This window comes from Benincasa hispida, chromosome 1 (genome assembly GCF_009727055.1).
Source record: "Benincasa hispida cultivar B227 chromosome 1, ASM972705v1, whole genome shotgun sequence".
Taxonomy (NCBI): Eukaryota; Viridiplantae; Streptophyta; class Magnoliopsida; order Cucurbitales; family Cucurbitaceae; genus Benincasa; species Benincasa hispida.
In genome coordinates, this window is record NC_052349.1 from 40,291,919 (window position 1) to 40,364,007 (window position 72,089).

The 72,089-nt window shown below is 35.1% G+C and overlaps 1 protein-coding gene and 1 pseudogene across 1 annotated transcript in view; one reads left to right on the top strand and one right to left on the bottom strand.

The window, feature by feature from the left end:
• The first annotated feature begins 9,171 nt into the window (after positions 1–9,171).
• LOC120077343 lies at positions 9,172–46,680 on the top strand (annotated as a pseudogene).
• Positions 46,681–70,041: 23,361 nt separating this feature from the next.
• Positions 70,042–72,089, bottom strand: part of LOC120077167 (MLP-like protein 31) — a 2,246-nt gene continuing 198 nt past the window's right edge. Inside the window, exon 2 of the mRNA XM_039031099.1 lies at positions 70,042–70,333. Coding sequence (XP_038887027.1) covers positions 70,056–70,333 — 278 coding nt within the window. The 3' untranslated portion in view covers positions 70,042–70,055. The remainder of the gene's footprint in view (positions 70,334–72,089) is intronic.

The following is a 72,089-nucleotide window of genomic DNA, read 5'->3' on the forward strand; positions in this document are numbered from 1 at the left end:
ATATCATCAAACCTATCAAAGGTGCTACTGAAGAAGATAGTAAGTTTGTTGAAAGATTAGAGGATTGAGATAGCAAAAATCACCAAATAATCACTTGGTTGGGTAACACTTCCTTCCGTACTATAGATACCCAATTTGATGGCTTCAATCCTGCTAAAGAACTTTGGGATTTTCTATGTAAATGGTTCCAAACCATTGGTTTAGCTCACTACTAACAGTTACACTACTCTGTTCAGTACCAATGAGGAGGTCGGGAAATCTATGAATGAATACCTTGCTATTCTCCAACCCATTTGGACTCAGTTAGATCAAACAAAAATTAGTCCTGATCATCTGCAACTCATCAAGGTTCTTATGGGACTCTGTTCAGAATATGAGTCTGTTTGTGCTGCCTTATTACATCCCAATCCTTTGCCATCTCTCGATGTTGCGATCCAGGAAATTTTTTCTGAGGAGAAAAGGCTTGGCCTAGTCACCTCTCTGTCATCATATGTTTCTCTTGCAACTACTCATCCACATTTTCAAACTGAGTCACCTTTCTGCAAAAATTGTAAACTACACGTTGATAAGTTTACTAATTGCCCCATCATTTAGTGTAGCTATTATCAAAAGTGTGGTCATATTTTGGACAACTGTCCTACCCAACCACCTCGCCCCCTAGTTACACCCATAAGTCAAAAAGCTCTTTTAAATTTGGTTCCCCATCTGTTGTTGTTGCTGCCACCTTTTCTAATGTGACATCTTCAATTCCTCTGAGTCTCCATATCAATGACCTTAAGGATTTACTCAAATATGTGCTCTCTTCCAATTCCCCTACTCTTGTTGTCATACTAGGTACATCTTGACTCCTCGATTCAGCTTGTTACAATCATATGACCTTAAATATAACATTATTGTCTTCCTTCATGCCTGTCAAGTCTCTTCGCACAGCTAGAGATGTCCAAAAAGTTCATGAAGGTGGGGCTCTGCGGGGACCCACCTCAAACGGGGCAGGGAATCCCTGAATACATGGGGAATGGGGGAGGGAGTGAGAAATTTTTTCCCCATTCACAATTCGGGGTCGGGGACGGGAACTATATTCCTCGTCGTCGGCCCCGACCCTGGCCTACCCCATATTATCGCCCCGCCTGCGACTTTGTAATATAAATTATCAATTATAATTATAAATTATATATATATATATATTAATATTGTAGACTTTATTAAGATAATTAGGGATATTTTAATTGTTTAAGTTCAAGATTATTATTACTATAATTCTTTAGTTGTTGTAACATTTAAGATATGATGTTTTAAATGTTGAATTTTAATTTTTACAAATTATGAGAATTTAGCATTTTAATTATATTTTTTAAATTTCATGTGTATTATTGTTTTTAAATTTCATGTGTATTATTGTTTTAATTAGTAAAATTAATAATATTTCATCTAAATGAAAATTCCATTGAAATTGTTTAAAGAATTTTTTTGTGTCTACTTGTTTTATTATGATGGATGATATTAACTTCTATTATAAGCTTCTTAATAGGCAAGCGGTTGAATGAAAGAAAGAACAAGAGGTAAGAGAAATTAATGAGCTTCATGATCAAGTATCCCAATTAACCTCTTTTGTTAAATTTTTGGCTGAAAGGCAATTTTAGGATGTGGACTTAAAACTTCTTATACCCATTCAGGTATTTATTTAGAAGATTTAGTTAGGGAACTTTCTAATAACTCTTGTGAGTTTCTGTAGGAATCCCTCGATGGCCAACAAGAATTCTCAAGTTACCAGCATGGATGGCTTCTATTCCAAATCTAAAGCTAGAGCTGATTTTCAAAATTTCAAGGACCTTATTGCTCAGATTACTGAATCAATTGGGGGAGGTTTGAAGAGACCTTGTTGCAACCATCTTCTGAGACTACCAAGCTAATCGTGGAGTAGCTGACATCGATCTTTATGTTGAGCAGTTGATTCCTCAAACTGCTGATCAAGGTATGACATTGAATTCTATAATGTGTGATTACTAATGATTATTCTAAGTGTGAGTAGGAGTCAATTGAGTCTCACATGGAGACTCAAGCTCCCATGTTAGTTAAGATGGATCCTGTTTCTCAGCTTGCAAATTCCATGGCCCTATTGGAGAGTCGACCAAAGCTACACTACGTCTATAGTACTGAGGTCGAGTTCGTTGAGGAGTTCTATCCTTTCACGAGTGCTAATAAAGATTCATATCCACTATCATACCATGAACGAGTTAGTGAGGTAAGTACCAGCTTGAGGTTCATCTCAAGGAGCCTCGGGTGATAGAGTTAAAGGCTACCAAGTCTTGTTCACTTCTTCCCTCTAGCACCTCATTAATTTTTGTATATTGCTCATCTTTTTCGTACGAGTCAGAGTTTTTATTTGTTATAGAGTCAGTCCTTGAGTCTTTTGTTTTATTTCTTATTTGTTTTAAATATCTGAAAAACCAAAAAGACTTGTCTAGTTCTCTCAAAAGATGAGAAACCTTATAGCCTTGTCAGGCTATATTGATTCATCCAAAAAAGGACTGGAGAAATATGAGAATATTTTTGTACCTTAATAGGGAACGGGTCATGTTAATCAATCGACATTAAAAATTCACTCTTCCTAGAAAGAGCTAGGTGAACAAATTTACTGTTTTTTTTTATTGTTTTTTCTTAGCTTAGTTTTTGTTTTTGTTTTTCTTATGTAGGTGCCTCTTCTTACCCTTAAAAACAAGAAGAAAGAGAATCAAATTATGAAGTGTAGCCTTCTACCCACCACCCATTGCACGGAAATGTTATTAGAGGGGTCTTTCTATTCTCTTGTACTTTTCATTTCATAAAGCTTAGTTTATAGGTACACTGGGGACAATGTATAATTTTAAGTTGGGGGTGCAGTATATCTTCAATATATTATATTTGCTTGGGGTCTTCGAGCGTTGTGCTCGGACAATACTTGTGTGCTTAATTTATTTCTTGCTCTATTGTTTGGTTGTTGTAATGAATAGTTTATAACGCATTTTTCCTGTGATTAAATTTAGATGAAATAATATTAGGAGAGCATAATCATAATTTTTACCCAAAATTTAAAATTTTTCTTGTCACTCATGAATTTTTAAGTCATTATTCTTGCGTACTTAGAATTGTATTATCGGGTTTTGATTTTTGTTGTCACCCCGAAAAGCCCACTTTTGATTAAGAGTAATCCTACTTGTCTTAGAGCAAAACTAGACAATGTAGATTAAAAAAAGGGCCTAGTGTGCGTGAAGGAAAAAAAAAGTTAAGCTAAAGTAAAAAAAAAAAAAAAAAAGCAATGCTAGCTAGCAGAAAAAAGTGTGTATGTGTGCATGGATAGAGGTCAAAAGAGCTACCTCCATCATGTTGAGTTAGGGCCCCATGAGAAAATAGTGGATAGGTCCCTACGGTTAAGTGTGAAGGCTAGCCCTCTAGGTAAAAGAAATTTCGTTTACGTTTTGTGTGCTTGAGCATCCTTGTTTCAGTGTTACCCTCTGTTTTGTAAGTTTTGTATGTCTAAAGTTGATAACCGAACCAAAGTAGAGGAAAAAGTGTATTGAGAACCTTATAAAACCTTTCTGGGATGTGCAAGTTTAACTAGCAAGACTGTAGGCTCATTCATTCATGAAAAGATTTAGAAACAATTTTAAAAATGTACTTCATTGATTTATTGTAATTGAATCTCATTCTTGATTGTAATTTTGATCCTAATCGACTGTTAAGACTAGAGAAACAACCTTTGTAACTTGAGCAAGCATGTTTTTGAACGAATGATTATTTTTGGTTGAATGTTTGCTTCAACCTTGCTTGGGACGAGCAAGAATTAAGTTAGGGGTGTTCGATAACTCTAAAAAGAGCTCTATTTCCTAGCTTAATTTTGATTTGTACATGGATCTTTAATATTAATTATCCTATTTTTTAGGTAATTTTATCCCAAAGGTCAAGTAAATCATTTAGATGAAAAACGAGCCAAAAAAGAGCAAAATTGGAGTTTGGACGCATCAATTTGAAAAGATTCACAGAAAATACGGTTTTGCCCTTAACATACAACGCCATAACCCTCTCGCGATGCTACAGTATGATGTTAGAAGGCAATAAGCATAGATACAGGGCATCTTTGTTATCCTTAGCGTCGCAATGCAGCGAAGATTAACGGAAGCTCAAAATCAGTGCACGCCAAATGCAACGTCATAACAGCTTTGCAACGCCACCTCGACGCTCGAGACCTGGATTATTCAGGAGCATTGCAATTCTATCTTCAGTGTTGCAACACTGCACCTATTTCTATATATATCTTCTTCCTTTTAGGGTTAATTTTGAATGCAGATTTTGATGGAAGCCGAGAAGATGCTTAGTTTTCTTCATTTTCCTTTATCTTTTCAACATCAATAGATTAGAGTTTTATTTTCTTTTGTGTTGTAATCGATGGATCGGATCTTCTTCTTGAACATTTCTATGAATTTATGAGGTAATTCCTATCCAATTTCTTTGAGTAAGAGGTTCCATGTTCAATTTCTTGAGATTTCTATAATTAGATTTGATATTCCTCAATTCTATGCTTTCCTTGAATCTTGATTTAATTTAGATTTGCGTTTATATGTTGGATTGACGACCCTATCATAATTGAATATCTTTGCTAGTTAATTTTGAGCTTGTCCGTTTCCTTGTGTTCGTCTATGCTTGAATTTACCCCGGTAGCATAGGATTGAATGTGAATGCTTTGATTTATAGGTTGACTAGAATCTTAGTAATGCATGTTCAACCTAGGTTCAAAGAACAATTTGATTAATTGAATAAGGTTGTCCAATGAATTAGTCAACATAATTGAATTCTCAATATTCATGCATATGAATTTTATTTCTATATGGACGCTATGGAACCCAATAGAATTAAAAGCATATAGCTTAATTGATTTGGTTTTGATTAGTTGTCAGCCTTTTTAGGCACTAGTTAAATCGAATTGATTTAGTAGTTGTGCATGCATATAATGGAATGTTTGTTTAATGAATGAACTCCATGATAGAAATTGCATAGAATCTCCCTCTTATTCTAGAAATTAGATAGACTGCAGTCGTTGATCACATTTACCCTTTGCATGTTAATTTCATGAATGTTATTTTATTCTATCCAAACAATAAATGTCCCTTGTTTTTATTGCTTTCATAGTCAAATTAACTTAGGAGAGATTTAATTCTTGGTCGTTGTGTTGTTCTACTCTGTACTTGCCATTTGTGCTACCTAGTAGTATAAGTACTAGTTCGGTGAAGTATAAATTTTATTTGTTTAATTTTCTAGTAAGCTTTATAATTTAAGTTATGTTGGTATTTCGAATAATGTTTCGAAATTTAGTTAATTTGACTGTTTACTTTGCAAACTTACAAAGCTACATGCTTTATCTTTCCGCTTCAGCTTCATTATATGATAGACCATTTGGTCTGATTCATTATGATGCTTGGGGTCCTGCTCTTGCTCCTGCTCCTATAGTAAATTGTTATCTATATTTTTTTGTTATTTATTAATGGCTACTCTCGTTTTACTTGGATAGATGTTCATAGGAGTTGTTCTTCTTTACCCCGAATCTACATTGAGTTTTCTAAAATAGTTCATATTTAGTTTTCTCGAACCATCAAAATCCTTTGTATAGATAATGCAATGGAGCATAAGAACTCTCACCTCCTCTATGTTCTCGCACAACAGGGCACTCTTGTCCAATGCTCATATCTTTACGTCTTTCAACTAAATGGATGAGTCGAACGAAAACATGCCATATCCTCGATTCTGTTTGTGCTCAACTTCTCTCTACATCATGCCCCAAGAAGTTTTAGGGTGAGGCTACCCTATCGTCTTCCTTTCTCTGCTATTCACAACTTATCTCCCTTTGAACGACTGCAAGGTACTTCTTCCTCTTACTCTCATCTTAAATTTTTCGATGTGCATGTTTTGTTCTACAACATCCTCATGAACATACCAAACTTGAACTATGTGCTTGTCTATGTTCTTTTCTTGGTTATGGAATTGGACATAAAGGGTTTCTAATGGTTACATACTTTTCGTCATGTCACTTTTTGGGAACATCGTATGTTTTATAGTCTTTCTCCATTTCATGCTTCTTAGCTATCCCCTACTCCATTCTTTACTGATCCCTCCACCAATTTATTTCCTATTTGTGCTTCTTTGCCCGATCCCGAGCGTTCCATATCTGCCTATCTTAGAGTTTATTCAATCTTCTTCCACCATTGCACTCTCAAATTTACTGTGTACTCTCGATGCGAAACCTGAACCTATACCCCTTTACCAATCCATCTGGGTAAGAGAAGCTCCTCACCATCTCAAAGACTCACTTTTTTTCCATTTTCATGTCTTTAGTCGAACCTTCATCTTATCATAAGGCTTGTACTAACCCTCTCTGGTAGGAAGCAATAAATGAGGAACTTTAGGCTTTAGAAAAACCTTATACTTGGGATTATGTTGAGTTACCTCTTGACAAGAAACCATTCAAATATAAGTCGATCTATAAAATGAAAACACACACTAATGGTTCCATTGAACGTTATAAGGCCCGGTCTAGTGGCTAAAGGGTATTCTTAAGAGTATCGGGTTGATTTGAGGAATCTTTTGCTCCCGTTGCCCGAACGACATCTATTCGGAGTCTTTTGATCATAGTATCTGCTAAACAATGGTCTCCTTTTAAAATGGATGTTAAAAATGTTGTCCCAATCACACTCTACCTAAAGAGGTATGTGAAGCCCCCACTTGGTACCTCTCCTCCACCTCAAAAAGTATGTCTTCTTTACCGTGATATAGCACTGAAAATGTTCTGGATTCAATTAATTCAGGATTGTCCTAGGATTTTATGAGTTTATTTTGCTATTTTGTAGGTATTGAGCACTCAGGAGGTAGAATCAAGCATTTGGAGTTAAATGGGATTAATTTGAAGCAAATTGGAGGTAAGTTGAGCATTGGCTTCAAAGGAGAAAAAATGACTAAAATGCCCCTATGTCGCTGCGTCGAGACCATATTGCTACGCTAAAAGGCAGAACACACGGATGCAGGGCAGCGTCACGATGTTTGCCCTGTGCTTGCTTTATGCTTGAGGTTTTATTTGCGACTTGAGTGTTGCAACGCTGGCGCTAAAACTATAAAATGTTGTTTATGCCGCCTAGGTCAAGAGTCTCAATTTCTGACAATTCTAGCTATCTCCTACTTCAATTTCTATCCACTTTTCTTCTGTTTCAGTTTGAGAATGTATCAAAACATTACCTTGGCGTTTTCCATGACTATTATGGGTTAAGATACTCGATCTAGCTTGAGTCTTTTAGATTTTTCACCTATTTGATTGTTTATGATGTTTCGAACTAATGTTTCTTTGTAATTTTGAATTCGATTCTTTTTTTAATGTTTATGATTATAAGATATGATGCTTGGGAATTTTATGATTATTACTTTCGATTAATAATTGATGTGTGATATTTAATTTTTTGTTAATCAATTGGAAGCAATAGGTTAGGGTAGCTTGCAAATCATCTAGGTGAGCATTGTTCTAACCAACCTAGGATCAAATCAACAAGTGTTTAATTAAGGCGGTTCCTTTTTGAATGTTCAACATAGCTTTGCCCTAGACCTTAATAAAATTAGGTCAATTTGAATTTTTCATGTTGTTCATCGATTTAAATTTGTCTAATTAGTTCATTAGGTTGAATTACCTCGTTCTTCCAATTAACTCGATTAGGTAAAATTAATTGCATATCTCTAGTAATGAGAATCTTGTGATCGAATATATTAAATACGTGAATCTGTCAAAACCCAAGCTAGGTTTTCTCAAACTAAATTTTTGCATTTTATTTCATTTTATGCAATTTAACTTCTTTTACAACCAAACGACTTACACAAAACCCCCCATTTAGTTACCATTGGACTAAAAACACTTTATTTAAGAATTTGAGCGCTCTCTGTGTTTGACCAAGTCTTGCTACTATCACTAGAATTTTGTTGTGGTGGATAGGAATAAATTATTTGGTCCAGATTTGGGCGACGAAATCCGCTTCGACCATAGTGCATTATATGGACTAAAACAAGCCCCACGCGCTTGGTTTGAATCTTTCAGTTCCACTGTCACCAAACTTGAGTTTACCTCTAGTCTCATGACTCAACACTCTTTACTCGTAAGACTCTTTATGGCATTATTCTTCTTCTTTTATATGTGGATAATATTATTATTACTGGCAATGATCCTCAAACCATATCCGATCTACAATGCTACGTAAGAGAACACTTTGAGATGAAAGATTTGGGACAACTTAGTTATTTTGTTGGCCTTTAGGTCACATCTTTCCCTAATGGATATTACTTATCTCAAGCAAAATATGATTCTGATTTTTTAGCTCATTCTGTCACCACTGACTTTGTCACTTCACCAACACCATTGGATTCAAATGTTCGTCTTTCTTATTTTGATGGTGTTCCTCTTGTGAATTCAACCTTGTATCGAAAACTTGTTGGCTATCTTATCTACCTAACCATGACACGGACAGACATTACCTATGCGGTTCATGTTGTCAGTCAATTTAAGCCAGCTCATCGCATTATTCATTTACCTGTTGTGCTTCGTATTCTACATTATATTAAAGGCACACTAGGGCATGGTCTTTAGTTCTCCTTTCAGTCATCCTTGATTCTTCCTTGGATACCTTAATGTTGATTGGGTAGGAGACCATACTGATAGCCTCTAGAATAAGAAAAAAAGATTTACATCACCTTATAGGGACATGAAGATTTTTCATACGAGTATCAAGAGAGGTTTAAGCGCCTCTGCACTGGCTTCCTCAATCATCAGATCCTAGATCACCTTCTGATTCACTTCTTTTATGAGGGTTTACTGTAGCCGGAGAAAAGTAACATCGATGCAGCTGCAGGTGGAGGACTTGTGAACAAAACTCTCTCTCAAGTCATGGAATTTATTTCCCCAATGGTTGAGAATAACAAGCAGTTCGGGACCGGAGATCGTGTCTCTTAATCGACCACATCTCCACAAGAGGTAAATGACTTTAGAGCTAAAATTGTTGAACTTTCTACTGTTGTGAAACAGGTTTGCTTTGCAAGGTCGCAATCTTAGGAGCCTGTTGCTGAGGTAAATTATGCTAGAAATCAGTAAGGTGGTGGGATGTACAACAATCAATGGGGCAACCAAGGACATTAGGGATAGAGCAGTTCGAGTATGCCTTTGGAGGATATGGTGAAAAGCCTGACAGAGTCTACCATGCAAATTCAGAAAAACTAGAAGAGGTTCCAAAAGACTATTGTTTCTCATATGAGTAGTATAACTTCTCAGATCTCTCAACTGGTCGGCGCAGTCAGTAGGTTGGACACCCAGTATGGGAAGCTTCCTTCGAAACCAGTGCCCAATATGCATAATGTTATTGCCATTTCTGCTGTGAACTATGTCAAGAACCCAGAGACGCCTGTTGACGATCCAGTTGATGTCATAAGTGTAGGAAGTGTTGAGGATGTTGATAACCTGCTTGCTAGCTCACCTGCAAGACGAGGTATAAGATTTGATCCACTTTTAAATTTTGAAGCTTATATCCACTTTTAAATTTTAAATTTTAAGATTTGATTTAATTATTTTATTCTTGATTTCTTACTAATTAATGACAGATTTAGAATGCACTATGCACACTTTTTTTTCTTACAGATACTATAACACTGCTGTCATTTATTTTTAACATATACTCCTCACAATCTCAAGAAAAGAATAACAATTTTCTTACCGTCAAATAATGTACCAAGTTTAACACCATCATTTTAGACCAAATAATCATCCTAATCAATAAAGAAGAATCAAATTATGATGACATTAAACATATATATGGTGGATGACGATTGCATCACTACACAAATGGTGACAATGACAAACATGTTAAATAACCATCCAACGAATATGAGTACAAAAAAAAAAAAAAAAATTAGAACAAATATAATAAAAAAAACATTCAACAAAAGAAAATCATATTGTAGGAAAATATAATGTTTTTGGTACATAAATTTATAAAATCAATCATAAGTGATTTTGGAAAATAACTTTATTGAATAATATTTCAGAAAAGAATTTAATATTTTGAATACACACATGCATTGCTCGTGGTAAATTATAAATGGTGACCCATTGATGAAGGTGTTTATTGATGGAGATGGAGCTTTAGTTGTTTGGTTTAGTAGTTGGCTGTAAATAAAAGTAGGTGTTTGTGGTTGGTTATAAAATGAAAGGAAAAAAAGGACAATTGCAATAATATAAGATGAAAACTTTTTATGTTATGTTATCGTTATATAAGGTGAAACTTAGTGCATTTCCAAGGCTCCTTTTATTCATTTATCCATAAAAAGTGACGTTAAAGATTTATTTTTAAGTATTATGTTGTACAAGTCTTCAACTTAATGCGTTTTAAATTGTTTTACTAATTGATATAATTTCATGTTTATCATTTAAAGAAAATTCGTACACAAAAATAAAAGAACAAAAAACAGCCTATTTCATATTATTTTCTAATAATTTGAATATATAAAATAAGGATGTATTAAAATAAATTTTCATACATAAATAATGATTTGACGTTAAACTTCAAAATGTAAAATAAATATAATAATATATATACATATACATTAGATATAAGGGTATGTGTTGGGAATGCGACCAAAATCCCATATTAGTTAAATAATAGGATAATCATGGATTTATGAGAGAGGATAACTATCACTATTCAAATGAGTATTTTGGGTGAAACCAAAAGCAAAGACAATAACATATCATTATGTAGTTGGAGGGACCTGGTCTCTATCCGTATATGAGGAATTAAAGTTATGGAAAATGATAAGATACGAAGGAGAGAATAACGTGGGAAAATATGGTCTTGCCTTTAGGAAAAAGTAAACCCTAGTCCGAGGTGGAAACACATATGCAACCCACTCTCCATCATTTTAAATGTAACTTCATTATGGACTCTAAATGCTCCTCACCTTTTCCCTTTCCCTTCCCCAGTTGTTTTATCTTTTCTTTTTGCATCATTAATTAATAAAATAAAAATTCTTTCAATTTCAAATTGCCTCCGTCGTGGCTTAAATCTGTAAGGTTCAAAGATTCGATGGCCTTGCCACAGTGTTGGTGATCGGCACCGCCACGCCGCTGCACATCGTTGTACAGTCGGACTATCCTGACTACTACTTTCGTATTACTAATTCCGAACATATGACTTGCTCCAAGGAGAAATTCACCCGAATGTATCTTATTTGTTTTTTAAAATGTAATTTTAATCTCTAAACTTTTTTTTTTTTAAATATCACTAGAAGCTATGATCATGTTTCTTTTCCTTTTTTTGGCATTATAGAAGGAAGGGATTGTCTTCTGTCATTTTAGTTATGGTTATTTTGAATTAGAATGACGTGTTAGTTTTTAGTACATTCTTTACTCTTACTTTATGAAAAATAAAATAAGAGATTTAAAATAACTATTTTTTAAAGTTTAGAGGTTAAACATTATTTTAGAAGTTGAACATTAAATATAATAAAGGGAAATTAGTTCAATTGTTAAAACTGTTGACAATATTTAAAAAATATAGCAAAATTTTAGAACTATCAATGATAGACACTGATAGACTTCTATCAGTGATATTGAATGATACTAATAGAAGTCTATCAATGTCTATAAGCGTCTATCATTGATAGTTCTAAAATTTTTCTATATCTTGTAAATATTTTGATTTATTTTTCTATATTTAAAAACAACCCTATAATAAATTTAGAAGTTTATAGCTAAAATGGCTATTTTCATAGTTTTGAATAAATTCATTAGTTTAACTGAGATTTTGAACTTGGTAAAATTACTGTGTGTATGTACGTACGTACGTATTTATGTATGTATATCTATCTTTTCAGTTTATGTATGTATGTATATATCTTTTTAGTTTGTGTCTATTTGATCCTTAAGATTTTAATTTTTTTTTTTTTAGACTATACAGAATCAAAGTTTAGGCTTTGAATTAACTTTTTTTCTTTAATTTGTACAATTGTATTAGACACAATAAGTTTTTTTTTCTTTTTTATTTTTTTTAGTACATAGGGGTATGGAGATTTGATCACATATTTTTTGATTCTCAACATATTAATATGTTAGTTTAATTATGCACTTTTTGTCTATATATGATCTATTAATACGTTAAATTACAAAGTTGGTCTCGAAGATTAGAAGAAAAATTATAATTTTATTTCTAATTTTAAAAATTAAAATTTTAGCCAAATTTATAATTTGTCCCCAATAATACATATGTTAGGGACACAATACTAAATGTATAAATTAATTTTTTTAAAAAACTTATTAATATATAGATGTTGATGATGACGTTGGAATGTGAAAAGTCGATGATTAGAAAATGATGCATGTATTTGACTGAGGAGATTCTTCGAGAGAATCCAAAAATGTGCGCAGCGTGTCACGGTCATGCTTGTCCAAAACCTGTTGCCCATGGCCGTATGCCCGATCTGACCCATTTTTATCGTGTTTTCATGTTATGTATTGCATTAGTTAAGTTAGTTTGCCTTCCTTATGATTTGGTTGTAAGTAACCGCTCGCCCTTTTGCATATGCGAGGGTGCCAGTTGGCTTTTTTTTAGAATGCACTATATGGGGTTAAGACTAATCATCACTTCCCCATACCAGGAGAGTACGTTATAAGGCCATTGCTGTTGCTCATTGCTTTCTAGCCTACTACAATCTTTCTCTTCTCTACTCATATACTAAAAAACGCTTGCAAAAACTTTTTTCTCCAAACCCGTTTTCCCTAAAATGGGGGTGGAGATTGCGAGAGGCACCCGATGTGCCATCGACGTTCCGTATTTGGATTGGCTGACATATTCGTGAGCGGAAACAAGTACCGCACAATCGCTAAGAAAAGCTTCCAAAAGTGCGATTGTGACAGTTAGTATCAGAGCCAAGTCGACTCATAGAGGGAAAAATCAGTAAACATGTCGGCGACAAAGAACTTGAACAAATCCCATGTGGATAGACTGGTAGAGATGGAAGAGAAAATGCTCTACTTGAAGGAAGTCCCTGATAGTATTCATTTCTTAGAAACTTGCATGCAAGAAGTTGCCGAGAAAGCCGACAGAATTGATGCAGTAGTTGACTGCATAGACGGGTTACCCATCAGAGAATTGATGATAAGGGTGGAGACCCTAGAGACATAAGCTGCACGATCTTACAATTTTGAACGTGGGGATAGCTCAACGGGCTCTGTTGCCCACATAGAGGAGCGTGTGAAAGAGTTGGATGGCTCTCAGAAAGTAAAAATTCAGATGGTAACTGATCTGTCATAAGATTTTTGATCGGCCCTTGACATCTTAGAGCCAAGATTGCGGATGTGAGTGCGAGGGTGAACCTCATGATCTGAGTTGTAGGAAACCAAGCCCCATCTGAGAGAGCAATGCAAGTGAGCAGGATAAAAATCTTGAAACCAAAACCCTTCTGTGGGGTGCGAGAAGCGAAAGCCCTGGAAAATTTTATCTTCGACCTTGAGCAGTACTTTAAGGTGACAAACATCGTGACAGTGGAGTCGAAAGTCACACTACCGACCATGTATCTAGCTGAGGATGCAAAGCTGTGGTGGAGATCACGATTTGTGGATATACAAGAAAGGTGTTGTACAATAGATACCTGGGATAAGTTGAAACAAGAACTTCGTTCGTAGTTCTTTCCTGAGAATGTCGAGATTGTGGCCCGACGAAAACTCCGAGAGTTGAAACAAACGGGCAACATCAGGGATTATGTGAAGTAATTTTCGAGACTCATGTTAGACATACATGACATGTCCGAGAAAGAAAAAGTCTGTTGTTTTGTCGAAGNAGCGAAGGCTTTAGAGAACTTTATCTTCGACCTTGAGCAATACTTCAAGGCGATGAACACCGTGACAGAGGAGTTGAAAGTCACACTAGAGACCAGGGATTATGTGAAGTAATTTTCGAGACTCATGTTAGACATACATGACATGTCCGAGAAAGAAAAAGTCTGTTGTTTTGTCGAAGGGCTGAAACCATGGGCAAAGTCGAAACTGTATGTACTATATGAACAGAGAGTAAGAGATTTCCTCTATGCCTATGTGGCATCGAAAGGATTATATGACCTTAGCATAGACTCTCAAGGCGCGAGGAAACAACCGACTTCCTCAAATGGTGGGAATAGAAACAGTCGTTCTAGCCCTCCTAGAGCTAGGGTACGAGACAAGAACACTAGGGGAGACCATAAGTTCTCCCAATCGAGATCAGGGAACAATTGGTGAGGGCTACCACAACAGTATAACAACTACAATCACCGACTATCTTGTTTCATATGTAGAGGACCACATACAGCGGGCGAGTATCCAAATCGAACTACTTTTAATGGCTTCCAGGCCACGTTGGCTCAAGCTCAGAAGACAAGGCTGAAAAAGGCGAACCTAAAATTGAGCTGGGAGTTGAGAGTGAAAACCCCAGAATGGAGGCATTGAAATTCTTATATGCGCTCCAAAAGAAGATGGGAGAGACGAAGGAGCCGTTGGAAAGAGGACTCAAGTATGTGAATGCTTGGGTCAACTAGAGATCAGCTAAGAGCACCATGATCGACTCTGAGGCGACTCAAAACTTTATGATTGAAATAGAAGCCCATCGTCTGAACTTAACCTGGGAAAGAGATGCTGGAAAGATGAAAGTCGTGAACTCTACGGCTTTGCCTATTACGGGCTAGCGAAGAGAACGCCAGTGAAGTTAGGGGACTGGAAAGGCCTTGCTGACTTCATAATTGTTAAGATGGATGATTTTGACTTAGTGTTGGGGATGGAATTCCTACTCGAACACAAAGTTATACCGATGCGCCTTGCCGAGTGCTTAGTGATTGCTGGATCTACACCCACCATGTTTCAAGCCAGTATCAAACAACCAAACAGGGTAAGAATGATCTCAGCTCTCCAACTGAAAAGAGACTTTGCCCACGATGAACCCACGTTCATGGTCATTTCGATCGAATCAGTCGAGACTGTAGAAGAGGAAGTCCCTTGAGACATCCTATATATCTTGGAAGAGTATCGTGATGTCATGCTCGATAGTTTGCCCAAGCCTTTGCCTCTTCGAATGGGGATCGACCATGAAATCGAGCTGCTACTAAGGGCGAAGTCGCCCGCCAAGAATTCAGATCGTATGGCCCCACTAGAGTTGGCCGAACTTCAAAAGCAGTTAGACGAGCTATTGGATGTAGGGTTTATTAGACCAACAAAAGTCCTCTATGGGGCCTCAATGATGTTTCAAAATAAAAAGAGTGGAAGCCTTCGGCTATGCATCGACTATCGAGCTTTGAACAAGCTCACAGTTCGTAATAAGTACCCCTTCCCATCATTATGAACTTATTTGATCGGCTTCACGGCGCTAGATATTTCTCAAAACTGAACGTACAGTCGGGGTACTATTAGGTTCGAATTGCTGAAGGAGATGAACCAAAGGCCACCTGTGTTACGAGGTATGGAGCCTTTGAATTTCATGTGATGCCCTTTGGCCTCACCAATGCTCCAATAACTTTCTGTACTCTGATGAATCAGGTGTTTCACGAATACCTTAACAAATTTTTCATAGTACATTTAGACGATATCGTGGTCTATAGTGCCTCGATGGAAGACCACCAGTACCATCTCCAACTAGTCTTAAAAAAACTAAGGAAAAACCAGCTATACGTAAAGAGAGAGAAGTTCTCCTTTGCTCAAGAGCACATAAATTTGCTTGGCCATGTGATTAAATGTGATCGGATAGGCATGGAAGAGGGTAAGGTGTCTGCTATCAGAGATTGGAAGGTGTCAACATCTGTGACAAAATTACGATCCTTCCTCGGATTAGCCATCTACTATAGGCAGTTCGTAGAAGGATTCTCCAGAAGAGTAGGACCATTGACCGAGATTTTGAAGAAAGATAACCATTGGAGTTGGACTTCTGAATGTTAAACCGCCTTTGAGGGCTTGAAAAATGTGATGATTGAAGGACCGGTCCTCAAAATTGTTTATGTGTTGAAACCTTTTAACATTGAAACTGATGCTCCTGACTTTGTGTTGGGTGGTGTTCTCCTTCAAGACGGACACCCCATCCCATATGAGACTAGGAAATTGAATAATGTAGAACAGAGGTATGTTGCATCCGAGAAAGAGATGTTGGCGATAGTTCATTGCTTGAGGGCCTGGAGATAGTATCTCTTAGGGACCAAATTTGTAGTCAAGACAGACAACAGCTCCATTTGCCACTTTTTAATTCAGCCAAAGTTATTGTCAAAGTAGGCACGATGGCAGGAGTGTTTAGCAGAGTTTGATTTTCGATCTGAGCATAGATTGGGGAAATGCAATCAAAAGGCCCATGCCATTAGCCAGAAGAGTAAGCATACGACCCTGTGCATGCTCGCACACCTAAAAGCAAGTACGTTGAATGGAACAGTGCGTGAAATTGTTAAGGCACACTTTCCAAATGACACATCGGTGTAGGCCATTATCCAGTTGGCCAAAGAGGGGAAGACACGCCAATTTTTGGAGGAAGACGACCTACTATACACCAAGGGCAACCGCCTCTACATTCCTCAATCTGAAAAGCTACGAAGATCTCTGATGAAAGAGTGTCACTACACACTATAGGCAGGATATAACGATTGGCAGAGAACTTATGCACTCTTAAAACAAGGTTACTATTGGTTGAGCCTTCAAGACGATGTCATGCAATTTACCAAGACTTTTCTTGTCTGCCAACAAGATAAAGTCGAAAGGGAAAAATTAGTGGGTCTGTTAGAGCCCTTACCTGTGCCCTCTAGACAATGGGAGAGTGTATCCCTCGACTTCATCACCCATTTGCCCAACATTGGAAAGTTTGAATCGATCGTTATTAACATCGATCGGTTCTCAAAATACGCCACATTTATCCCAATGCCGAAGATGTGTACAGCTTTTATAACTGCCCAATTGTTCTTCAAACACATCATGAAATTGTGGGATGTCCCCGCGAGCATCGTTAATGATCAAGACGGGAGATTCACTAGGACCTTTTGGACATAATTGTTCAAGATATTGGGATCTACGTTGAACATTTCCTCTAGCTACCATCCCCAAACAGATGGCCAGGCTAAATGCTTTAACAACATGCTCAAATAATATCTGCGTCACTTTATCGACGCTAGATAGAAGAACTAGATCCAGTTGTTAGATGTTGCTTAGTTTAGCTTTAATAGTCAGCAAAGATCCGCAATTGGAAAGACGTCTTTCGAGATAGTATGCGGTAGACAGCCACTCGTGCCACATCTGGTGGTCCATCCCAATGTGTGCAAAAGCCCTCAGGCGCATAACTTCACCAAGGAGTAGAGTCAAACCTCTGAGATAGCACACGCCTGTCTAGAAAAAGTGTCAAGAAGGATGAAGAAGTGGGCTGATAAAAAGCATAGGCCCCTCGAGTTCCAAGCCGGGGACAAAGTGTTGATCAAGTTGCGAGCAAAAAAATTCCATTTTCGAGGCCAGAGAGACCAACATCTAGTACGAAAATATGAAGGGCCAGTGGAGGTGATTGAGAAGGTCAGGAAAACCTCGTATAGGATTCAGCTACCCTCGTGGATGAAGATCCATCCTGTTATCCACGTGAGTATTCTAAAGCCATATTACCTCGATTCTAATGACGAGTAGTGGAATATGTTGATGCACCCACCTGTCAAGATGAAGAATTCAGTTGAGAAGGAAGTCACACAAATTCTGGATAGACGTACTCGCCATATTGGAAGACCAAGACGAGAATTGACATAGTTCTTGGTGAAGTGGAAGGACCTCCCCAACAAAGAAATCAATTGGGAACGTGCGGAGGACTAGAAGAATGTTGCTTCAGCGATCATTAAGTTTGAGCTTGGTTGGTTGACAGGGACATCAACCAATTAAGTGGGGGAGAATGTCACAGTCATGCTTGTCCAAGGCCTATTGCCCATGGCCGCATGCCCAATCCAACCCCCTTTTATCATGTTTTCATGTCATGTATTGCATTAGTTAAGTTAGTTTGCCTTGTATTTTTGTTGTAAGTGACCGCTCACCCTTTTGCATATCCAAGAGTGCCAGTTGGATTTTTGTTCAAAATGCACTATATGGGGATAAGACTAATCATTACTTTCCCATACTGGGAGTAGTACGTTATAAAGCTGTTGTTGTTTCTCATTGCTTTCTAGCCTATTACAATCTTTCTCTTCTCTACTTGTATACTAAAAAATGCTTGCAAAAACCTTTTTCTCCAAATCCGTTTTCTAAAACCAGTTTCTTTAAAACGGGGGTGGAGGTTGCAACAGGTACCCTGTATGCCATCGGCGTTCCGTATTCGGATTGGCTGACTTGGTCGTCAGTGGAAACAAGTGCCGCACAATCACTAAGAGAAGCTTCCGAAAATGCGATTGTGACACAGTGCATACATGGCACTTTCTCTAGACAAACGTCAGGCCTGTTAAAATAATTATGTAATTTCATGTTTTGATTTAATGTACTTGGGTTGTTTGTTAGGATTTAGTATCTATTTTAAGGTATTCTCATATGTATATTTATGGTTGTATTTTTTCATTAATGATACGACATATAAAAGTATAGTAAACATTTCGCATGGTATCAGAGTCCAAAATAAATTAAGGTTAGCCTCTGCTGTAGTTGAGCTCTTGCCATCTTTTAGTTTGTACAAGCTAGATCTAGCAAAAATCTGCCTGTCTTGCTTATGAAACCCCTAAATCTAGCGATGATGAGAGTGTCCGGCTCATGCAAGTCATAGATCCGCCCCGACGAGCACCCTGGCATCCTGTCCTAGCCTAATCCACGTGCGATCTGTCGCCTCAATCGTTCTATCTGAACCACAGATCACGACTTTATTCCTAAATCGTAGCTTCAACCGTTCGACATTCAATCTTTCGATGTTCAACCTCCCAGCCATGGATCGTAGCTTTAGCCGTTTGACCTCCTCCATCGTCCAGCTGCACGTCGGTACCGATCTATTCAGCCTTTGATTTTCTACCCCAGCCATTCACGCCCTTTAACTGTTCATCCTGCCGTTCAACCGTTCAGATGCACGTCGATTCTAATCACAACATCATCCTGCTGTTCATGCCTCTTCAGATTCTGCTGACCTTGAATTGATAGCCATTGACCTTGAGGGTTACAAAATAGTGATTTGTGAACTCACCAGATATGCACAATAGTGGTTTGTAAAGGTTAGAAAATAGTGTATCTCACTTTCCCTCTTTGGTTCTTTCCGTAAGGGAAAAAATTGACGTATTTTGTCCTATTAGCACTACGTTTGATGGCACCAACTACATCACTTGGGATTATCAAATGAAGAGTTTTTTTTTTCTTGGTCGCAAGCTATGACAGATTGTTATCGAAAAATCATCAAACCTCTCAAAGGCACTACTGAAGAAGATAGTAAATTTGTTGAAAGATTAGAGGATTGGAAAAGAAAAAATCACCAAATAATCACTTGGTTGGGTAACAGTTCCATCCCTGCTAGAGATACCCAATTTGATGGCTTCAATACTAGTAAAGAACTTTGGGATTTTCAGTGTAAATGGTTCCAAACTATGGATTTAGCTCACTATTAACAGTGACACACTACTCTGTTCAGTACTAATTAGAAGGCCAAGCAATCTATGAATGAATACTTTGTTATTCTCCAGTTTATTTGGATTCAGTTAGACCAGACCAAAATTAGTCCTGATCATATGTGACACATCAAGGTTCTTATGGGACTCTGGCCAGAATATGAGTCTGTTCGTGCTGCCTTATTTCATCGCAATCCTTTGCCATCTCTCAATGTTGCGATCTAAAAAATTTTGTCTGGGGAGAAAAGACTTGGCCTAGTCACCTCTCTATCATCGTATGTTGCTCTCGCAACCACTCATCCACATTCTCCGATGAGTCCACCTTTCTGCAAAAACTGTAAATTGCACGGTCATAAGTTTACTAATTGCCCTACCATTTAGTACAAGTATTGCAAAAAATGTGGTCATATTTTGGACAACTGTCCTACCCAACCACCTCACCCCCTAGGTTACACCCCTATGTCAAATAACTCTTATAAATTTTGGTTCCCCATATTTGTTGTTTCTACCACCTCTTCGAATGTGACATCTTTCATTCCTCCGAGTCTCCATATCAGTGACCTTAAGGATTTACTGAAATATGTGCTATCTTCCAATTCCTCTACTCTTGTTGTCATACTAGGTACATCTTGGCTCCTTGATTTAGTTTGTTGCAATCATATTACCTCAAATATAACATTATTGTCTTCCTCGATGCCTGTCAAATCACTTCCCACAGCTCATTCAACTGATGGTAACCACATGTCTATTTCCTACATTAGCACTGTTGATACACCTACCATAAATCTTTCGAATACTTATCATCTTCCCAATTTAACATTTAACCATGCCTTTGTTGGTCAATTGTGTGACCTTGGTCTAACCGTACTTTTATCTTCTCATGATTGTCAGGTTCAGGATCCGCGGACAGGTTAGACAACTGATATAGGTCATAAGGTGGGAAGATTATTTGAGCTCACGTCCTCTCAGCCACTCGTGTTCCCATTTATTTCTGTTGTCGTCACTGATACCGATACATATCAGTGGCATCTTTGTCTTGGTCAAGCATCTTTGATATATCTAAAAAGATCTACATTTCCTAGCTTAATTTCGGTTCATAAATGGATTTTTAACGTTAATTATCTTATTTTGTAGGTAAATTTATTTCGAGGGTTAAAGAAATTATTTAGATTAAAAACAAGCTAAAAAGGGGCAAAATTGGAGTTTGGATGCATTAATTTGGAAAAATTCACAAAAATTATGATTTTGCCCCAGACCCACAGCGTCGACCCTCGCATGATGCTCGAGAGCAGTAAGCATGGATACAAGGCAACATTGCAATGCTACCTTTAGTATCGAAAAGCTATGAAGATTAATAGAAGTTGAAAATCAATGCGCGCACAACGCAGCATCATACTAGCGCTACAACACCACCATGAAGCTCACAAACTGGATCAACAAGAGCATTGCAACATTGTGCCCTATTTATATATATATCTTCTTCATTTTAGGCTTAATTTTGAATGCAGATTTTGATGGAGGCTGAGGAGAGGCTTAGTTTTCTTCCCTTTCTTTTGTCTTTTCAGTATCAATAGGTTAGATTTTTATTTTCTTTTGGATTGTAATCGATGGATAAGATCTTATTCTTAAATTTTTCTATGAATTAATGAGGTAGTTTCTATCTAATTTCTTTGAGTAAGAGGTTAATCAATGTTCAATTTCTTGAGATTTCTTTAATTAGATTTAATATTCTTCAATTCTATGTTTCCTTTGAATCTTGATCTAATTTAGATTTGCGTTTATGTGTTAGATTGACGATCCTATCATAATTACATATCTTTTGCTAGTTAATTTTGAGCTCATGCATTTTCTTGTTTTCGTCTATGCTTGAATTTATCCCAATAGCATAGGATTGAATGTGAATGCTTTGATTTATAGGTTGGACTAGAATCCTAGTAATGCATGTTCAACCTACGTTCAAAGAACAATTTGATTAATTGAATAAAGTTGTCCAATGAATTAGTCAACACAATTGAATCATCAATCTTCATGCATGTGAGTTTTATTTCTATATGGATGTTATCGAACCCAATAGAATTAAAAGCATATAGTATAATTAGGAATGACTTTCCAACTTGAATTAATGTTTAGGACGCTTGATTCATTTGGTTTTAACTAGTTGTTGACCTTTCTAGACACTAGTTAAATTCAATTGATTTAGTAGTTGTGCAAGCATAGAATGGAATGTTTGTTTAATTAATGAACTCCATGATAGAAATTGCATAGAATTCTCTTTCTTACTTTAGAAATTAGATAGATTCCAATCCTTAATTATATTTATCTTTTTCATTTTAATTTCATGAATTTTATTTTATTCTATCCAAACCCATTGTTTTTTCTACTTTCCGCAGTCAAATTTAGCTTAGGAGAGATTTAATTTTTGAACTCTTTGTGGTGTGACCCCGTATTTGCCACTTGTGCTATCTAGTAGTATAAGTAGTGGTTCGGTGAAGTATGAATTTTATTTGTTTAGTTAGGGCTTTTGGGTAACAAAAAAATTCCTGATCAACAAAATGACATCGTTGCTAGAGAGGCAAGCCAATTAATTTCTTTTAGTAAGATTTGACTTGTAAACATTAAAAACACCAAAAATATTTTTCTTTTCTTGTGTCTACTTGTTTTATTACGGCGGATGATACTAACTTCTATTTTCAGCTTCTTGCGAGTCAAGTGACTCAATGAGAGGAAGAACAAGAGGTAAGAAAAATTAATGAGCTTCATGATCAAGTATCCCAACTAACCTCTTTTTTTTCAATTTTTGGCTAAAGGCAATTGGGAGCTTGAGACATGTCAAATATATTCACTTCAAGGTCAACCATCCGAAGCATGTCTTCAGCTTTTGTGTGGTCCTATGCGCGATGCCTATTTACCTTAGGAGTTACCTAGCCAAACCCCGATTTTGATGCATGCTTCTTCTGCCTATTCAAGTGTTTCATTAGATGATTTTGTTTGGGAACTTTCTAACAACTTTTGTGAGTTTATGCAGGAATCCCCCGATGGCCAACAAGAATTTTCAAGTTACCAGCAGAATGGCTTCTATTCCAGATCTAAAGCTAGAGTTGATTTCTAGAATTTTAGTGACCTTTCTCTCAAATTACTAAATCAGTTGGGAGTTTTGAAGAGTCCTTGTTCCAACCATCTTCTGAGACTACCGAGCTGAGCAATGGAGTAGCTGACATCGATCCTTATGTTGAGTAGCTGATTCATCAATCTTCTGATCAAGGTATGCCATTGAATTCTATAATGTGTGAACTTGCTAATGATTATTCTAAGTGTGAGCAGGAGTCAATTGAGTCTCACCTGGAGCCTCAAACTCCCATGCCAGTTAAGATGGATCCTGTTTCTCAGATTGCAAATTCCATGCCCCCATTGGAGAGCCAACCAGAGCTACACTATGTCTATACTACTGAGGTCGAGTTCGTTGAGGAATTCTATCCTTTCATAAGTGATGATGAAGATGCATATCCAATGTCATACCAAGGACAAGTTAGTGAGGTTAAGTATGAGCCCGGGCTTCATCTAGAAGAGCCCTAGGTAATAAAGTTAGAGGCTACCAAGCCTTACTCTATTCTTCCCTTTGGCATCTCATTAATTTTCGTATATTGCTCATCTTTTCCTTGCGAGTCAGAGTTTTTATTTTTTACACAGTCAGTTCTTGAGTCTTTGTTTTATTTTCTATTTCTTTTATAAATCTGAAAAACTAAAAAGACCTATCTGGTTCTCTCAAAAGATGAGAAACCTTATAACCTTTTTGGCCTATATCGACTCATCCAAGAAAGGATGGAGAAATAAGAGAATTTTTTTTATACCTTATAGGAAACGGGTCATATCGAGCAACTAACGTTAAAAATTTTCTCTTCTTAGAGGGAGCCTGTGAACTAATTTACTGCTTTTTTTTTTATTGTTTTTTCTTAGTTTAGTTTTTATTTTCTTTTGTAGGTGACTCTTCTTACCACTCAAAAGAAGAAGAAAGAGAATCAAATGATGAAGCGTAGCCTTCTACCCACCACCCCTTACACGAAAATGTTATCAGAAGGGTCTTTCTACTCCCTTGTACTTTTTATTTCATAGAGTTTAGTTTAGAGATACATTGGAGACAATGCATCATTTTAAGTTGGGGGTAGGGTATATCTTCTATATATTATATTAGCTTGGGGTCCTTGAGCGCTGTGCTTGGATAATGGTTATGTCCTTAATTATTCTCTTGCTCTGTTGTTTGGTTTTTTTTTTTTTTTTTTTTTTACTTTAACTTAAAATTTTTTCTTATCTCTAATTCATTTTTAAATCATTGTTCTTGCGTACTTAGAATTGTGTTATTAGGTTTGGAGTTTTGTTGTCACCTCGAAAGGCGAATTTGATTAAGAGTAATCCTACTTGTCTTAGAGCAAAACTAGACATTGTGGATAAAAAAAGACTAGTGTGCGTGAATTAAAAAAAAAGTTAAGTTAAAGTAAAAAAAATAAAATAAATAAGAGTGAAAAAAAGAGAGAGGAAAAAAAAAAGCAATGCTAGCTAGCAGAAAAAAAAAAGTGTGTGTGCATATGTATGGATAGAGGTGAAAAGAGCTACCTCCACCATGTCGAGTTAGGGCCCCGTGAGAAAATAGTGGATAGATTCCGTGCGGTTGAGTGTGAAGACTAGCTCTCTAGGTAAAAGAAATGCCCTTTATGTTTTGTGTGCTTGAATTTGGCACCCTTGTTTTAGTGTTGCCCTCTGTTTTGTTATAATTAAACCAGAGTAGAGAAAAAACGGATTGAGAACCTTATAAAATCTTTCCTGGATGTGCAAGCTTAACTAGTAAGACTCTAGTCTCACTCATGCATGAATAGATTTAGAAACAATTTAAAAACTGCACTTCATTGATTGATTGTAATTGAATCTCATTCTTGATTGTAAATTTCATCCTAATTGACTGCTGAGACTAGAGTAACAACCTTTACAACTTGAGCAAGAATTTTTTTGAACGAATGATCATTTTTGCTTGAATGTACGCTTTTACCTTGCTTGGGATGAGAAAGAATTAAGTTAGTGGTGTTTGATAGCTCTCAAAAGAGCTATATTTCCTAGCATAATTTCGATTCGTAAAAGGATTTTTAATGTTAATTATTCTATTTTGTAGGTAAATTTATCCTGAGGGTCAAAGACATCATTTAGATGAAAAACGGCCAAAAAGGAGCAAAATTGGAGTTCGGATACATCAATTTGGAAAAAATTCATAAAAATTACGAATTTGCCCCTGACTTATAATATCACAACCCTTGCATGATGCTATGGCATGATGTTAGAAGGCAGTAAGCATGGGTACATGGTAGCTTTGAAATGCTATCCTTAGTATCGCAATGCCGCGAGGATTAACAAAAGCTCAAAATCAGGGCATGCACAACGCAACCTCAAAACAGTGCTGCAAAGCCACCTTAATGCTCGAGACCTGGATCGACAAGAGTATTGTAATGTTATGTTCAGCATCGCAACGATGCACTTATTTTTATATATATCTTCTTCGTTTTAGGGTTAATTTTGAATGCAGATTTTGATGGAAGCCGAGGAGATGCTTAGTTTTCTTCCTTTTCCTTTATCTTTTCAGCATCGATAAGTTAGATTTTTATTTTCTTTTGGGTTGTAATTGGTGGATTTGATCTTTTTCTTGAAATTTTTATGAATTTATGAGGTAATTCCTATCTAATTTTTTTGAGTAAGAGGTTCCATGTTCAATTTCTTGAGATTTCTATAATTAGATTTAATATTCTTCAATTTTATACTTTCATTGAATCTTGATCTAATTTAGATTTGCGTTTATATTTTGGATCAACTAGTTAATTTCGAGCTCGTGTGTTTCCTTGTGTTCTCTTATGCTTGAATTTTTCTCGGTAGCATAGGATTGAATGTGAATTCTTTGATTTGTAAGTTGGACTAGATTCTTAGTAATGCATGTTCAACCTAGGTTCAAAGAACAATTTGATTAATTGAATAAGGTTGTCCAATGAATTAATCAACACAATTGAATCATCAATATTCATGCATATGAATTTAATTTCTATATGGATGCTATGGAACCTAATAGAATTAAAAGCATATAGTTTAACTAGGGAATGACTTTCCAACCTTAATTAATGCTTCGGATGCTTAATTGTTTTGGTTTTGATTAGTTTCCGTCTTTGTAGACACTAGTTAAATCAAATTGATTTAGTAGTTGTGCATGCATAGAATGGAATGTTTGTTTAATTAATGAACTTCATGAAGGAAATTGCATAGAATTCTCCCTCTTACTCTAGAAATCAGATTGACTCCAATCGTTGATCATATTTACCCTTTGCATTTTAGTTTCATGCATGTTATTTTATTCGATCCAAACAACAAAACCCCTCGTTTTTATTGCTTTCCATAGTCAAAATTAGCTTAGGAGTGAAGGAAATCGGATGTGAGAATTTTCATTAGCAGTGGAATGATCATTCTAAATTACATTCATATATGAACTTACAAAATTACAATCAAGAAACGGAAACTAAGCGGGCATGCACAAAACGAAATTATAACATGCTTTACATAAGATCAAGGGATAGGATTATACATACCTTTAAAGATTCATCTTCAATCTCCCTTGATCACGAACGCTTGTTCAAACAGCAAGACAGCAATCACGAATGCTCGAATACTTCGACCACACCACAGCACGATCACAACGACTACAAACTCAGTGATCTCCAAAATCACAAACATAGCAAACGACCTCCAAGAACCTCGAACTATGTCCAGTTGAGTACGAAACTACCACAATGGCTACCTTGGTATTCTCGGTGTGATAATCCAGAACGGTGGGATCTGTGTGGACTTGGATAGAGGAAGAGACCGGAGGAAAAACAATCGTGTAAATAATTGAGCAAGTGGGAGATGACAAAGGTCTATCGTATAGACGATGCCCAATCGTTTAACAAATGTTGTGCGGTCGTTTAGCAAAAGCTCCGTGATCGTTTAGTTAATGGCAAGTTGAGTGAACTATCGTGTAGTGTCACTCCACGATCGTTTAGTCTCTCTTCAGCTATCGTTTAGTGAATCTAATCCACTTGACAGCTATATCGTGAGAACTTTTTTCGAGAATAGAAATTCTCACAACAACTACTAAAATTAGGAAAATGTTTTTTTTATCTCACAGTTACCATGAAACTATCAATAACCTCCCACTCAATTGATTATTAGAGAAAAAGAGATAATTATCCAATAATTATTATTATTATAAATATATATGATAACCAACTTACCATAATATATTTATAACCTATAGTTTTAATATTTAATCTCATGAAACATATAAACCATAGTTCTTTTTCTATTTCATGGTCCTTAATGTAAATCTCATTTACATTAATCTTCCACTTGATGTATCTCATACATCACACCGATCATATCATATATAATCGTTTTTTCCTCTTGTCAATTTGAATATTTCAAATCAACAATAAGAACTGATACTAAACTTGAATCCATTGAACTACCAAAGGGACCTTATGGACCTGTAGCTCGAAGCTCCAACGGTACGTGAATAACTGTCTAAACTCTTTAGTTACAGGATCCACCATCTGTTAACTGCCAGGCACTCCACTAAAGACCGACAACTAAACTCTTCTTACTACATATATAATATGGGTCCATATCAACCAATCAACAATGCGATAACCCTCTACATATCGCTCGTAAGTACAGTTAGGGTAATAACCTTTATACCTTTGTAGTTACTGTTGGATTTTATATCCTAAAACTCGCAGTTTATAAAATGATAAATATTTTCTATAATCAATAAACTTATTATTGATTTTATAAATTGTATATATGAAAGTCTAAATCCAATAAACGAAGACCCATAACTATTACATGAGTACTTGAGCTTTATGTGGAGACATGAGAGTAGATCAGGTTCGAGTAATAGTCAAAATGATCTATAGTACATGAATAAGGTTGGGTACCTTATTCTGGTAACACTATTAGATGCGGCATACACTGTAGTTGTTACAAACAGTTGTAAAGTTCTACATACGATGTGATCCTAATTCGTACATGTTATGAGGTGAGAAGTGGGGGCATCCTATGTAATGAGTTTGCATAAGATCGGACCAAGAAATAAGTCACTCTTACTTTATAACGTTGTTTACTATATAAGATTGACTATTTCACTTAGATGACCTAAGTAACTCGATCTTAATCTTGAGCTAATTATGACCTTCTGTTTATTCGAGATTATCCTCAGATTTGCATAGCTGAGGGTTGGCTCAACAGAACCGGCTCAATAAACTTCCCATTTAAGGGGTAAGACCTAATAGATAGCTGGGGACATAGGGTGCAAGACTGAGTTCACGCCTACTCGATTTAGGGATAGGAGAAAGGTCGTTATCTCAAGTACTGAATCCAGGTCTTAAACAAGGCGCCTCACCCTCTCACTGGGTTGACAGAGTTTGGTTTAGTGATTGGATCATAAACTAGTTGTTCATTAAAGGTTCAGTAGGAACTTGAGGAATAAGACGTAATCTCGGGAGCAAAACAAATAATTGACCTAGCCGTTATTACAAACAACCTATGAAGGGTCGACTTACTAATTATGGTTAAATCATGTGGACATAATATATCTACAGTGAGGAGAGTGTGACTATGGGCTTTAGTGGGGTGACCCATTAGTTAATAAATGAGGGTTAATTTGGTCTAAAGAGTTTAGCCAATTAATCTTGGATCGTTGGAGCCCATGATCTGTAGGTCCACGAGGTCCTCCTACTAGCTCGTAATGGATTAGCTCTAGAGTAACGTGATAAATTAATTTGAAATGTTCAAATTAGAATTAATGGAATTTGTAATTATATGAGATATATTTACGTGTTTAATTTTAGAATTAAATAGAATAGGAGAATTATATTTAAATATGATTTAAATATATAAAGATGGATATGTGTAAAAATTAATTTAATATTTGATATTAAATTAATTTTTTTATTTAAAAATTAACTTATGAAATTAATTTTATAAAATTAATAAAATTTTCAGTTTTAAAATCAAAACTAATTTTGAAATTGATTTGGATGGAAATTGAAAATTTCGTATAATACACAAATGGAAAAGCAAGTTTTTCCATTATCCATCTTTTACTTGCTCACACAAGATCCATCACCATTACCTTGTGTTACTCCAAGCATGAATTGCAACTCATGCAACTCTCTTCCTTGTATGATGGTCTGCAATATATTGAAGAGTTTTGAGTGAATTTTTGGCATGGAATCAATAGAATTTTAGTGGAAAATTCGTGGTGAAGAAAGTGTTCTTCAATAAGATTGCTGCTATGAGCAACTCTTCATAATCCCTCGATTCAAACTTATTTTAAGACCCACAACTCAATCTTGAGCACCAAGAGAATAGTGGGGAAGATCTTGAGGTGGTCTACAACAAGATTTGGAGAAGATTGCAACTGAAGACCGAGCTTTGAAGAAGTTTTACAAAGATATGTCATGAAATTCACTTGTTTCTACAAGAGTATGCTTTATATTTTGCCAAAATTAATGAATTAGAGTGCTTAAATGATCCTTGTTGCTTCTGTTGTTGCTGATACATTCCAACATCTAACTCATTAAGTACCACTGATCCCTCTAATGAACATAAGTCATAGTTCTACTATGACTGAGTCCTCTCTTCCAAAGAGAATCTGTGGCCACTATGTTCAAACCCCAGAATCAGCCCTTAAGGAAGCAATCTATCTACTTACCTCCACTTCGGGGAATGAGTGAATTCCATCTTGTGTAACTGAGTTCTCAGCTCCCAAATTAGACAATTTCTCAAAAAGGTAGGCATGTTGAGTTGACAATCTGACCACTCTCACCCATACTAATCAAAGGACCGCCTTCAAAGGTAGGAGTTCCCAAAACACTCAGGATTAAGGTCATGTCACCTATGGTCATTTAGGTGAGATGTAAGTCTCCAGTATCAATAGTGTTATATACAGAGACTAGTTATCTTGTGGTCTGGTCTTATACAAACTCTTTGTATAGAACATCCCCACTCGCATGTCTCCACATGAATGGTCAGGATCTACCATCTATAGTAGTTCACAACACTTGTAAACCTCTACAAAGCAGGTCGTATTCGTAGTTTCACCAGGATCAGGTATCCCTCCTTGATCCTTATACTATAGACCTATTTAGGTTATCACTTAAGGCATGATCCACTTGTATATTTCATATACATGCTTAATTTTACATATAACCATGGAGCTCTGTTTATTGGATATGAGTAAATGCCAAATAAAATAACTCTTATTTTATTCATAACAATGTGTATAGATTACAAACTACAAAACTCTGGGAGAATTAGGACACCAATCCCAATAGGGAGTGATTTAATTCTTGGCCTTTGTGTTGTTCGACCCCATACTTGCCACTTGTGCTACGTAGTAGTATAAGTAGTGGTTCAGTGAAGTATAAATTTTATTTGTTTAATCTTCTGACAAACATTGTAATTTAATTTCTATTGGTATTTTTAATAATGTATCTAAATTTAGTTCATTTGGCTGTTTACATTGCAAACTTGAAAAACTACCCTCTTTATATTTCCATTTCAGCTTCATTATGTGATAAACCATTTGGTCTTATTCATTATGATGTTTTGGGTCCTGCTCCTGCTCCTACTCCTATAGTAAATGGTTATCGATATTTTTTTTGTTAGTTTTTAATGAACACTCTCATTTTACTTGGATAGATTTTCTTAGGAGTCGTTCTTCTTTACCTCAAATCTACATTAAGTTTGCCAAAATAGTTCATACTTAGTTTTCTCAAACCATCAAAATCCATTGCACAGATAATGCAATGGAGTATTAGGACTCTCACCTCCTGTATTTTCTCACACAATAGGGTATTCTTGTCCAACACTCATATCCTTATGCCTCTCAACAAAAGAGACGAGCAGAACGAAAACATCGTAATAACCTTGATTCTATTCATGTTTAACTTCTCTCTACATCTTTCCCAAGATGTTTTAAGGTGAGGCTATCCTAACTTGTGTTTATGTCATCAATCGTATTCCTTTCTCTACTATTCAAAAATTATCTCCCTTTGAACGACTGCATGGTACTTCTTCCTCTTACTCTCATCTTAAATTTTTTCGATGTGCATGTTTTGTTCTACTGCATCCTCATGAACATACCACACATGAACCTTGTGCTTGTCTATATTGTTTTCTTAGTTATGGAACTGGACATAAAGTGTTTTGATGTTGGGATCCTATTTCTAACGGTTACGTATTTTCCGTCATGTCACTTTTTGGGAACATCGTAAGTTTTCTAGTCTTTCTCCATTTCATGCATCCTAACTAGCCCCTACCCTTACTTCACTAATCCTTCCACCAATTTATTTCCTGTTTGTACCTCTTTTCCTGATCTCGATCCTTCTATGCTTCCTATCTTAGAGCTCGATCAATCTTCTTCCACCGTTGCACTCTCGAATTTACTGTCTACTCTCGATGTGGAACCTGATCCTAGCCCCTTCATCAATCCATCTGGGTAAGAGAAGCTCCTCACCATCTCAAAGACTATCACTTTTTTTTCCACTATCATGTCTTTAGTCGAACCTTTATCTTATCATAAGGCCTGTACTAACCCTCTCTGGTAGGAAGCAATAAATGAGGAACTTCATACTTGGGATTATGTTGAGTTACCTTCTGACAAGATACCTATCAGATGGAAGTGGATCTATAAAATCAAGACTCACTCTAATGGGTTCATTGAACGTTATAAGGCTCGTCTGGTGGATAAAAGGTATTCTCAAGAGTATGGTGTTGATTTGAGGAAACTTTTGCTCTTATTGCCAGAAAGACATCTATATCAGAGTCTTTTGGTCATAGTAGCTACTAAACAATGGCCTCTTATTTAAACGGATGTTAAAAATTCTTTCCAAATGGCACACTATTTGAAGAGGTATATGTGAAGCCCCCACCTATTACCTCTCCTCCACCTTAAAAAGTTTGTCTTCTTCGTCGTGTGATAGCACTGAAAATGTGCTATCCGGATCCAACTAATTCAGAATTGTCCTAGGATTTTATGTTTTTATTTTGCTATTTTGTAGGCATTGAGCACTCAAAAGGTAAAATCGAGCATTTGGAGTTAAATGGGATTAATTAGAAGCAAATTAGAGGTAATTTGAGCATTGGCTTCAACGAAGAAAAAATGACCAAAATGCCCTGTGTCGCTGCATTGCAACCCTATCACTATGCTCTAACGCTATGTTAGAAAGCAGAACACATGGATGCAGGGTAGTGTCACGATGTTTTCCCTACGCTTGCCTTACACTTAAGGTCTGATTTGCGGCTAGAGCGTTGCAACGCTGGTAGCTGCTGCTACAACTATAAAATTTTATTTATGCCGCCTAGGTCAAAAGTCTTGATTTATGAGATTTCAGTCGTCTCCTAATTAAACTTTTGTCCACTTTTCTTCTATTTCAGTTTGAGAATGTATCAAGACATTACCTTGGCATTTTCCATGACTATTATAAGCTAAGATACTCGATCGAGCTTGAGTGTTTAGGATTTTTCACCTATTTGATGTTTATGAGATTTTAAACTAACGTTTCTCTGTAATTTCGAATTCGGTCATGTTTTGAATGTTTATGATTATAAGATATGATGCTTGAGAATTTTATGGTTATTGATTTTGATTAACATTTGATATATGACATTGAATCTTTTGTTAATCAATTAGAAGCAATAGGTTAGGGTATCTTACAAATCACCTACATGAGCATTGTTCTAACCAACCTAGGATCAAATCAATAGATGTTTAATTAAGGCGGTTCCTTGTTGAATATTCAACATAGCTTTGCCATAGATCTTAATACAATTAGGTCAATTAGAATTTGCATGTTGTTCATTGATTTAAATTGGTCTAATTTGTTGATTAGGTCGGATTATTTGGCTGTTCCAATTAACTTGATTAGGTCAAATTAGTTGCATGTCTCTAGTAATGAGAATCCTATGATTAAATATATTAAATAGGTGAATTCTATCAAAACCCAAGTTAGGCTTTCTCAAATTGAATTTTTACATTTTATTTCCTTTTATGCAATGTAATTTCTTTTACAACAAAACATATTTTAGAAAACCCCTTTTTAGTTATTGTTGGACTAAAAACACTTTATTTAAGAATTTTGAGGGCTCTCTGTGTTCGACCAAGTCTTGCCACTAAAACTAGAAGTTTGTTGTGGTGGACAAAGTTAAACTATTTGGTCTAGATTTGGGAAAAGAAATCCACTCCGACCACTGTGCATTATATGGACTAAAAAAAGCCCCATGTGCTTGATTTGCAACATTCAGTTCCAATGTCATCAAACTTGGGTTTACCTCTTGTCTCATGACTCAACACTCTACACTAGTAAGATTCCTCATGGCATCGTTCTTCTTCTTTTATATGTTGATAACATGATTATTACTGGTGATGATCCTCAAACCATATTCGATCTACAATTCTACTTGGGATAATACTTTGAGATGAAAAATTTTGGCTACTTCGTTATTTTCTGGGCCTTCAGGTCACATCCTGCTCTAATGGATATTACTTATTTCAAGCAAAATATGCATTTGATCTTTTAGCTCGTTCTGCCATCATTGATTCTGTCACTTCACCAACATTGTTGGATTCAAATGTTTGTCTTACTCCTTTTGTGGTGTTCCTCTTGAGAATCAAACCCTATATGGACAACTTGTTAGTTATCTTATCTACCTAACCATGACACATCCAAACATTCTCTATGTGGTCCATGTTGTCAGAAAATTTATGTCAGCTCTTCGCACAATTCATTTAACTATTGTGCTTCGTATTCTATGTTATATTAAAGGCACAATACAACATGGCCTTTAGTTCTCCTCTCAATCATCCTTGATTCTCTCTGAATACCCTATTACTGATTGGGTAGGAGACCATACTGATAGCCTTCAAAATAAGAAAAGAGATTTATAGGAACTTATAGGAACATGAAGAGTGTTCATACGAGTATTGATAGAGGTTTAAGTGCCTCTGCACTGGCTTCCTGAATCATCAGATCCTAGATCACCTCCTGATTCACTACTTTTATGAGGGTTTATTACAATAGGAGAAAAGTAACATCGATGCAGCTGCATGTGGAGGACTTGTGAATAAAACTCTCTCTCAAGTTATGGACTTTATTTCCCTAATGGTTGAGAATAACAAGTAGTTCGGAACCAGAAATCGTGTCTCTTAGTCAACCACATCTTCACAAAAGGTAAATGATGTTGGAGCTAAAATTTGTAAACTTTCTACGGTTGTGAGACAGGTTTCTCTGCAAGGTCACAATCTTAGGAGCCTATTGCTGAGGTAAATTATGCTAGAAATCAGCAAGGCGATCGGATGTACAACAGTCGATGGAGAAACCAGGGACACCAGGGATAGAGTAGTTCGAGTATGTCGTTGGAGGACATAGTGAAAAGCCTGATAGAGTCTACCATGCAGATTCAACAGAACCAGGAGAGATTCCAACAGACTATTGTTTCATATATGAGTAGTATAACTTCTCAGATCTCACAACTGGTCGATGCAGTTAGCAGGTTAGACACCCAATATGGGAAGTTTCCTCCCAAACTAGTTCCTAATGTGTGTAATGTTAGTGCCCTTCTGCTGTGAATTATGTGAACCCTGACTCGCTTGTTGATGATCCAGTTAAGGTCGTAAGTGAAGAAAGTGTTGAAGATGTTGATAACCTGATTGCTAGCTCACTAGAAGACGAGGTATAAGATTTGATCCACCATTAAATTTTAAAATGAATATCCCTCGTGTTCCTTTCCCTAGTAGGTTTACTATTTCTCAGGGAAGATCACTCAAGGACGAGGTGGAGTCTGTCCAGTCATTTGGAGGCAAAAGCCCTATTGCAAAGGGCAAGAAGGTTTGGGTTGATATTCCTAAAGAAAGTAACTTTGAAGTTTTTGAGAAAGAGGAAAAGAAATAACAGATACTCAAGTAGAAGGTGGTTCTCACAGGTAACTTACCTATTAAGCTGGAAGACCCAGGCATGTTTTCTATACCTTGTCAAATAGGATGTAGGGAATTTGAGCATGCCATGCTAGATTTAGGGTCCAATATTATATTATGCCTGTTCCTGTCTTCTATGAATTCCAGTCCTATATCCATCACACAAATGATATTTTGGTGTAGTTAGTTGACCACTCTATCATAAGGTCGTTTAGATTAGTGAAAGACATGCTGATTAGAGTTAATGATCTAATGTTTCCTACTGCTTTTTATGTTTTGGATGTGAATGCTTTTTCCTCTCTCTCTAATTTATCTATTTTGCTAGGGAGACCATTTCTTAAGACAGTTAAGGCTATTATCGATGTGGACAAAGGGTTTCTCCAAATTGATCGGAGAGGTAAAATTGAAAACAATTGTATGATTGGTTCTTCTTCTCCCACTTATCCTATGTGTTTCAATACTTCTATTTTTTAGGATAGTGGATAACCTCCTAAGTTGGGGGTGGGAGATGGAGGCTTAGAAGTTTTTTGTGGTGGATACGGTTAAATTATTTGGTCCTAATTTGGGGGTGAAATCCATTTCGACCAAATTGGCATCGTTTCTGGGGATTGAATTTTTGCATTTTTCTATTCTTATCACATTGGGAACAATGTTAGATTTTAAGTTTAAGGTGTCATACGTCTGTGTTCTGGTTGGAGCCTTTGAACATCTGAGCTCGGGCTATTTTGTTTTAGTGCTTTTATGCATGTTAGCTCATGTTTTGTGGTTCATTATGATGACTTGTCTATGATGCAGCCTCTTTAATTAAATTTGTATGAGATAATGTTTGAAAAGCATGATCATGATTTTTAGCCAAGTTTTAATAATTATTCTTATCTTTCATGTATCTTTAAGTCATTATTCTTGTGAACTTAGGTCTTGAAAACCTAGAATTGTATTATTTGGTTTAGATTTTGTTTTCAACTCAAATAACTCATGTTTGGGTTTAGAGTAACCTTACTTGTTTTAGAGCAAAACTAGATAATGTGGATAAAAGAAGCCTAGTTTTTTTTTTTTTTTTAAATAAAAAAAGAAGCAAATGTTAGCTCGCTTGTTAAAAAAAAAAAAAAAAGTGTTTGTGTGTGAATGGATAGAGGTGAAGAGAGCTACCTCACTGTAAGTTAAGGCCTCGCGGGAAAAGAGTGGATAGGTTCCCCACGGTTGAATGAGAAAGCTAGCCCACTAGGTAAATGGAATGCCATCTATGTTTTGTATGTGTGTGTTAGGCACCCTTGTCTTAGTGTTTTCTTATTTTTTGCAAGTTTGGTATGCCTAAAGTCGATAACCAAGCCAGAGTAGGGGAAAAACAAATTGAGAAACTTATAAAATCTTTCTGGGTTGTACAAGCTTATCTAGTAAGACTCTAGGTTCACTTATGCATGAATAGATTTTAAATCTTTTTTTTAAAAAATGTGCTTCATTGATTAGTAATCAGATTTCATTCTTGATTGCAAATCTTATCCTAATTGACTGTAGCGAATTATGTAACGAACCATGAAATGTGAATGAACATATCATTTGTGTTACTGTATGTTTTATTCTACCTTGCTCGAGGAAAATCAAGAATTAAGTTAGGGGTATTTGATAACATTAAAAATGTATTATCTAGATTCTCTTAATTTGGGGTTGTTCTAGGATTTTATATGTTTGTTAATTTATTTTTTAGGTATTGAGCACTCAAGAGGTAAAATCAAGCCTTTGGAGTTAAATAGAGTTAATTTGAAGCAAAATGGAGATAGTTTGAGCATTCAGGCTTTAAAGGAGGAAAATAACCAAAATGCCTCTATGTCGTAACGTTGCAACCCTATCGCAACACTCGAACACTATGCTAAAAGGCAGAAAACATGGATGCAGGGTTATGTCGTGACGATTGCCTTACGCTCTAGGTCTAATTTTCGATTGGAACGTTGCAACGCTCCTACCAACATTGCAACACTGCGGCTATAACTATAAAATGTAGTTTAAGCTGCCTAGGTCAAGAGTCTCGATTTCTGACGATTTCATCTGTCTTCTACTTCAATTTCTCTAAACTTTTCTTCTATTTTAGTTTGAGATTGTAACAAGATATTACCTTGACGTTTTCCATGACTATCATGAGGTAAGGTATTCGATCTAGCTTGGGCGTTTAGGATTTTTCACCTATTTGATGGTTTGTGAGATTTCGAGCTAGCATTTTTTTTGTAATTTTGAATTTTGTTATGTTTTTAATATTTATTATTATAAGATTTGACGCTTGGGAATTTTATGATTATTGCTTTCGATAACATTGATATGTGATATGTAATCTTTTGTTAATCAATTAGAAGCAATAGTTAGGGTACTTGAAAATCACATAGATGAGCATTGTTCTAATCAACCTAGGATCGAGTCAATCGAATGGTTAATTACAGTCTATTGAATGTTCTACATAGCTTTTCCCTAGATCTTAATGTAATTAGGTCAATTTGAATTTGCATGTTGTTCATCGATTTAAATTAGTCTAATTAATTGATTGGGTGCGATTAACTGGATGTTCCAATTAATTCTCTTAGGTAAAATTAATTATATATATCTAGTAATGAGAATATTGTGATCGAATATATTGAATAGGTGAATTCCATCAAAATCCAAGCCTGGCTTTTTCAAATAAAATTTTTGCATTTTATTTTATTTTATGTAATTTAATTTCTTTTACAACAAAAGAACTTTTACAAAACCCCATTTTGGTTACTGTTGGATTGAAAACACTTTCTTTAAGAATTTCGAAGGCTCCTTATGTTCGACCCGATCTTGCCACTAAGATTAGCTGTTTGTTGTGGTGGATACGATTAAATTATTTGGTCCGAATTTGGGCATTGAAATTCGCTCCGACCACTATGATATGGATTAAAACAAGCTTCAAGCATTTGGTTTGCAACCTTTAGTTCCACTGTCACCCAACTTGGGTTTTCCTCTAGTTCTCATGACTCAACATTCTTTACTCATAAGACTCCTCATGACATCATTCTCCTTTTATATGTGGATGAAATGATTACTACTGGTGATGATCCCCAGGCCATATCTGAGCTACAACGTGTTGGGTTTTATATCCTAAAAACTCGCAGTTTGTAAAATGATAAACATTTTCTATAATCAATATACTTGTTATTAATTTATAAATTGCACGAAAGTCTAAATCCAATAAACTAAGACCCATGACTATTGTATGAGTACTTGAATTTTATGTAGAGACATAAGAGTGGATTGAGTTCGAGTAAATAGTCAAAATGATCTATGATACATGAATGAGATTGGGTACCTTATTCTGGTAACACCATTGGATGCGGCCTACTTTGTAATTGTTATAAAGAGTTGTAAAGTGCTACATACGATGTGATCCTAATTTGTACATGTTATGACATGAGAAGTGGGGGCAACCTATGCAATGAGTTTGCATAAGATCAAGACCAAGAAATAAGTCACTCTTACTTTATAACGTTATTTACTGTTTAAGACTGACTATTTCACCTAGATGACCTAGGTAACTCGATCTTAATCCTGAGCTAACTATGAACTCTTGTTTATTCGGGATTTCTCTTTTATTTGCATAGTTGAGGTTGGCTCAACAGCGCCAGCTCAATAAGATTCCCATTTCAGGGGTAAGATCGAATAGATAGCTAAGAACATAGGGTGCAAGACGAAGTTCACGCCTACCCAATTTAGGGATAGGAGAAAGGTTTTTCTCTCAAGTACTGAATCCAAGTCTTGAACAAGGGACCTCACCCTCTCACTGGGCTGAGAGAGTTTGGTTTAGTGACAAGATCACAAACAAGTTGTTCATTAGAGGATCCGTAGGGACTTGAGAAATAAGACGTAATCTTGGGGGTAAAGCTAATATTTGATCCAACCGTTATTACAAACAACCTCTGAAGGGTCGACTTGCTGATTATGGTTAAATCATGTGGACAGAATATATCTACAGTGAGGGGAGTGCAACTATGGGCTTTAGTGGAATGACCCATTAGTTAACGAATAGGGATTAATTTGGTCTAATGAGTTTAGCTAATTAATCTCGGATCATTGGAGCCCATGATCTGTAGGTCCGCGAGGTCCCCCTACTAGCTTGTAACGGACTAGCTTTAGAATAGCGTGATAAGTTAATTTGAAACCTTCAAAGGGAATTAGTAATTATATGAGATATAATTATGTTTAATTTTAGAATTAAACGGAATAGGAGAATTTATATATTTAAATATGATTTAAATATATAAAGATGGATATGTGTTAAAATTAATTTAATATTTGATATTAAATTAATTAAGTTTTATTTAATAATTAATTTATGAAATAATTAATTTTTCAATTTTAAAATCAAAATAGATTTTTAAATCAAATTTTTGATTTTGAGATAAAATTGAAAAAGGAAAAGAAAACAAAAACACAAAATAGAAAAATGTATTTTTCCATTAGCCATCACCTAACTAGCTCACACATATTGCAATGTCTTGCCGTTGTCTTCTCCAAGCATAAGCTGCAACTCATGCAGCTCTTCTCATTGCATGTTAATCTGCAATATAATGAAGAGATTGGAGTGAAAATCGGGCATGCAATCTACAGAATTTTGAGAGAAAATTCGGTTTGAAGAATGGTTCTTCAACAAAGTTGCTGTAGTGAGCTTTTCTCTTTCATCCCTTGATTCAAGCTTATTTTGAGTCCCACAACTCAATCTAGAGCATCAAGAGAATAGTTGAGAAGATCTTGAGATGGTCTACAACAAGATATGGAGAAGATAACAGCTGGGGATGGAGCTTTGAAGAAGTTTTACAAGAGGTATGTCTTGAAACCCATTTTTTCTGCAGAAGCATGCTTTATATTATGCCAAAATTAGTGAATTTGAGTACTTAGATGATCCTTGTATTTCTGTTGCTGATGATATAATCCTACACAACGTTACCTGGGAGAACGCTTTAAGATGAAAGATTTGGGATCACTTAATTATTTTCTTGGCCTTTAGGTCACATCTTGCCCTAATGGATATTGCTTTGTGTCTGATCTTTTAGCTCATTCTGTCACTTTACTAACATGTTAGATTAAAATGTTTGTCTGACTCCTTTTGATGATGTTCCTCTTGAGAATCAAATCCTGTATCGACAACTTTTTGGCAGTCTTATCTACCTAACCATGACGCGTCCAGACATTGCCTATGTGGTCCATGTTGTCAGTCAATTCATGTCAGTTTCTTGCACTATTCATTTCACTATCATGCTTCATATTCTACATTATATCAAAGACACACTTGGGCATGGTCTTTAGTTCTCCTGTCAGTCATCCTCGATTCTCTCTGAATATCTTGACGCTGACTAGGCAGGAGACCCTACTGATAGATGATCCACCATAGATTACTATTTTTATTTAGGTGATTCTTTTTTCTCTTGCCGTAGTAAGAAACAAACGGTTGTTTCTTGTTTTAACATAGAGTCTAAATATCGTGCGCTTGTTGTTGCTACTTCAGAGGCTTACAGCTTCATTGGCTTCTAACAGACATGGGGTCCCCTAAAGACTCTACCGCTATTGTTGGGTTATTCAATCTTTTCTAGACCCAATTACTCAAGATCAACACTGAGATGATGAAGAAATGGCTGAGAAAGGCTCTGTCAAATCCTCGATGATAGATACTCGATACTCAATAAGTTTCTGCTCGATACTTGATGGGAATTTCCTTCTATCCTCAACGAGTTTATGTTATTTTCTCGATGGAACACGATGAGTGTTGATCGATACTCGACTCTACTCGATGAGTCTTAATCTTTACTCGAAGCAACTCGAAGATGAAAATGACTGACTTAATGCTACTCGATAGAAGAAAATCAATGCACGATTCAAATCGGTAATCTGGAATTTGATTCGATTTGATAACAAGATTGTATTTTCTTCATTTTCAGAAAGATTGATGTCGATTGAAAGAAGAAGATAAAGAGAAGAAGAAGAAACACACAAGATTACGTGGTTCGACAAATATGCCTAGGTCCACAGGAAGATTCATGTTCTTTTCACTTTGAAGATTATGTATAGCTTGTTTTGTTTACGAAAAAATAGAAATTATGAACTACTCTATTTTGTTTTCTGATCAGTGGTATTTATAACACATAACAACAAACCGTTATAAGATAAATTTAGTTATAAACGGAACTAGCTGAGGTATTTGAGTCACGGTTTCTTCAAATTCTCCACCTTGACTTTAATGCCTGAAATCTTCAGATCTTCCTAATTCGGACCATTCTATCTACCCTGTGTCTGGAAGTTCGAAACCAACTTGTTCTAGATATTTGACCAATTTAAGTTTTGAAACTAGTTTTTTCAACATGTCAGCTACATCTCTGATGTGTGAACCTTTAAGATTTCTATTTCCCCTGTCTATACTTTGTCTCTGATGAACTGATACTTTATATCAATGTGTTTAGTTCTAGTGTGGTATTGGGGATTTCAAGATAAATGAATAGCACTTTGGTTGTCACAGTAGAGTTTTACCACTGTTTTATTTATTCCAAAGTCATTCAGCAATCCCTTAAGCCACATTGCCTCTTTAATTGCTTATGTTAAAGCCATATACTCAGCTCCTGTTGTAAATCTAGCTACTATACATTGTAGTGTTACTAGCTGATTAGATTAGGATCATAAAGGAATAGGTAGCCTGTTAGGGACCTCCTTTTGTTCAAATCACCAGCATGGTCAGCATCCACATATCCATATATGTTATAAGTTTGGTTCAACTGATTTTTCATATATTAGTCTTGAGTTTTTAGACCAAACTAAATATCTTAAGATCCATTTAGTAGCCTCCGAGTGTCTCTTACCTGGGTTAGACATATATCTACTATCAAGGCTAACTGAATATGAGAGATTAGGTCTAGTAGAAATCATCAAATACATTAGGCTTCCGACTGCCTAACTATAAGGTATAACTGACATCTGTTTTTTATGTTCTTGGTCAGAATCTTTAAGAGAGTTGGCTGAGGATAACTTGAAGTGTTGAGCAATAGGCAAGCTTACAGGTTTAGCATCACTCATATTAAACCTTTTTAGGATCTTCTCACAATAGTTAAACGGATTGATGCTTAAAACATACTCCTCCTTATTCCTTAGAATTTCATTTCTTAGGATTTTGCTTGCTTCTCCCAAGTCCTTCATATCAAACTCCCTTTTTAAGAGGTTTTTAACATGGCTTAGATCTTCCTTGGACCTACCTGCCAGTAACCTATCATCCATATATATGAGTAGATAAACCTTGTCCTTATAGGAACTTGTATTTACTTAAACACATATGTCAAATGAACTTCTTTTGAATCTAATGTTAGAAATATAGTCATTGAACCTTCTATACCAGCACCTCGGTGATTGTTTTAAGCCATAAATTGACTTGTTGAGTAGGCAATAAAGATTTTGTTTTCCTTTAACTTCAAATCCCTTAGGTTGTATCATATAGATTGTCTCTTCTAGATGTCCATGAAGGAAGGTAGTTTTCACATAATTCTAAGTTATTTTGAGCAACCAAGGATAAAAGAATTCTTATAAAGGTTTGTTGGACAACTAAAGAGAAAATCTCTGAGTAGTCTATTCCTTCTCTATATGTAAACCCCTTTACAACCAACCTTGCCTTATACCTAGGTTTCTAATCACAAGATGCACCTTTCTTAAGTTTGAAGACCCATTTAAAGGAAACTGGTTTATAACCCTTAGGTAGAGGAACTAAAGACCAAGTACCATTCACCTTTAGTGAATGCATTTCCTCATTCATAGCTTCTATCTAATCCCTTGCATCAGCACAACTTGTTGCTTCTTCAAAGGTTATTGGTTCTTGGTTAGTAGGAGCCACAACAACATTTAGAACCAAATTCATATAGTTCATTTCAGTATATCTATCTCGGGGTAATGGTTCTCCCTTGTCTATCCCTAGCTAAGACATACTAACTCAAGCCAGGCTGCTCATTAACAGTCTCCCCTTGTTCCCCTACATCATCCTCAACTTCTTCTATGTCACTAGGTAGGTTAGATTTTGTTGGTTGCTCAGTAGGTAACTCCCCCTCAATTTTTGTGGTAGATGACTCAGCTTCATCCTCAAGTCTTTTCTTCTTTTATATAAACATCTCATCTTCTCTAAAGGTGATGTCTCTGCTAATTATAAACTTCCTCTCTACTAGATGCCACATTTTATATCCATTGACACTCTCTGTGAAGCCTACAAACATGCACCTAATTGCTTTGGCTTTCAACTTTATTTTATTTTGGTGAACAAACCCTACACACCCAAAAAGCTTAAGGTTGTCTAGATTAAGAGGATGATTAGTCCACTTCTCCTCAAGGGTAAGCAACTCTAGAGATATGTGAAGGTACCTATTCAAGGTATACACTGTGTAGGCTGCAGCTTCTGCCCAATAGTTTTCACATAGGATAGCATCAGAAAGCAAATATCTACCCTTTCCATTATAGTTCTGTTTAATCTCTCAGCAACCCCATTCTATTGAGGTTTATACCTCACAGTTGTATGCCTAGTTATACCATTCTCACTACAGTATTTGTCAATGTCTTCATTGACAAACTCAAGTCCATTGTCAGTTCTAAAGTATTTTAACCTTTTAGATGTTTGTGTTTCTATCATAGCTTTCCATTCTTTAAACTTTCTAAAAACTTGGTCCTTAGTTTTAAGAAAGTATATTCAGCTTTTCCTAAAAAAACCATCTATAAAGATTAGAAAATATCTTGAGCCACTAAGGCTTGGTGTAGGAGATGGTTCCCATAGGTTAGAATGAACATAATCCAATGTTTCTTTGGTGGTATGTTGAGATTTTGTGAAGCTTTGTCTGGTTGCTTTCCCTAGAATACAGTGTTCATAGAAGGAAAGATGCTCACTAATCCCTTTGGTCAGTAAACCTTGTATAGACAGTGCTTGCATCCCTTTTTCGCTGATATGGGATAGTCTTTTATGCCACAAGTTTGCCTCTTTCAAGTTTGCTATTGAAACATTGTAGGCACTAGTCATCATCTCTACTCTTCTTACTATATAGAGGCCATTGACGTTCTCACCAACCAACACTACCTTAAAATCTTTAATCACCTCTAGGATTCCACCTTTTCATCTGCCTCACACCCAATGGAGTTAAACATACCTAGATATATCAATTTTCTCTTGAGCAAAGGTACATGTCTCCCATTTCTGAGAAGCTTGATTGATCCGTCCTTTAGCTTTAAGGATACTGAACCAACTCCTTTGATTTTGCACGCTTCATTGTTCCCTATGTACACAGATTCTCCATCCACCTTCTTATAGGTATTAAACCAAGGTCTAAAGGGTGTCATATGATAGGTACAACCAGAGTTAAGTACCTAGTCATGCTTCCCAAGAGGACTTATTTGGTTAGTTTTGTTTCTAGTAGAGGCTAAGACATCAGAATAAAAGTAGGACCCTTCAACCATTGAAGCTTCTGACTGTTTTCCTTTCTAATCCTTCTCTTTTTCCTGATTTTTCCATTTTAAGTTGTAGCAATCCCTCATCAAGTGTCCTTTCTTCTTGCAGTAATTACGTCTCAGTTTGGTTTTTCGTTTATACTCTTCACCAGACTGATTTTTAGCCTCTTTAAACTGATTTTGCTTGTTCTTATCCTTGACAAACAACCCTTCTTCACCAGGTTGTTCCTTTTTTATTGACTGAAGTTCCAAGTCTCTAGTTCTCAATGTTGAAATAATGACATCGGTGGTAACTGACTCTCTGCCATATTTCAAGGCATTCTTTACCTCCTTATAGACTTCAGGTAAAGAGTTCAACAAGACAAAGGCTTCATTCTCATCGTCAATCTTTTTGCCAAGGCTCTCAAACTTAGAGACTATCCTTTTAAACTCATCCAGTTTGTTTAATAGTGGTTTAGCATAATCCATCTTAAAAGTGAAGAACTTTTCCCTTAGGTACATCTTATTGGGGAGATCCTTAGTTGCAAAGAGACCTTCCAGCTTGACCCATATCTTATAAGTCGTGTCTTGATCGATCACCTGTCTCAAGATGCTATCACTGAGATTAAGAACTAAAGTTCCATAGGCATTAATTCCATATCTTCCCTTTCTTGAGTTGTTAACGTAGGTGGCAGAGTCGACGGGTCTAAAAGGGCTTTATGAGCTCTATGTTGTCCAAGAATAGCTTTGATTTTGGCCTTCCACAGACCAAAATCACCCTTTCCATCAAACTTTTCCATTTCCAATCTAGCAACAGTCATCACTAACCTGACAGAATATCGAGAATGGTTTTCTTGAGTATCTTGATGCTCTAAGAATGCTGACCTTGTTGATCTTCAAATACCTTGATTCCAAAAACTGTTGGGTTATTCAATCTTCTCTAGGCCCAATTACTCATAATCAATACTGAGATGATGAAGAAATGACTGAGAAAGGCTCTGTCAAATCTTCGACTTTAGATACTCGATACTCGATAAGTTTCTGCTCGATACTCGATGGAATTTCCTTCTATCCTCGACGAGTTTCTGTTCTTTGCTCGACGGAACACAATGAGTACTGATCGATACTTGACTATACTCTATGAGTCTTAGTCTTTACTCGAAGCAACTCAAAGATGAAAACGACTGACTCGATGCTACTCGATAGAAGAAAATCGATGCACGATTGAACTCGATACTCTGGAATCCGATACGATTTGATAACAAGATTGTATTTTTGTGATTTGCAAAAAGATTGATGTCGATCGAACGAAAAAGGTAAAGAGAAGAAGAAGAAACACAAAGAATTATGTGGTTCGGCCAATATGCCTACGTCCACAGAAAGATTCACGTTCTTTTCACTTTGAAGATTGCGTACAACTTGTTTTGTTTACAGAAAAAAGAAATTATGAACTACTCTATTTTGTTTTTTGATCAATGGTATTTATAACACATACCAACAGACAGTTACAAGATAAAGTTAGTTATAAACTAAACTAGCTGAGGTATTTCAGTCATGGTTTCTTTAGCTATTTTTCGTTGCGACAATCGTAGTGTTATTCAGATTGCTCAAAATGAGGTGGACAAAGCACAACAAGAATGACTAACACTTTATCCACCACCAACTCCAAAGTTCCACCTTTCCCCTTCAAGCCATATTTACGATCAAGCAACCAACAGACATTTTCACCAAGGCGCTCTCAATTGTGCGCTTCACTTAGTTACATTGCAAACTCAAGCTAATCCCTACTCTACGGCCTTGAGTTTGACGGGATGTTAAAATAATTTTGTAATTTCATGTTTTTGATTTAATTTACTTGGGTTGTTTGTTAGGATTTACCGTCTATTTATGATACAACATAAAGAAATATAGTAAATGTTTCACAACGACATTACGGTGGTGGAAGTGACGAAATGGGGCGCAGATGCTGTTGCAAAAGCCATACAATAGTGGGGCCAACCCAAATCCAAAATCAACCATCTCATCTTCTGCACCACTTCCGGTGTTGACATGCTCGATACTGACTAACAGCTTCTCAAGGTCCTCGACCTCCACCCCTTCATCAAATGCTAGATGATCTACCAGCAAGGTTGCTTTGCTGGTGGCATCCTATATCGCCTCGCCAAGGATTTAGCCGAGATCAACAGAGGAGCCGGAGTCTTGGCAGTCTGTCAAAGATCGCCACCATCAAGTTTCATGGCCTGTCGGAGACTCACTAGGACATGATGGTGGGGCAAGCATGGAGATGGTGCAATGGCGGTGACAATCGGGTCAAATCCAGATTTGTGGTGGAGCGGCTGTTGTACGAGCTGGTGTGGGCTGAAGCAACAGTGGTGCCAGAGACGGAGGGGGCGATCGAGGCGCACATGAGGGAAGTGGGGCTAACAATCCAAATGCTTAAAAATGTGCCTGGTCTCTTCTCTAACAATTTTATGTAGCGTTTGACTAAAGGGTGGAGGAATTCCGTTTTCTGGATCGCCCAGCCTGGTGGCCCTGCCATTCTCGACCAAGTAATTAATTCTTAAAACTCTAGTAATGAAATTTTAATTTTACTATTATTTATGTAAATTAAAAATTTATTAAAAATATTAGTTTAAATAATAAAAATTATTTTTAGGAAAAAAAAATATTTGGTTGATTCTGGGTTTGGTTTTCATTAATGTGAATTTTCTTTTCTTTTTTTGTACTAACATGTTACACTACGAATTAGGGTGTTTTAATCTTTTACTACATTATGTAACATTAAGGCCACGTATACTTCTCAGTAAACGTAATCAATCAGTCGTGATCAGAAGAGTGTAACCTATTTAAATATGTTATAATAAAAACTAATTAACAATATTCTATAGATTATGAATAATAAAAAAACTATTACCATTGCAATAAGTGTAGAGCAACATGTTAGAAAAATATTGGTCCGGTAAACTCACAAAACTTAATCTAATTTTTGGTTTTTACCACTACTAATTGAGTTTGATTGCTATTTTTACAACAGTCTAAAAACAATATTGTTTAAATTTTATTTTGATCTATTTTTAACTTGAAGGCTTCCTTTTTAATTTAGGTTTTCGTAGGGGTTTATATGTGCCGGGAGGAATTTTGTAGACCAACACGAAAATTCCAGTTGGCTTTAAATGAATCCTATATGTTCATTTTTGAAGAGTCAACCCAAGCCAACCCAAAATTTCTGTTGGGTCGGGTTGGGTCACCGAGTTTGATTTTTTTTTTTTGGAATTTTGACTATTTTTTTGATTTTTTTTCCTTACTTCCTTTTCATTGAACAATTTAATTTTTGTGGGTCAATAATTACATAACTGAACAAATTCTAAATATATTACATTAATAATTAAAAATTTAATAATCATACAACATGTAGTCTATGCAATAGTTATAGTATTTACCTTAAAATACAATCACCATAAATTCAATATAAACTTGAAAAGAAACTAACTCAAATCATTCAAATGTTCAAGTTCAAAGTTCATACTCAAAATATTCAAAGTCTACATTCAAATCATTCAAAATAGAAACAAAAAGTCCAAGTTTAATAATAACTATTAGCCTATTACATAAAATTACAAGTTCAAAATAATCATTCAAAAGCACCATGAGACATGAGGAATGACTTGATTGAGTTTTCTTCTTCATCTTGGTCTTTTCACTTTTCAATGCCTGGAAAAGTTATAAATACATTAAACTAAGAGGATCGTTTAAAAGTAATAATACTATTTGATCTTATGTTAATAAAACTTACAATTAAAATCATCATTATGCTCCAAATCCAATTCCTTATTTCAAAAAGACAGAGGATGATGGGTTCTCTACAAAAAAAATCACACAAAATTAAATATATTAATTATTTGAGCATAATATAGAAATGTACAATAAACAGGTTAGATATGTACCATAAAAATTTCATTTAATTACCTAACTCAAAATTTTCACAAGCCTCTAACTCATCAAGTTGTGGATGGAGATTTAGTAACACTCAGCCGCCACGAATCTAATTTTGTACACATATCAAGGCCTTCACTGTTTTTGGAGTCAAAGAACTTTGAAAGTACTCAAGAATCCTCCCTGTTGAAATAAACACAAATTCAGAAGCCACCGTAGATATCGGAACTGCCAAAACATCTCGAACATTTTTTGGTAAAATGGGATATTTGTAGCCGTTCATTTTCCACCAGTACAAAATCTCAAAATCATCTTTATCTTCTATATCCTTGTCAAATAAATAAGAAATCAAATCATTCTTGACTTCCAATGAACTTTCTTCTTCTCTCAATCTCTTAAAAGTTATCCACGTATCATCTATTTCATTGTCCACACCATGATCATCTTGATTTATAGTGATAGTCTTTGATTGTTGAGAATCATTAGTACTATGACTACCTCGAGGCGAAGTGTTATGTGATTTGTAAAAGTTATATAGACGATACAAATAAAACTTCACAATCTCAAGCATATCCTTAACAACATCACTCTCATAAACATTGGAAAGACAATAATTCAAGTATTTTAATTTGTACAGAGGATCAGTCACCATAGCCACAAACATCAATTTATTCATTTTTTTCAAGTGAACCCCAATACTTATCAAACTTTATCTTCATATTCATAGCCATCATACTTAGAACAGAGTTGGTAATGTTGCTCCATTCGTTTAAAGCAAACTGAATTTTATTAATTTCCTTATAACTAACATTAGAAGTCACATATGAAGATCCATTTATCTTTGTGGTGGTTTTGTAAAATCTTTTTAAAAACTTAAATAAATACACCTACAGAATCAGATATACTTAGGGGCCCCAATCTTTTATTTTCATGGTCATCTTCCTCGAAATAATCAACAAAATCGAGTAGCAAATGCAACACGATCGATTAAACTTTTTACTCGATCATGAAGCATTAGCCATGCGATCGTTTAGCAAATGCTACACGATAGAGTAGAACTTTTCTACACGATCGTCTAGCAAATCTAAACGATCATTTAGCCTGGGCTACACGATCTGACCAACTTTTGGTCTTCTTCCTCGAAGTAAAATGCATCTCCATGCCTTGAAGCTTCATCATGAACGATTTTTACATACTCAAACACTTTGAATACAGACTCGATAGTAAGTTAATAATGCCCAAAAACATAGGGGCCCTTACAAATTAGCTTTGAAATATAAAAGAAAGCAATACAAAGAGGCAATCATCCCATAAACTCCATTAATTCACATCCAAATACATCTAACACTTAAATGCAATGTAGATACGCTTAAAGCCCACCAAGAATGTAAATGCAATTCAATACATCAATAGAATTTGGAGTATCAGAACCTGGCTCTGATACCAATTGAAGAAACTCTTAAACAAGAGAACCATTGAGTGGAAGTAAGATTATTCCAAAAACCCATTGTGAAAGAAAAAGGAATTTACAATCATAAAAGAACAATTTTGCATCATAGAGTAAATTACAGCATGCATTCATTTAAAAATAAAGGGAATCGAGTGACATACGTTTGAAGATCTCTTCTTCAAGTATTCGCTCGATTAACACTAGTAACGCATCCATGCAAACTCGATCACGAGCACGAATGCAACGAACAACTAGTGCAACTAACGAACTGTCTAATCCTCGAACCCAATCGAGTAAGACTCAATCTTCAACCCTCGAACAGAAACACTCGACACTACTACTTGGTTACCTAGGTATTCTCGATACGAGAATCTAGGAGGTGTAGGCTCTATGTGAATTTGGTAGAGGGCAGGAGGATGTATACGATCAAGTAACTGGGAGAAAGGCTAAGTCTATCATATAGACTAGGTACTCGATCATCTAGTAAACGAGAAGTTTTCGTCTAGTAAACTCGCTCGTCGTTCACTCTCTCAAAGGCTATCGTATAACTTTTTCTTTTGCTCGATTGAGTGTGATGTGATCATGAGAAATGAAAATTATTTCACTTTTATTCTTCAGTTATTAAAACTGATAGAAACCTCTCACTCAATCATTAAAAGAGAAACAAATAACTACCAATAATTATCTAATAATTTTTTTATTATAAATAAATATAATAACTAATTTATCATTTAAATTTATAACCTATAGTTTTAATATCACATCATATGTAATATATAAACCATAGTTCTGTTTCTCCTTAATGATATTTAATATAAATCATATTTATATTAATTCATCCAATTAATGTATCTAATACATCAAATCAATTATATCACATATAATTGAATAAATTTAATTCTATCATATATAATCAAATTTCATCTCGTTAATTTGAACACATCAAACTAACCCAAAAACTGATTTTGAATATGAATCCATTGAGCTACTAAGGGGACCTTATGGACTTGTAACTAGAAGCTCCCACTATACGTGAATAACTGACTAAACTCTTTAATCACGATATCCACCATCCGTTAACTGTTGGGCATTCCACTAAAGACCGACAACTGCACTTTTCGCACTACATATATATTTCTATGTCCATTGGATATAACTAATCAACAGTATGATGACCCTTCACAAATCGCTTGTAAGTCTAGTTAGGCCTATATACCGTTTTGCACTTGTAGTTACATCTAACTTCTTAAGTACCATTGACTCCTCTAATGAATAATACATCATAGTCCCACTATGAGTGAACACTTCTCGGGCCATAAGAAGGTGTGGCACCACATTGTTCAAGCCTCGAAATCAGCTCTTAAGAGAGAAATCTATCTACTTACCCCTGCTTCGGGGAAGGAGTGAATTCCGTCTGAGTTTCCATCTGAGAAATCTATATACAAATCTATCTACTCCCCAATCATACGAATTCCCAAACTGGTAGGTTTGACTCGGCGATCTGGCCACTCTCACCCATGCAAATCAAAGGACTGCCCTTTGTATAGGATGCCCCCGCTTGCATGTCTTCACATGAATAATCAGGATCAGACCATTTGTAGCACTTTACAATACTTGTAACATCTACAAAGCGGGTCGTATCCGTATCGTCACCAGGATAAGGTTTCACTTCTTTATCCATACACTACAGACCATTTAGGATATCACTTAAGGCATGATCCACTTGTATGTCTCCATATACATGCTTAAGTTACAACGATAACCAGGGATCTTAGTTTATTTGTTTGTGGTTAATGAAATTAAAATATCTTATATTTCATAGACAATAATGAAGAAAATATCTCATATTATTACATAAAAAATGTTTGTTCATACACGTGTTTACAAACTACAAGACCCTACAAGATTTAGGGCATCAACCCCAACTGTTACATATGTTGTAAAGTGCTATAAATTGTATGATCCTGATCATTCATGTATTAGACATGCGAGCGGAGATATTCTATACAAAGAAGTTTGTATAAGACTGGACCATGAAATGTTTAGTCTCATTATATAATGTCGTTCATAATTGAGACTTTCATTTCACTAGGATGACCATAGATAACATGACCTTAATCCTGAGTGAGGTGTGAACTTCTGTTTATGAAGGCGGTCCTTTGATTTGCATGGGTGAGAGTAGCCAAATCGCGACTCAACAAGCCTACCATTTTGGGGATTCATCTGATTGGGGAGCTGGGAATTCAGTTAGACAAGATGAAATTCACTCATTCTCCGAAGCAGGGGTAAGTAGATAAATTGCCCTCTTAAAGGCTGATTTCAGATCTTGAACAATGTAGCGCCACACCCTCTCCTGGCCCTAGGGGGTTTAGTCATAGTGCGACTATGATCTATTATTCATTAGAGGGATCAGTGGAAGTTAGATATAACTATAAGGGCAAAATGGTAATTTGGCCAATCTATACTTACTAGCTATTTGTGAAGAGTCATCATACTGTTGAATGGTTATATCTAATAGACACAGAAATGTAATTGTAGTGCGAAGAGTGTAGCTGTTGATCTCTAGTGGAGTGCCCGATAGTTAACGAATAGTGGATAATGTGATTAAAGAGTTTAATCAGTTATTCACGTACCATTGGAGCTTCAAGCTACATGTCCATAAGGTCCCCTTGGTAGCTCAATGGATTTAGTTGAGAATCAGTTTTTGGGTTAATTTGAAATGTTCAAATTAATAAGAGGGAATTTAATTAATGTGATATAATTAAAGTAATTCAATTATATATGATATAATTGATATAATATTTATGATACATTATAGTTTAATTGGAGGAACAAATATTTAAATATGATAAAAATATATTTTCTATGAATAAGATTCATAGTTATTAAATTTAATATAAATGTGATTTATATTAAATGTCATAAAATAGAGACAAAGAACTATGGTTTATATATTGTATATAATACAATATTAAAACTATAGTTTATAAATATAATATGATAGTTTCAAGGCGAACAACAGGGGCAAATACCTCGTCATAGTCGATGTCATGTCGTTGGCTATACCCTTTCACCACTAGTCTCGCCTTGTGCCTCTCAATATCGCCATTTACTTTTCTCTGTTTTGTATACCCACATCACTATGATCGGTTTGTGCCCTTTTGGAAGCTTGGTCAACTCCCATGTGTCATTTTTCTCTATCGCTCGAATTTCTTCATCCATTGCATCATCCCATTTCTTTCTTACAATGGCTTCTTGGAAACTAATAGGCTCACAATCACCAAAAAGACAATAGAGAATTATGTCATTTTGAATTTCATTTACCTCATTAAGTTCCCGTAGAATTCGAGTTCCTCTTAGGCCAATTTGTTCTCCGAATCGCTGGATGAACCTTCAGATGATGATCGATCGGTCGAATGAGGTGGTACTGGAATGGGCAAACCTTCATCTTTTTCGTCCCTGGTCGGCTCATTTTCATCGTTTTCTTAAAAATATGGAACGAAATCATACTCCTCCTCTTGTATATTCCAATCTCAAGAGGCTTCCTCATAAAAAAAAAAAAAATCACGACTAATCATTACCTTCCCATTCAAAGGATTATAAAGACGATAACATTTGAACTTGCATCATAGCTGATGAAGATGAGTTTCTCACATCGATCATCGAGCTTGGTCCTTTTTTCTTTCGACACATGAGCATATGCAATACTCCCAAACACCTTGAAGTGACCAATCCCGGGCTTTCTTCCATTCCATGCTTCTTGAGACGTCTTGTCAAGCATACTTTTGGTTGGAGCTCGATTTGTGAAATAAACCGCACAAGCTATGGCCTCCGCACAAAATTCCCTCGACATCTTTTTTGCCTTTGGCATGATTCTTGCCATTTTCAACATTGTCTGATTCTTCCTCTCTACCATGCCATTTTGTTATGATGTCCTTGGGACTATTAACGGACGTCGGATGCCTTTTTCATTACAAAATTGTTTGAACTTATTTGATGTGAATTCACCACCTCGATCGGTTCTCATGGCATTGATTGTAAGGTTGTTTTCATTCTCCACACGTGCCTTAAATCTCTTGAAGATTTCAAATACTTTTGATTTTTCCTTCAAAAAGTACACCCACGTTTTTCTAGAAAAATCATCAATAAAGAGAAGGAAATATTTACTTTTACCATGAGATTTTGGTTTGATCATTCCACACACATCGGCATGGATGAGTTCTAAAGACTTCTTTGCTCTTGTCATAGACTTCTTCGAAAAACTACTTCGATGATGTTTGCCAAGCAAACACCCTTCACACACTTGGTTTGGCTTTTGAATGTGTGGTAAACCTCGCACCATCTTCTTCTTCGACAAATCTTCTAGACTTCCAAAATTGAGGTGCCCGAACCATAGATGCCAAGTCATGAGAGATCTTCATAACACGTCTTCAAGCATTTTGGAACATCATTATATATATTCAAAGGAAACATTCGATTTTTGGTCATGGAGACTTTAGCAATAAGTCTCTCATGATTATCCCTCAAATACAAACAATTGTTTTTCATTTGAACTTCACAACCTTTCTCTAACAATTGTCCTACACTCAATATATTATTTTTTACATTGGGAATGTAATAAACATTTGTGCATATTATTGATTTTCTCCATTTCTTAACCGAATGAGAATTTTACCTATTCCTTCTCGATGCGCGGCCCAGAAGGAAGAATGTGTCTCTCAGACAGGCGAACTATTACTTTCTCCAATCCCGTTCAAACTCCACAACAATCTCACGTCTTCCACACATATGATCGGAGGGGCTTCTGTTCTAGATACCCCAACATACTATCTGACTCTCCTTCTTCCTCCCTGAAAACCATAAAATAAGTTTCCATTTCTCTTTCTGCCAAATAAATTGGGAGCCCCTGATTGGGCTGATGGTGCCTTAAAATACATGGGGTTTGATCGGTCCCGATGCTTTCGATCAATCGACTCTATTTGAGATGAGTAATCCTCATTCGCATAATGTCCATATTTGTTACAATTATAACATTTTAGCTGAGATTTATCTCTCCTGGACCTTCCACCTCGTCTTCCTCTTCCTCTTGAGGATTCAGACGAGTTTTGAGAAACATCGGTGTTGGCTTCACCTCTTCCACCATGGCCTCAACCACCACGACTATTCTCCTCCTTGATTTTGAGATGGAGAAGTTGTTCAACGGTCTCTGTTTGCTCCATCCTCCTTTTCTTTTTCTCCTCATAGGCTTGTAACGAGCTTATAAATTGTTCAATTGTCATGTTCTTGAGATCCTTTGTCTCCTCGATCGTCGTGATGATAATCTCGAACTTTGTATTTAGGCTTCGTAGAACCTTCTCCATGACACGAACATCGGTGATTTCTTCACCATTCTGTCTCAATTGGTTGACGACAACCATTACTTTTGTGTGATATTTCGCTATCACCTTTGTCTCCTTCATTTGTAAAGATTCAAACTCACCACGTAAGGTTTGCAACCATACATTTTTCACACGATCGGCTCCTCTATGAATCAATTGGAGCTTGTGCCATGCCGCCTTTGATGTCTCTGCATTGGCGATAGTCTTAAACGTATCTTCGTCCACCAGTTGATACAAGATACAAAGGGCCTTCTTGTCCTTCTTTTTTATCTTCTTTAATGCATCTCTTTGCGCTTGATCTGCTCCAGCTTCTACCTCTTAGAAACCGTTCTCCACGATCTCCCACACGTCTTGTGCTCCTAGTAACGCTTTTATCTTGATGCTCCAATTGTCATAATTGAGGTTGGTAAGCATTGGTAGTTGAAGTGAACCTATCCCACTATTGACCATTTTTCTCTCAATATTTTCTACTAGCTCTGATACCACTATGTTAGAAAAAAACGTGGAGGACAAATATGAAAAATGAGAGATAGATATTTTCATTCAACTAAGCATGCATGCCTTTATATAGGCTTACAAACATAACCATAGGAATGCCAATGGTTTAAAGCTATAAATGTCATCAAATGCTCATAACTCACATAACTCTTATAACTAAAAAATCACTATTGGTTACAAAAAACTAAAAATCACAAAACCCAAAAGTCACACTAAATGCCACAAATAAAGTTTAATAATGACAAACTTTTCAACACACTTTGGGACCTATCAGACGATCATTTTAGAGTTTTGTTACATCCATTCTCTTAGGTTCAGTCATTACTTGCTAACAATGTACTACGAATCATAAGGCCATGTCTTTGGTTGTGCTCATCAGTTATGTTTTGGGTGAAACGTATGACTAAAAAGAAGCAACTATATCTATAGTGACAAGAAAAAGTTGTCTCAAAACCTTGATGTTGGCACTTGGTGCTCTAAATCCAAGCTTTTTTGTTTTCTTTCTTTTTTTTTTTTTTTTAACTATGATATTTGTACCATTGCTTTAAATTGGAGAGCTTTACTGTAACTACCCTATTTGTATCTTTACACATCAATGAAGTATCTTTGCTCAAAAACCATCCTTAGAGCGTCTGGATGTTGCTTCAAGAAATTTTTTGAATTATATAGGACTAAATTGGAAGTCGATGAAATCATTGGAGAAAAAGGGATTTTCAATGTTTAATTAGGATAGTGGAGATTGATCATTGGATAATATATGTGATTAAGTTATTGTTACCTTTGTTGAAACTGAAATTTAGAAATGATGGACTTTAATGTGTAAGCTTCATCGCATATGGTAACTATTTGATTTTTCGTTTTTCATTTTTTAAAATGAAGTCTACTTTTTTTAATTCTTAAAAATAATTTGCATCATTCTTCAAGTAAAAGAGTTGAGTTCATAGCCAAGTTCCAAAAAAAGTATAATTTTTTTTACTTTTCAATTAGCTTGATTTTTGAAAATATTTGTAAAAGATAGATAATAAAGCAAGAAAGTTAGAGGTAGAATGACTGTTTATAGACTTAATTTTCAAAAACTAAATTTGTTACCAAACGAGACCTAAATTTCTTGTTGTATGATGAATTTATCAACATAGCTACATGATTTTCTATTGATTGGTTAATTTGTTTATCTTAATTATATGGATAGGTTAGGGGTCTTTTTAAATATAAAAAATATTTTCAAATATCTACATTTCATAGGAAAAAATTTCAAGGGCTAGTTGCATAAATAGAATTGAAGCCCAAAATAATAGAATATGTAGTACAAGGATAAAATAATTGCATATATAGATAAAAAAAAAAATGGTAAAAGACTAAAAAACTCATGCCTAACCACCATTTTGCTCGCTTCTTTCCAGTTTTCTCAAATTAAAAGCTATCACTGATAGCAACTATCAGTGATAGCCACTGATAGCTTCTATCAATTACTATCGATGATAGTTGTTACCAGAGATAACCACTGATAGCTGCTATCGCTGATAGCTTCTATCAATTACTATCGATGATAGTTGTTACCAGAGATAACTTTCAATTTGAGAAAAAGTAATAAAATCTTGAAATATTAGCTTTTAATTTGCTATCAATTATCAGTAGCTATCATTGATTCACTTTCATCAATTGGAATCAACCTTGAAATATAAAAGCTTAAGGCTATCAATGGCTATCAATGATAAATTTATAAATAGTGATCAACTTTGAAAGAAGACTAACAACTTTGATTACCACAGTAGCTATCACTAATAATCTTTTATCATGGCTATTACTAATAGCAGCTATCAGCCGCTATCACTGATAGACTTTCATCAATTAGAATAAACATTGAAATATTAATACTTAAGACTATCAATGATAGACTTCTATATCTGTTATCATCTTTGAAAGAAACTCGATATATAGATATCAGCTAAGTTATATCACTGATATCACTAACATCACTCATATTGTGGTTATCAGTGATAGCTTCTTTCAATGATAACATTATTGATAAGATGCTATTAATGATCTCACTGATATGATGCTATCAGTGATAATTCTCTATCACTGATAACGTGCTATCAGTGGTAGCTTCTATCATTGATAACGTGCTATGGAGTAGCTTCTATCGCCGATAACCTGCTATCGAGTAGCTTCTATCATCGATAACATGCTATGAGTATTAGCTTCTATCACTGGTAATATGCTATCAGTAGTAGCTTCTATCAATCATAGCCACTGAATACCTTTTTCCCCTTTCATGTCCTTCCCAAACATTTATATGTCCCTTTTTTTTCCATGATAGCTTCTGTCACTGATAAACATGTTATTAGTGATAACTTCTAGGCATTCCACTTACATTTTAGTTTGAGATTCAACTTTATTAATTAAATTCACTAAGTTGGCTATCAATGATCGATTTCTATAAGTGGCTATTAACTATGAAAATATAATCAACGATTAAGATATCAATGATAGAAATTATAGTAGTTATCACTGATAGATTTTCATTTGTTATTTGTGTTTATTATTTGTTATAATAATCAAACTTGATGATTGGCTTATTTGTGTTAAGTCAATTATGAATTGAGTACTTTCAAGTTCAACCTCATAATTCTTGTGAAAAAAAGGGGAAGAAGAAAAAACTCAAATAAAGGAAAGAAAAATTTTAAAATAAGAGAAAGAGAAGAACCAAAAACTGAAGAAAGGAAAGAAAATTAAATAGAAAAAGGGAAGAAAAACCAGAGAAATGAAAGAAAAATAAAAAAATAAAAAAGAGAGAGAGAAAGAAAGAGAAGAAGCAGAGAATCGGAGAAGAAAAAAAAATGAATAAGCAAAAACTGAAGAAAGAAAAGAAAATTAAAAAAAAATAAACAAACTAAAGGGAAAAAAGAATGAAATGAAAGAAAATAAAAAATAAAGGAAAGAAGCAAAAATCGGATAAATAAAAGAATAAAAAAAAGAAAAGGAAGAAGTAGAGATGTCTAATTTTTCCACAGGGGTCCCGTCCCGAACGGGGCGGGGATTCCCGATTAGGCAGGGAATGGGGGAAGGGGAAGGGGGTAATTCCCCATGAGCTAAATGGGGAAGGGGATGGGGAATGCATTTCCCGTCCTTGTCCTATTCAGCTCACGGGAAATTTTTCCCTCCATTCACCGTTCCTGTTCTCGCCCTGATTAGTTTCTACAAATTTATTTAATATAGTTATCTAATGTTATGTTATTATTATTATTATTATTATTATTATTATATAAATATTACATTTAAATTTCAAATTTGATTATTTATTGGGAAAGATAATGAATATGTTTAAATTGAATATTGAAATTTAGATTATATATGTGAACAATTTTATTTATATTTATTTCTTTCTACTATAAGAAATTAATTAACTTTTTTAGACTAAAATTTGAGTAATTTATCTTTAAATTAAAATTGTCATGTAAAACTAACATAATAAATAATTTAGTAATTTGTTCACATTAGTGATTTAAATTAATTAGTTTTTTACAAAAATAAAAATGTAACGGAGAAAATTTCCCGTGGGGAACCCGATCCCCACGAATTCCCCGTGGGTAATCCTCGTCCCGATCCCTGTGGGAAATTTCACATGGATGGGGAATGAAATGGGGAGCAGAGACGGGGATCGGGAATGGCATCCCCGGCTCCACCCGCCGCGTGGACATCTCTAGGAAGAAGCAAAAACTAGAGAAAGGAAAGAAAATGAAAAAATAGAAAAAGGGAGAGAAGAAGCAAAAATTGAAGAAAATAAAGAAAAAAATTGAAAAAAAAAAAGGTGTGCAACAAGACAAGACAAGGGAGGACGAAATTGGAAATTAAAAAAAATCAAAGATTGACTAGTCAACTCATTCATATTTGCAAATATTTTAGAGATATAATATATGTTTAAATTTTTTCTCTTATTCTACTATCTATTACAAATATCCAAATTTCAAAAGTACAAGCATGAATCTTTTTGTTATAAAGTATAAATCTTTTTGGGATTTTTCTATTTATAAAAATTTCTCAATAGATTATTGTTGAAAACGTAGTAGACAAACCCGTATTTTTTTGGTAAATGGCTTTACATACCAAAAATCGTTCAATGACATACAATCTAGCATAAACAAATAACTTGTGTTTTCAAATAATTTGTATTTTTGGCAAATGACTCCCTTTTCTTGACTTCCTTACAAATAAGCCATCGTACACATATATTATGTTAGTAGAAAATATATAAAAAGAGATCAATATTAAATACTAATACATTTGCTTGTATACATTTGACTCTACACGAAATACGTAAAGATAAATCAATATACTTAGTTATTCACATGTATCCAACAACTATTCATGTATAGTTATTCGTGTATTGATTATTCTTCTATGGTTTTGCATTTAGGGTTAATTAATATAATTCATGTCTCTGAAAATGTTTCTAGATCAACTTCAACATCCTTCCTTAATTTGGACTTGAGAAACTCCAAAATTAATGTTACGAAATCAACAAACAAAGAACGCAGAAAATGTAAAATAATAAAGAATCGACACATAGATTTACGTGATTCCCTTAACAGTATGCTAGCTACATCCATGGTACAAAGGAAAACAATTTTATTAGAGAGAATATTACAGAATACAGAATGAGTGATGCCTCTAGGGTTTAGAGTGTTTATATAGCGCACTTCTCCAAACCCTAAGGTTGTAAATGTAAATTACATAAAGATAGTCTCTACACCCTAGTGAGACCCGTACAAGGTCATTCAAAGTGTCAGGTAAAGGCATTTCAACACTTTGTAGAAATATATGTCACTTTATCTTGAGTCTTGCAATGGTTCATTGTCTCACTTCTGTTAGAAAAAAACATGGAAGAAAAATATGAAAAATGAGAGATATATTTTCATTTAACTAAGCATGTCTTTATATAGGCTTACAAAACATAACCATAGAAATGCAAATGGTTATAAACTATAAAAATGTCATTAAATGCTTCATAACTCACAGAACTCTATAACTTAAAAAATCACTATTGGTTACAAAAACTAAAAGTCACAAAACCAAAAGTCACACTAAATGCCACAAATAAAGTTTAATAATGACAAACTTTTCAACACCCCCCAGGTCATTTAACCCTAGTGAGACCTGTACTAGGTCATTCAAAGTGTCAGGTAAAGACATTTCAACAATTTGTAGAAAATATATGTCACTTTATCTTGGGTCAATGGTTCATTGTCTCACTTCTGTTAGAAAAAAACATGGAAGAAAAATATGAAAATGAGAGATATATTTTCATTTAACTAAGCATGTCTTTTATATAGCTTACAAACATAACCATAGGAATGCCAATGGTTTAAAACTATAAATGTCAATTAAATGCTCATAACTCACAGAACTTCTATAACTTAAAAATCACTATTGGTTACAAAAAACTAAAGTCACAAAACCCAAAAAGTCACACTAAATGCCACAAATAAAGTTTAATAATGACAAACTTTTCAAACACCCCCAGGTCAATTTAACCCCTAGTGAGACCTGTACTAGGTCATTCAAAGTGTCAGGTAAAGACATTTCAACAATTGTGTAGAAATATATGTCACTTTAGTCTTGGGTCTTGCAAGTGTTTCATTGTCTCACTTCTGTTAGAAAAAAACATGGAAGAAAAATATGAAAAATGAGAGATATATTTTCATTTAACTAAGCATGTCTTTATATAAGCTTACAAACATAACCATAGGAATGCCAATGGTTTAAAACTATAAATTTCATTAAATGCTCATAACTCACAGAACTCCTATAACTTAAAAATCACTATTGGTTACAAAAAACTAAAAGTCACAAAACCCAAAAGTCACACTAAATGCCACAAATAAAGTTTAATAATGACAAACTTTTCAACCCCCCCCCCCCTCCCCGTAAACTTGATTCGTTATACCAAGTAAACTCCTCATTTTGATAAAAGTTTCCAAATTGAGGGGTTTTGTGAAAATATCCGCCGCTTGGTCTTATGACTTGATATATTTGTGTTCCACTTCTTTCTTCGTAATGCAATCCCGAATGTAGTGAAATCGGGTATCAATATGCTTGCTCCTCCCATGAAATACCAAATTTTTGGCTAAGGAAATGGCCAACTTGTTGTCAACAAAAATCTCCATTGGACATTCCATTTGAAACTTCAACTCCTTCACTGAGTTTCTTAACCAAATTCCATGACATACACATGAAGTTGATGCGACGTACTCTATCTCGCATGTTGATAATGTAACTATGGGTTGCTTTTTTGACATTCATGTGAACATCGTTTCACCAATAAAAAACACAAACCCCGTGGTGCTCTTTCAAACATCCAAATCACTACTCCAATCACTATCACAATAACCAACAATATCAAAAGTGCTAGAAGAGACATAGGAAAGACCATACCCAATCGTCCCTTTGATGTAGCGAAGTATCCTTTTTTCCATTTTACAATGTGTTGCTGTCGGTTCTTCCATAAATCTACTAATAATTACAACCAAATAAAGAATATTCGGACTTGTACATGTCAAGTATCTCAGACTTCCAACCAAGCTTTTGAAATATGTAGAATTTACCTTCTCTCCTCCATCTTGCTTGGTGATTTTGACTCCATATTCCATCGGTGTTCCAACTGGATTAGCATCATTCATATTGAACTTCTTAAGCACTTCTTTAGCATAGCCCTCTTGGGATATAAAAATCCCATCTTCACCTTGTTTGACCTCGATCCCAAGATAGTAACTCATGAGACCAATGTCCGTCATTTCAAACTCATTTGCCATCTCTCTTTTGAACTCATCAAACATGCTAGGATTGTTTCCGATAAATTCTAAATCATCAACATATAAACAAATGATTAGTATGCTTTCACCTTGCATTTTGATATAGAGGGCATGCTCATAAGGATACTTCGTATACTTCTTCTCTCGAAAGTATTTGTCAATCTTCGAATTCCATGCTCTTGGTGCTTGCTTTAAACCATAAAGTGCCTTCTTCAATCGAAGCACTTTATCTTCTTCACCCTTGACTTCATACCCAATGGTTGTTCCACATAGACCTATTCCTCAAGAATTCCATTAAGAATGCCGATTTGACATCCATTTGATGTATCTTCCAATGATTATGGGCTACGAAAGCAATAATCAAACGAATAGTTTCAAGGCGAACAACATGGGCAAATACCTCATCATAGTCGATGCCATGTCATTGGCTATACCCTTTCACCACTAGTCTCGCCTTGTGCCTCTCAACATCGCCATTGACTTTTCTCTTTGTCTTGTATATCCACTTCACTCCGATCGGTTTGTGCCCTTTTAGAAGCTTGGTCAACTCCCACGTGTAATTTTTCTCTATCGCTTGAATTTCTTCATCCATTGCATCCTTCCATTTCTTGCTTGCAATGCCTTCTTGGAAACTAATAGGCTCATAATCACTAAAAAGACAATAGGGAATTATGTCATTTTGATTTTCATTTACCTCATTAAGTTTTCGTAGACTTCAAGTTCCTCTTGGGCCAATTACGTTCTCTGAATCGCTGGATGAACCTTCAGATGATGATCGATCGGTCGAATGAAGTGGTATTGGAATGGGCAAACCTTCACCCATTTAATCCCTGGTCGGCTCATTTTCATCGTCTTCTTAAAAATATGGAAGGAAATCATACTCCTCCTGTTGTATATTCCAATCCAAAGAGGCTTCCTCATAAAAAACAATATCACGACTAATCATTACTTTCCCATTCAAAGGATTCTAAAGACGATAACCCTTTGAACTTGCATCATAGCCGATGAAGATGAGTTTCTCGCTTCGATCATCGAGCTTTGTCCTTTTTTCTTCCGACACATGAGCATATGCAATACTCCCAAACACCTTGAAGTGACCAATCCCGGGCTTTTTTCCGTTCCATGCTTCTTGAAGCGTCTTGTCAAGCACACTATTGGTTGGTACTCGATTTGTCAAATAAACCGCACAAGCTATGGCCTCTGCACAAAATTCCCTTGGTATCTTCATTTTCTTTAACATGCTTCTTGCCATGTTCAAGATCATCCGATTCTTCCTATCCACCACGTCATTTTTTTGCAGTGTCCTTGGGACTATTAACGGACGACAGATGCCTTTTTCATCACAAAATAGTTTGAACTCATTTGATGTTAATTCACCACCTCGATCGGTTCTCATGGCATTGATTGTAAGGTTGCTTTCATCCTCCACACGAAATCTCTTGAAGATTTCAAATACTTTTGATTTTTCCTTCAAAAGGTACACCCATGTTTTTAGAAAAATCATCAATAAAGAGAAGGAAATATTTACTTTTACCATGAGACTCTGGTTTGATCATTCCACACACATCGGCATGGATGAGTTCTAAAGACTTCTTTGCTCTTGTCATAGACTCCTTCAAAAAACTACTTCGATGATGTTTGCCAAGCAAACACCCTTCACACACTTTGTTTGGCTTGTGAATGTGTGGTAAACCTCGCACCATCTTCTTCTTCGACAAATCTTCTAGACTTCCAAAATTGAGGTGCCCGAACCATAGATGCCATAGCCATGAGAGATCTTCATAACACGTCTTCAAGCATTTTGGAACATCATTATATATATTCAAAGGAAACATTCGATTTTTGGTCATGGAAACTTTAGCAATAAGTCTCTCATGATTATCCCTCAAATACAAACAATTGTTTTTCATTTGAACTTCACAACCTTTCTCTAACAATTGTCCTACACTCAATATATTATTTTTTACATTGGGAATGTAATAAACATTTGTGATATATTGATTTTCTCCATTTTTTAACCGAATGAGAATTTTACCTATTCCTTTGATGGCGGCCAAAGAATTGGTCTCAAAGGCAATATTACCTTTCTCCATCCCGTTCAACTCCACAAACATCTCACGTTTTTCCACACATTGATTCGAGGCTTTCTGTGTCTAGATACCACATACTATCTTGACTCTCTTCTTCTCCCTTTTGAAACCATAATAAGGTTCCATTCTCCTCTGCATAATTGGATTGCCCTTAATGAGCTTTTGATGTGCTAACGGTTGATCGTCCCGATGCTTTCGATCAATCGACTCTATTTGAGATGAGTAATCCTCATTCGCATAATGTCCATATTTGTTACAATTATAACAATTTTAGCTGAGTTTTATCTCTCCTGGACTTCCACCTGTCGTTCCTCTTCCTCTTGAGGATTCAGACGAGTTTTGGAAACATCGGTGTTGGCTTCACCTCTTCCACCATGGCCTACAACCACACGGAATATTCTCTCCTGGTTTGGGAGTTTGTTGGACGGTGCTCTGCGAGGTGGAGACGTTGTTCAAGCAGTCTTCTGGTTGTGCTGCGCCAGTCCTCCGCTGGGTTGCTGTGTTGTCTGCCTCCATGGAGGGCTTAGTAACGAGCCTATAAATTGTTCAATTGTCATGTTCTTGAGATCCTTTGTCTCCTTGATCGTCGTGATGATAATCTCGAACGTTGTATTAAGGCTTCATAGAACCTTCTCCATGACACGAACATCGGTGATTTCTTCACCATTCTGTCTCAATTGGTTGACGACAACCATTACTTTTGTGTGATATTCCGTTATCACCTCCGTCTCCTTCATTTGTAAAGATTCAAACTCACCACGTAAGGTTTGCAACCATACATTTTTCACACGATCGGCTCCTCTATGAGTCGATTGGAGCTTGTCCCATGCCGCCTTTGACGTCTCCGCATTGGCGATGGTCTCAAATGTATCTTCATCCACCGATTGATACAAGATATAAAGGGCCTTATTGTCTCTCTTGTCTCCTTCAATGCATCTCTTTGCGCTTGATCGGTTCCAGCTTCTGCCTTTTGGAAACCGTTCTCCACGATCTCCCACATGTCTTGTGCTCCTAGTAACGCTTTTATCTTGATACTCCAATTGTCATAGTTGAGCTTGGTAAGCATTGGTAGTTGAAGTGAACCTATCCCACTGTTGGCCATCTTTCTCTCAATATTTTCTACTAGCTCTGATACCACTATGTTAGAAAAAAACGTGGAGGACAAATATGAAAAATGAGAGATATATTTGTCATTCAACTAAGCATGCATGCCTTTATCTACGCTTACAAACATAACCATAGGAATGCCAATGGTTTAAAGCTATAAATGTCATCAAATGCTCATAACTCACATAACTCCTATAACTCAAAATTCACTATTGGTTACGAAAAACTAAAAATCACAAAACTCAAAAGTCACACTAAGTGCTACAAATAAAGTTTAATAATGACAGACTTTTCAACAACTTCTTCATCATTAACCAAGTCTTTGATGAATGATACTTGATTCTAATATGCTTGTTTCTACCCGAAAAAAGTCGGATTTTTTAGAATGCAATGACAAAATTATTGTCAGAAAATAATTAAAATAATCTCACTTTTTTGAATATGCTTCAATTCTTTCAACATTCAAATCTAAGACATAAAGCTTGACATACCGTAGGAGATAAAGATATTATTATGCTTTCGTGGAAGAAAAAGTGAATAACGAGCTATTTCTTTGAAGTCCATGAAAAAAAGTACAACACTGAATTTGAAGATAGTGGTGTCATGAATGTAACAAAGAATCTTTTTTATTCCCGCTTCCTATTGGCTCCTCTCTAGGACTACATGCAATCTAGCCACTTAACATACTTACACAATATATATATATATATATATCAAGTTTTATTGTAATCAAGTACATCAAGCTTAAGCCTTCCAACTAAGTTTCGATAAAAACTTGCAATTTTACATTCATAGGCAGGCGCGTTACAAGGAAAAGCATTTTCCATCCTAGACTTTTCTAACACGTCACAAACACACGTTTGTTGTGAAATAAAAATCTCTTCATGGACGTGACCCATACCAATCATCTCAAATTTTTTTTATGGAATTCTTAAAATCATCATGTATCAATTTATTATTCTTCAAGTACTCGAAATTACATCATCGACACATAACTTTTTTACAGCATGTCTTGCATCCTATTTTTCAATAGGACCACAATTATGCCTTTCTACTTCCCCATGCACGCACACACACCGACTATTTATGTCAATAAGGATAGATTACAAGTTTAGGTCCAAGACTTTTTTAAGTTTGTGTCTAATAAGTCTCCAAATTTTCATTTTGTATCAAATAAATTTCTAACCCTTCAACTGTCTAATGGTTCATAAATTTTAAGTATAGAAACTTACTAGACATTTTTTCGAGTTTATAAGCTTTTTTGACACATAATTGAAAAATTATTCATTTCTTAAATATTTGTTAAAATTTATTAATGACCACCTATTAAACACGAACATAAACTTGATGAAAGTTCAAAGATAATGTACCATGCATAACCAAAAAAAAAAAAAAATAAGAACAGGGACAACTATCTTTTTAGTAGGGATGTCCATTTACCCTGTGGGGTCAGGGCCCCTTGGGGACCCACTTCGAACGAGGCGGAGAATCCCCGATTAGATGGAGAATGAGGGAGGAAGCGAGGATAATTTTTTTCCCGTTAGCTAAACGGGGACGGGGACAAAGATTATATTTCCCGTCCCCATTCTCGACCCCATCTTCGCCCTGCCCCGATGAATATATTATATAATTATAGGGGGGCGGAGATGGGGACGGGGAAGCCATCCCAGCGGGGACAAAGAATGAAATAGGCGGGGTGGGGACGGGGACAGGGAAGCCTTCCCCGTCCCCGCCCCGCCCCATGGAAATTTCTACTTTTTAGTCTCTAATGATATATTAGGGGCAAGGACTATTTTAAGACTATAATAACCACCCGTTGCTATAGTAAATACTATTTTGTATGCCCAATTAACTACAATTAATTCTATTTCAAAACCTTATTTGTTATATTTATTATTGGCTACAGTTTTTACTATTTTATACTCATCATTTTTTATTCTTTACTACAATATTTACTATTTTCTTCTTAAACTAAAATAGTTTACCTCAAACACATACTATTATAATCCAAACTAAAATAATATATACTTCAAACACAAATTATTATGCCAATTATAATAATCTAGGACTATAATAACCAACTCTTTGCCTCAAACATCCCCTAAGATTTTAGATATAGGTGTATTTAGTCCCTAAGGATTCAATTAAACCATTTTAGTCCATTAGTTAAAAAATAGGTTTAAAAGGTTCTTCTTTCCATTTTATACATTAATTAATTATTTTTAATTAGTTTAAATATGTATTTAAATTAAAAACAAAAACAGTTTTTTTTCTCTCTCTCCTCCCAATCCTTTCCCTCTCCATCTTTAGCCTCTATCAAAGTCTCTATTTCCGACATGCTGCGCAAGTTTCAATCCACTTGGAAGAGATATTTGAGGAACCGCTTGATAACGTTTTCGTTGCTCGTTTCTTGTTTATGTTTTTCATTTTTAATAAACAGACTTGTTTCATAATTATTTCCATTTCTCACTTCTAAATTGATATTTTAACTGTTTTGTTCCACCATTCCCAATTCTTGGAGTATTGGTATTAGGCACCCTAGAGTAAATTGTTTCTTGATATTATTATTTTTTTTTTTTCAAGAATCTGTTTTTTTTTTTTCTTTCATTACATTTCTTTTTTAAAAATTTTTAATTTATTGATTTTATTATCTACAAAAATAATTCTCTAATATTTGTATTTTATATTAATTTTGAATTTTAAAGTTCTCTAATATTTAGATTTATATATTATTTTAGTTTTCAATATGTATATTATTTTTTTATATTTCAAATTTCAACTCTCAAGATAACAATTTTTCGTTATTTTCGTTATTAATTTTTTATTTATAAAAATTATTGTGCTATATTTCTATTTTATTTTAATTTCGAATTTTAAAATTTTCCAATAATTAGATTTATATATTATTTTAATTTTCCATATATATATATATTAATTTCTTTTTTATATTTCAACTTTTGAGGGTTAAGTTTTTCAAGATGTGTGTTTATATATTATTTTAATTCTAATATTTTTAGTATATCAAAAATCGTGTAGAATTTTACAATATTTAAATTTTGTTAACTAAGACATTCATTTAATTTAACTTTAATATTTTACAACCATGACATTTACATAATAGTATAATTCAGTTGGATTTGACTCGACATCATATAAGACAAATGACTCAAGCTAAAGATGACAGTGTCGATCAAATTTGGGCGACATGTGAAGGATATGATAAACTTTTGTTATTATATTTTTTATAATATATTTTTCGATATTTTAATGTATGACATATCTTGTTTATTTATATTATATTATTACAAAATGAAAAGGAAAAAAACAATAAAAAAAACAAGGAATAATTATCAAACAAACTTTTGTTTTTTTTTTTTTTCAAGAAACAGGAAATACAAATAATTATCAAACATAGTCTGATTTCTTTTTATAAAAAAAGAAAGAAACGGGAAATAAGAAACGGAAAACGAGAAACATAAAACGAAAACGTTATCAAACGAACGCTAAGGTTGTTATTGACGTTGTTCACTATTTTCATAGTTCCGATGAGTACATATGCAAACCCAGTATATCTAATCTTCATTTCAAAACCCTAGCTTCATCACAAAAGAAATAAAACAAATTTTGTTACGTACCCATGCTTTGGTTATTCAATGCAGAGCAAAGTTTCCACTGAAGGAAAAAAAAAAACCGTGGAAACCCATTTGAAAACAAAGCCAATTCGGGGAACGGCTGGTCCACATCGTCATCGTAGTCCATATGAATTTTGGTATGCTCGTGACTGAGAATATTAGAAGATTCAACAGAGGAAAATGTGGAGCAAGTAGTGTGTATCAAAGGTCTGTAAGACAGCAGAGGGAGAGGGAGAGTTTGGTGACGCTGAGACAGCAGACGGGCAACGGGATCGAGCATATCGTATAAGGTTGCGTTTGTAGTGAGGAGAATTGGGATTCAACCACTATAATTCTTGAGTCTATTCCTCTCTATTTCTTCTAAATATTGTTCATCTTGGTTACAAAGTGTTTCTTTTGTTTTTGCCAGGGGAAAGTGGAGAGAAATGTGAGGAGGATTGAGCACAGATGTGTTAATTTCGTATCAAAGACGAGTAAATAGACATCAACAAATCTAACAAAAAAAAAATCAAGAAAGAAAAAAAACACTATAAAGGAAAATACTACTTAGAAACAAATCTCTAATTTATTTTAATATTAATTACAGAAAACAGACAGAATGATGAAGAGGGAAAGGATGGTGGAGGCTGAGGAAGAAGATGGAGGATTTAATGTGTGAAACGGACTTTTTTTTTTTTTTATAAAAAAATTAATATGTATCTAAAATAATTAAAAAATACCTAATTAAGAGAGAAAATAGGAGAGACTTTTTAAACCTATTTTTTAAAATCGAAAGACTAAATTGGCTAAATTAAAATCTAGGGACTAAATACACCTATTTTTAAAAATTCAAGGATTAAAACGATAATTTTTTAAAGAAAACATTACACAGAAGGCAAGCTAGATAATATGAAAATATTGTTGAAATTTGATTATATCTTGATCCCATAAACCATCAAGGTAGTGTACACTACACACATAATAATTGATGAGAGCCAAATTTATTTATACATTATTTAAACAAAACCAGTCATGTTGGCCTTTTTTTTCCCCTCTTCTTTTAGTTCATTAATTTTTTGGAAAGGTAAGCATCAAGGCCTTTGCAAACATCAACTCCAAATTGGAGATAGTTATGTGGTGGAGCCACATCTTCATTTGCCTTCATAAATTCCACTGACCATTTAACTGAACTAACAGCATTTTTACCACCATCTGTAACTTGAACTTTCACCTGGAACATTTCAAAGTCTTTTAACAGATCTCCTTCAAGGCATTCAAAAATTACTGCTTTGTTAGGTTCATCCACAAGTAGCCTTGTCTTTACTTCTGCTGGGATACCTACCCAAAAAAATAGTAAAAATAAATTAACCTTGGTAATCCGAGAGTTTGAGTTAATTAAAGGGTCAAATAGGGTAATATTTACATACATCCAATCTTTTAGACACGGCCCCGAGTATTAATTCAACTAACGAAATCCAAATGTAGGAAGGATAGACTTAAATGTTTAAGGAGAATGTTGCCAACTTGAGTATAGTTCGATTAGTTTAAGAATATTAATGAGGATTACGAACCCTCAACATATCTTCAGTATGATATTGTCTGCTTTTGGACATAAACTCTGATTGCCTGACATTTGAAACCACTTAAAAGCTCTCATACTGATAAACATACATACAACTAGGTTTACATCTCTGATACCACTTGACAAAGACAACAACAATTATAACTCTGCTATCAATCGATAAAGATGACCAATGTCTCCACATATCTCGACAATTGTCTAATATTGGCTACTCTAATCATAAGCCTTTATGATTTAACAATCAAAGATGTCTCTCTTTTCTAACAAATGTGGAATTTTATTTATACGAAACTATGTATCCTTAATGAAAAGGTTAAGATATATACTACTCTGGCATGTAGAGCGAATATCAACTATAGAGGAAATGTCGTCGAGTCGAGTTAATTAGAATATAATCTATCATGTCCAAGACTCAGTATCAATCAAGGAGCATTTTATTCCTTTTTCATTTTACATTAAGCAAAAACTATTATGTAGAGGTAAATTACTCAAAGATCTATTATATTGATACTATGTTAATCAAGATTAAATGAAAAACTCAGATTAGTAAGGTGGATATATTCGATATTTTTAAGATATTTTCAACTATTATCCTAAGGTCTCTCATTCCACGTTGTTAAACTCAAAATATGAAAACATACCCAACTAAACCATAAAGCTTTTGTTAGTCTATAAAGCATTGAAGATGAAGGATTTATGATTAGAATACATACTATATCTTTAGTTGATATGTGATATTGCAACTAATATTTAAAAATAAATAAATAAATCTAGAGTATGGATTATATTATGTGTAATGTATAACATAATGGCCACTGAGATTAGGGTCAATTTTATGTTTGTCACATTCTTATAAATTTTAGAAACTTACTATATGCAGAAAATTGAAAGTTACACTGAAAAAATATCATTTAGATTTTTTTAATAAAAATATTGATATAATTAAACTTTTCTTAAATGTTTTGATGATTTAACAATAGAATCAAAGTCATTTTTAAAAAAAAAAAAAAACAATGGTATCAAAATAGAAGCTTCTAGTTAAAAATCTTACAATTTTACTGTATAATCAATTAATTTACTATAACTCATCCACATGAAAGATAATTTAATACTTTTTAAAATTTAAGAAGCATTTTCAAGTGTTCAAATTTTCAGTATGAATGTGAATTGATATTTCTATTATATTGTAAAGAATAATAATAAAAAGAAAGCAACCAAAGATGTCACTAATATGAAAAGTGTAAGATTCTTACCTATTAATTTAACTAGATTTTTTTTATAAGAAAATTCTATAGAAAAATCCCTTTGACATCGGCATTTTATTCGTATTTCTATCAATATTTTTCTAAAACTGAAATGTCAGACCTTTTGATCCACATCGGCATTTTAAACTGTCATCCGACGGAAAAAGAATATATGTTTAAAAGTTGAAACATTGAAACATCAAACTAAAATAAAGTGTGAGAATGGAAAGAAAAACAAATGAAAGATAGAATAAATGAGAGAGATATA